General features: G+C 40.1%; 2 protein-coding genes across 3 annotated transcripts; one reads left to right on the top strand and one right to left on the bottom strand.

Annotated features, from left to right (window-relative positions):
• Positions 1-4092: 4092 nt before the first annotated feature.
• On the bottom strand, positions 4093-18466 carry LOC128741709 (hemicentin-1-like). Of its 2 annotated transcripts, XM_053837695.1 has the most exons (11): positions 16054-18466; positions 15328-15992; positions 14317-15275; positions 8907-9078; positions 7890-8850; positions 7697-7827; positions 6425-7636; positions 5616-6364; positions 4883-5558; positions 4697-4823; positions 4093-4637 (listed from the first exon to the last, which is right to left on the bottom strand). In XM_053837695.1, the coding sequence occupies exons 1-11, from the start codon at positions 18123-18125 to the stop codon at positions 4244-4246; spliced, it is 8118 nt and encodes a 2705-aa protein (XP_053693670.1). In that variant the 5' UTR covers positions 18126-18466; the 3' UTR covers positions 4093-4243. The 2 variants fall into 2 exon arrangements, with proteins under 2 accessions (XP_053693670.1, XP_053693669.1); XM_053837694.1 differs by having other exon boundaries at positions 4883-6364.
• A 9552-nt stretch (positions 18467-28018) lies between these two features.
• LOC128742954 (acidic fibroblast growth factor intracellular-binding protein) lies at positions 28019-30241 on the top strand. Its single transcript, XM_053839454.1, has 5 exons — positions 28019-28103; positions 28173-28368; positions 28430-28757; positions 28821-28954; positions 29011-30241. The coding sequence occupies exons 1-5, from the start codon at positions 28019-28021 to the stop codon at positions 29345-29347; spliced, it is 1080 nt and encodes a 359-aa protein (XP_053695429.1). The 3' UTR covers positions 29348-30241.
• The last annotated feature ends 41848 nt before the right edge of the window (positions 30242-72089 follow it).

Here is a 72089-nt window from a genome sequence, read left to right on the forward strand (position 1 = left end):
AGTTTACGGGGTTCAAGCTGCTCGAGCAGCATCTGGTCGGCACCAGTGATGTTTAGCAATCTGCAGTTCCAAGTACCGAGTATCCATTCGTCGTCCTTGTTTCGACGCCTAGGTCGATGCTAAATATTCCGATCCGTATTTACGTGAATGTTCGTAGTAGTTTGATTAAGGTAAGTTGCCTTACTTACGGCCCCGTTACCTGGTCTCGAGATGGGGCGACCATCTTATAGCGCCGAGACAATACTGTCCCTCCTTCCCTATCGATATGCGACCTTAGTTTCCACCGGGGTTGGTTACCTGCAGGGCTGTCATTCGCTCACACTATGCGCCCAATGTTCCAATATTATGCCTTGTCGCACAGAGCGATTCGGCAACACACCTCTACAGCTAATATGCACACAGCGTACGAGCGAAAGCGGAGTGGGAGCGAACGACAGCACTCGGTGAAAATCGCCCAGTGAGTGACAAACAGCACTTGGTGCTGCCCTTTGCCACACTCCGTGCGGAATTGCGCAAAAAAATTATTTTGTATTTACAAATTTTCTGCCCTTTTAAAAGTGAAAATACACGCTGCACTGAACAACTAATATGGTCTATGTTAAGTTAGTACGGATCAGGCACCGCAACAGTAAAAATGTTTTTTTTTTCAATCACACCACTTCAACTGACCCAGCGCAGGGTGTACAATCCAGCCGCGCAGAGTGCGGCTCTTGGTGTGGTAAAGCACGCAGCAAATTTATCACTCTGCGTTTGCGACTGCCTTTTGTTGGTGCGCTTAAAACACGAAAGAGCGTGTTTAGCAAAAGAGACACTGAAGGGAATTTGTGGGCGAGCACACACCGCATGGCGAGTGTTGTGTTGTTTAAGAATGTGTGTCTTTTGGTCTGCGCTGCGGTTTATGCCACCTCTGGTTACCTGATTTGCGCTAAGATTGCTCGTATTCCGATTGGTACCCCGAGAAGGTAGGGATAGGAGCTACCGGATAAGATGCTAAGGAGCACTATGAAGTCTGTATTACGCGTTATTTAGCCGTCCTTCAACCAGAAGTAGAGGAGACGCATGCCTCGATAATAACTGCAGTCAAGGCGATAGTCTTTTTTTGAAAATAGAGCATATTGGAGTCCCTCCAATCAATGCGCAGTTTGATTACTTCTTCACCTCGTCAAGGTAGGTCGATTCACAACTTATCGTACAACTGTTATCGTGCGTGATCCTTCTGTTCCCTTCAGCGGTCCCATCTTCTTTATTGATCAACAGTTCTTCGAAATGTTTTCAATATCTGGTCACGAGAAAAAACGACCGGCGCCAAAAACAGGACATCAAAATTGTCATCGGGGATTTCAACAGACTAGTTCGACTAGGAGAAGGTTGAATGTAAAATGTTAAATAAAAGTACAAATACAAACCGGCGATTGGAGGATTCAGCGTGCACTAGCCTAAGATTCATTCAGCATTCTGTATTCCAACGGATCAGTTCGTTAAACAAAAGTAAATGGTAGTTTTATTACGCCAGCAAAATCACATAGACGAAACATAGTAGTAGTAGTAGTAGTAGGGGAAAGCCACCATCATTTCAAAGACTTGCCAATGTATATGGGTAGAATTACATTAGATCCAAATTTGATTATCAAATAAATTTCACACTAATGCTGTTACAGAAGGGCCAAAAGGGATTGGGCGGACCCACAAGCAGAGGCAGTTGTGCGCATTCCGGGGTTATAAGAGTCGCCTTCCAGCATTAGGATTCTTCCATGTAATAATCAATTTCGCTGTACCAACTTTAACCCACGTGATGATTTGTTTGGTTTGAATTGAGAAGTGCCAGACCTTAAGGATTCAGGTGGGCAATCCACTCCATCATCCAGCCTTCCACATTTATGATGACTGTTAATAATATGATATTAAGATGAAATGTGGTATATATGGTAAAACTAGAACAATCTCACCAGCAGTCCTTCGTATGGAGTATAGTAGCGTCCTTTGAGGTTCCATAAGTGCTTCTAAAAGGTAATTTCATTTTTCGTTCTGGTATCCATGTGCAGCATTAAAACTCGTTTTGGCCAAAGTTTTTACTATATAGCAAGAGATGCTTCATAAGCTAAAACGAAAAAAATAATTAAAATAACTTATTAGGCTTACCTGTTAACTAGGCCGTGTGGCTCCGCCGTCTGCCCAAAACCGCGGTTTTGAGATCAGGCACCCGAAATCCACCCAGCATCGCACCTCCTAGCTTGGCTACTCAATAGAGCATTACCAGGTATGGCCACGTGGAGGCGCTAGGTAGGGGCTTGGGACGGCTAGTGCTATATTGGACGCTCCTCATTTGCCTTCTCCATTTCATACCCAAATCACATGGACGAAACAACTGGTTCGAAATATGATAGTGACAGACTTTGCCGCCTCCAACATTTATATAGTACCCAGCTAGCATTTTCATATGTATAAAAAAGGTGAAAATTAGCATTACGTACAGATATACATGCTAAATAAATCGTATTTCATGTGCAAAATTGGCATATCCGTACTATTTTGGAGGCGATATACGTGACTACGAATAATTTTGAGCGTTACGACTATATAAGTATTTATATACGATAATATCCGATTAAGCGCGAGTCGCTCCGTACTACTCTACGATTTTATGCTGAAAATCGTATGTATGTCAGTCATTATCATTATATACGATAAAAAATCAACTTGATCCCACTTTATCCAGCTTTAGTTACGATTTCGAGTTTGTTAGGAGATATTTACGATAGTTTTCGTACATTGATATCCGAGTTGGTGCTAGCTGGGTAATGAGCGGGGCTGTCAGTATTGGTGGCTCTTGCCGTTTTAAGAATACCTCTCCACTGTACTCGGTCATGGGTTACTCGTCGCCAATTCGTTGAGCGTCTCGACACACGCAAGTCGGCTCCAACCTGGTTGAGCCATCTAGCACGTTGAGCCCCTCCATTTCTGGTGCCGGTTGGTTTATACGCCTACGCCACTCTCCGCTATCTGTTTGTACCCCGCCAAAAATAGTTCGCAGCATCTTTTGTTCACATACGGCAAGTGCGTGGCATCTTTCGTATACAAAGTTACTGTTTCAAATTCGTAGAGGACTACTGTTTAGCGTTTTGTACATCGTCAGCTTTGAGCGTCAGCGTATGCTCCTTGATCGAAACGTCTTGCGGAGGGAAAAATAGGCTCAACTTCCAGCTTAAGTGCGTCGAGATCCCAAATATACGAACTTATCAACTACTTCCAGTGCATCGCCGTCAATAGTCACTGTCCGTTCCTACCATATGTATAATTTGCGACGCGTTTATTTGTAATGCAATTCTTCTATGCTTCATTTTTAGTCTGGCGTAGATGTCCTCCGCCGTCTCAAGATTTTTAGTAATGATATCGAGGTCGTCTGCGAAGGCAAGCAGTTGGCTACTTTTGCTGAAGATCGTTTCTCTCGTTTCGATGCCTGCTCGCCGGATTAACGCTTAACAGGTTGTCGTTGTGACTTCTACCTTTTGTCCAATGCTGGAAGGTACATGGGTCGAAACAAGCTATAATCTGAGAGATTATAACCGAATTCGAACCCACAACACCCGCTACCGTCCCTTTATCAATTGTAGAACCACCACGGTGCACCGTTTCAAAAAAATATTAATTCAATTACCATACAAAAAACAAAGAGTGATGGAAGCCTGGAGATATTGCCCGTTTCTTTGGTAACAAAACGCGCTGTTCACTTTTTTGATAGCTTGAAATCGTCGCAGAAAGAATCTGCTTGACTGTATGTAAGTTATAAGTATATATTATGCTTATCTAGCACGTAAGCTATTGATTTACTTGACAAAATAAACGATATTTGCCACCGCGACGATTCTGGCGACGGTTATAATTCCTCGCGTACGAAAGGGTGGGAAAATGATAATATATAAGTCAGGCGAGTTAGCTGGCTGCTAGCAAGCGAGCTAGCGAATCGGTCAGAGCGAGCTAGCGAATCGCCCCTGTGTCATCATGTCCACTAGCTAGAAATTCTTCGACAGGACTCATTATTTAACTCCCAAGAGTTCAATATCCTTCAGTTGTCACAATTTTAGTATACTCCAGTCTTTATTAAATTATCTATGACGTAAACATAAATTTGTTAGTGTTTTTGGCATACAGACTACCTTATGTTAATTCTGTAAATAATCTATTTTATCAACTACATATTTTTAGTGTATAGCTGTCAATATTCACTATCGCAAGCTCACTGTACTTAGTGAACCTTTTTGAGCTGCTCGATAAGATGCACATAAACGGTAAATTTGTGAACGTAGTCCATAACTCTCGATTCAATACCAAACGCATGTGCAACAATTTTCAGCTTATAGATCTTACCACGTTGCATCCGTTTCGAACCGTACAGGTAGACTGCACCTGAGCTCTGTGGAGTTTTCTCCAAACTAAATACCTGACCGTAGGTCTGCTCTAGAAAGGAAAACGTTGTCTCTGTCGTGGTGCGTTGATAGGCCGGAATGGCCAGAGTGGCTAGCGGTTGCCTGGGACTGTACTTGTTCAGAACTATCACTCGGTACGTTAGGGTTTGCTCTACGTGTGCTCCATCGGGGCACCGTTGGTTAACGCCAAAGCGACAGTCCTGGTAGCATTGCCTGTAATTGGAAAACGAAATCGTAACTGCCCGGATTCAGGAACTGTATTATTTACTTACTCTAGAAGTTCGTCCTCTTCATATTCTTCCGGGCAAGCTGTTGGAACGCATACGTAGCTACCTCGGGTGTTCAAACAAGTTTGACCCTCACCGCATTCGTCTTCTTTAAAGGCACATTCGTCGACATCTGGAATTTTTTGTTTGTATTGAAAAACATCTGCTGATGTTCATTGAATATTCACTTACCGACACACTTATTGCCTTCCAGAAGATATCCTTCGGGACAAGTCATTTCATAGTTTATGATACTATAGGCAGGCTGCTCCCGAGTTCGTCGTTTGCTACATGTTTTCCCATCGGACGCCATCGTATAACCTGCCGGGCAAAAGCAGCTATAACTACCAAGTTCATTCGTGCAGAAATGTGTACATTCGTGGATTTCCTCTCGGCATTCGTTAACATCCACACAATCGTCGTGTACCATTCGATAGCCAGACGAGCAAAGGCACTCGTATCCACCTCTAGTATTGACGCACACCTGACCTTGACTATTACAACTGTGATCGCCAGTCTCGCACTCATTCAGGTCCACACATCTGTGAAGTGTTTCATTGTAGACCATTCCGGCGACACAGTTGAACTGTATTGCGTTACTGATTCCGCCAAAGTTCAGATTGTACGCTGTCGTATCTGGCGATAGTTGTACCGTGTTCTTAAGACTTACGGTGATCTTGTGGTAACCATCGTCGTCATAATCCTTCTCGGTTGGAATGTCAGAATATTCAACAGGTGGGGCTTCCACGAATTCAAAATTTCGAATCACTTTGAAATTCTGTGATTCATTATCCATGGAAACATCTTCATATTCATTTTCCAAGGATGGATGTTTCGTCTCGTACGTTAGAAGAGGGGAAAATTTGCGCTGAAAAAACAATATCAATATAAAGTATCTTATTTTTAAAAATTTCGGTATATCTACCTTTGAATCACGGTTGATGTTTTTCAAAAGTGCGTCGTTTCGACAGGATTTGCTAGAACATTTATCGACTTCTATGTTTTCCCCTTCGCATTCGTTGCCACCATTTTTGGGCTCCGGATTTGTGCAAGAGCGTTTCCGATGACGCACACCGACACCGCATGGTTTACTACACTTAGACCAAGAACCCCAATCCGACCAGCCGCCGTCCACTATGCATTCGCGTATTTTACATATCTGAATTTCGCTTTCCGAACCTACACATGGAAGGCCACCATTTCGAGGTGCCGGGTTAGCGCAACTTCTCCAACGAATCGACCGACCAAACCCGCAAGTCTCACTGCAAGGTGTCCAGTTAGTCCAGGAAGTCCAATCGCCGTTGATAGGACAAAACTTCACATTACATACAGTCTCGTCACGTTCATCCCCAACACAAGGTTTTCCTCCCAGTGACGGCGCCGGAGAATCACATTTACGAGTGCGAAAACTAACGGATTTCATTCCGGTGAACTCGACGATGCAATCCAGTGAACAATTACTCCACCTACTCCATATTCCCCAGCCACCGTTCACTGAACACGGCAGCATTTCACAGTTCTTAAGCTGAACATTCTCACCTACACAATTGTACTGAGTACCATGGGCCGGAGAACCGCTCGGTAGAAGACAGATGCGAGACCGAAACTGTGTTCCTTTGCCGCAAGTTGCACTGCACGCACTCCATTCACCCCAAGGAGACCAGCTCACAGGAACTGGAACAAGAAATAATCAGAATTGCTTTTCTACCGGCACTCAAACACTAAGTAACTCACCTTCCACGCTGACATGAAAGTCACGACTAACTTGACCATGCAGGTTGCGACCGACGCACCTGTAGTTTCCTGCATCCGAAGATTGCACTCCTGAGATTCTCAATATTTGACCATTGGACGCCAGGAAGAATCCTGACCGTTCATTGCTCAACGGCGTATCGTCTTTGGTCCAAATTACTTCCGCTTCCGGGACGCCAATCATTTCACAGTTTAAATCAAGACTATGATGCAACAGCACCATCGGTTTTAACGCATAATCGATGTCCTTAAACTGCGGAGGTGATTGAACCACTATGTGGAACAATTTCTGCGTTGATCCGGCACTGTTGTTTACGTAGCAGGAATATGTCGATGTTGACTCGATATTGTACAACTCCAAAACTGAATCTTTATTCGGCAGGCGTTCGTTCAATTTTTCATCCAAATACACTACCTTGGTCCAGTATATCTCCGGTGTTGGATTACCCAAACTAGCACAGTCCAGTGTAACGTTATCACCTTTCAAAATAGACACTTCCTCCTGTTCCGGCTGATCGGCTATGGCTTCGTTGTCGCTGAAAACTACACTATTTATCATCGTCGGAGGCACCAAAATGCTCACTGAAAACGTGAGCTCGAATTTCCCGACGGAATTCTCTGCAAGACAGGTATAATTGCCACCATCTTTTCGGCTCGTTGCTGATAGGAATAGGGTTTGATCGTTGGATTTAATGGGTTTTGAATTGCGGAACCAGCTGATGGAAGGTCTCGGATGACCTGCTATAGGACAAAACAAAAACAGTGGAAGACCCTCCAAGATATGGAAAGCGGGTCCGGCTTTGAGTTTGTTTGCTTGAACAAACGGTAGAACGAGTACCTCGATGGTGGATTTTCGTTCGTCATAACCAACAGCATTTTGCGCTAAGCAAAGGTACTTGCCAGCCGAACTAGGTGTCGCATTCGATTGGTGGAGGCTTAGTTGAATTTCGTATTCGGATGTTTTTGTAACCGAGAATAGTTGCTTCTGTAGAGCGTATGTTTTGCCTGTGATCCGATAGGACTGATCGAGGGCCAAGGAATCGAGATCCGCGTCAGTCGTTGACGCAAGAACCTCACCTTTATATATGAGGCTGACTACTGGCAGTGGACTACCGCTAGCCTGGCAAGAAATTGTCAACGGTTCGTCGATAAGAACGGTTTGTCTTTCGAGGAAGCGCGTTATTTCCGGACTCTCTGCAATTTTAAACAGGTTATTGATAAAAAGATTTACAAAAACCAAATTCAAAAACTTACGATAGACAGTAACTTGGAACTTCTTTTCGTCGACTCCGAAAATGTTTTCCGCCTCACAAGTGTACAGACCGGAATCCTGCGGTTGTATTACGCTTAAGTCCAAAACATCTTCAAACTCTTCCAGAATTATACTAAAATGGTACAATTCATTTGTTAATTTAAAAAACCAATTGAATCATGCTAAAGGTCTTACTCGTCCTTCATCCAGTGGAACAACGCAGGAGGGTTGGCACGCATCGTGCAGTCCAACTGTAGGTCTTCATCTTTGAACACCTCGATGTGATTGATCGCTTCCCCCCAGTGTCTGGGCGATGTCATAACGTCTAGCCGGTACACTTTGCGGGCATTGCCCAGCTCATTCTCGGCTACGCACGTGTACAGGCCACTGTGATGTGTATCGATGTCTTCGATCGCCAATTCACTGCTCCGGGAGATTATAGAATCATCTTTACTCCAGAATACTGTCGGTTGTGGTGAGCCGCTTGCGTGACACACCAGCTGCAACTCCTCGCCTCGTAGAAGCGTGACTTCCGCAACGTTCGTTTCACTCGAAGAATCGATTTCATCGTCGTCTTCCCCGTCGTAATCTGCGGTTCCGTGTAGGATGTGTTCGATTTTCGGTGGCGAAAGGATTCCCACAATAAATGTATGATTATTTCTACCCGCTGGATTCTCAACAAAGCACGTGTACGTTCCAGCGTGTGTTTGACGAAGTCGATCGATTTGTAGGATATTTTTCAATGTATGCACATCCGACATGTCAACGTAGCTGTCTAAATTGCGCTCGTTGAGATGCCAGAGTAAGCTCTCATAGTCTTCGAAGGGACAAACTAGTGCTAGAGAGTTGTTCTCCTTTGCCTGCACAACTGGACCAGTTTCGGAGGCATTCACAGCTTTCGTTGGAGGGTTCAGAATTGTTATCTCCGTTGATCGGCTGTCACTTCCTTCTTCGTTTTCCAGTGTGCAAGTATAGTTGCCAGGGGATTGTTGATTGTAGGCAATCTTTAAACTTGCATTTGTATTCAGCAGCTGGTTATTCCGACGCCAAGAAGCCTGTGGCGGAGGATTTCCTTCGCCTTCACAGTTAAGTATAATTTCTTGGTTTGGAAGCAACTGAGCGCGTTCAGGAATGCTACTGGTAACTTTTGGTGGTTCTGAAAAATGACACACGAAACTGATGGCCTTGCTCAAACTTAGGTTCTGTACTTACCTTTCACGACTAGGTAGTAGACTTTTTGATTATTTCCAATCGCATTTTCAGCATTACAAACGTAGGTACCCTGGGACAACCTTGTAACATTCACGATCAATAAACCTATATCGGTGAACTCAACGTTTTCTATATCAATCGGTTGATCCTCAAATGTCCAGCTGATGTTGGGCTATTGAAAAGAAGATTATTTAGACGAGATTTGTCTTCCCTTTTCCTACGCAAAGATATCCACAAAGCCAGCTGGAGATCACCTGACCAACGTACAAAGAACTAGAATGACCACGTTCTTATAGATGGCTGGTTCTTCTCTAACATCACGAACATACGTTTCCTTCGGGGTGCGAATATTGACTCTGACCATCACCTAGTAGCAGTATATGTGCGTTCAAAATTGTCAATCGTATACCAGAAATGTCGAAGCCGTCCTCCTCGGCTGAACATCAAGCAGCTAGATAAGCCACAATTTGTCCAGAACATGTGCGAATACTGGATGAGGCACTGCATTCTTCCGAGAGGTGCTTCAAACCTCGAAGACGGTTGGGGCAGAATATGCTCGGCCATCGGAGAGACTGCTCCTGCACTAGGTAAAGCGCCCCGGAGAATGGAAACTGATTGGTTTGATGGGGAATGCCAGCAAGCGGTAGAGAGAACGAAAATTGTATGGAAAAATTATAAAAATACTGATAAGCTAGGAACCAGTTGACCACTATCCTGAGGAGTAAAAAGCGCCAAAAGAAAAACAGAGATCGTGAAGAATTAGAACAACGGTTTCGGGCTAATGACACGCGCAAGTTCTACGAGAAGGTGAATCAATCTCGTAAGGACTACACACCGAAATCTGACATGTATAGGGACGAGGGAGGGAATCTAATCACAAACTAACGCAAGGTGGCCGAACCAGTTCTTCGATGCACACCTCAATGACGAAGTTGCACAAGCTGATGAAACGGAAGTAAACCAAGGAGTGCTCCTTATGAGACCTCCGAGAAGTCAAACGAGAAATCGGGTTGCTGAAGACCAACCAAGCCACCACCAAGCTTTATAAACATGGTCGAAAAACGCTGGCAATGGCTCTATAGTGGTTTTTTTTTCTCCAAGATTTGGGTGGAGGAGAAGAAGCTACCGGAGGAATGGATGGAAGGAGTGGTTCGTCCCATCTACAAAAAGGGTGATCAGCTTGCCTGCTGTAACTATCGCTGCATAACGATGGTAAGGGCCGCCTACAGGATACTCTCCAAGATGCTGTTACGCTGGCTGTAACCGAAAGCACAAGGTTAGGTACAGAATTATCAGGCAAGGTTTCGTAGAGAATCAGGCGGGTCCCGCGTCGCTACGGACCAAATTTTTACCCCCGACAGATCTTGCAGAAATGTCTAGAGTACAACGTGCGCACGCATCACATCTTTATTGATTTAAAAGCAGCATACGATACAGTCGATCGTGACCAGCTAGGCTTCGTGAGCATCTCGTGGACACTTTCAAGTCCCTTCGAGATGCAGCGAGGGTTGCAACAAGCTGACGGCTTATCCTGCATGCTGTTCAACAACGCCCTGAGCGGATGATCCGGCGAGCGGGCATCGAAACGAGAGACACGATTTTCACCAAAGGTGATCAACTTCTAGGCTCTGCAGATGACTTTGGTATCATGGCAAGGAACTTTGCGACGGCAGAGGCAATCTACACCGGACTGAAAGCAAAGTTTAGGACGATTGGGCTAAATGCGTCGTAGATCAAACGCATAAAGGGAAGAGGCGTAAAAGAAACAAACGTAACTGTTGACGGTGACGAACTAGAACTGATAGATGGATTCGTGTATTTAGGATCGCTAGTGACCGCGAACAACAACACTAGTAACGAGATCCAGCGGTGCTTTCACGTGGGAAATCGGACGTACTTTGCCCTTCGCAAAACGCTACGATCAAGAAGCTTGCGTCGCCGTACGAAGCTGACATTGTATAAAATCCTTATCAGACCAGTAGTTCTTTATGGACTTAAAGCTGTAACGTTGCTCACGGAGATATGCGCCTTTGCCGTGTTCTAGCAGAAGATGCTGCGAACGATATTTGGCGGACTATAAACTGAAAGCGGAGGTGTATGAATCACGCGCTACAGGCACTGGCAAAAGACTGGCGTAAGGATGCCGGACGACAGTGCGACGAAAACAGTTCTCTTCAACAACCCCACCGTCCCCAGGAACAGAGGAGCTCAACGTGCAATATGGTTCAACCAGGTCGAGAGTGATTTTCATCTTCTAAAACGACTGGGAAATTGGTGACGAGTGTCCCAAGATCGCCTCGCAGTTGGCTTTGAGGTATGACGCTGGCCTAATAAACCAGTCGTCGTATGTTCGAATCTCGACTGGAAGAGGCTGTTAGAGTCAATGAGATCGTAACCACTGGCCCTGCAATTGACCTGCACTCTAATAGCTAACCGCGAACTCTGTCGTTTAAAAAAACAGAAATGAGAGATAAAGATGGAAGTATTTTGACAGACGACCGAGCGGTGCTCGAAAGATGCAATCAGCACTAAGATGAACAACTGAATGGCGTGCCGATGGAAGACCGTGATAGTGAAGGAAATGTCTTTTTGGTGCAGCAAGCAACGGAGTTGTGACACCTTCATCGATAAGCGAAGGCAAAGAAGCCATCCATCAGTTGAAGAACAACAAAGCAGCAGGAAAGGCTGGTATTGGAACTGTTCAAAATGTACCCGGACAAGTTGGCAAGCTGTTTGTATCAATTGATTGTTAAGATTTGGGATACCGAAAGACTACCGGAGGAGGGGAAAAACGCGGTTATTTCTCCTATCTACACAATTTTATCACTTCTAGTTGCATCAACTCATTTATGATCAGAATTAGTCCTATATCAGGTGCTACAATTACTTTGTTACCACTGTGTTAGTAGCAACGAAAGGCATTAAGCTGGATTGTTAGAACTATCAAGCGATGCCAAGTCATATTCCATGTACAGTCGCCAATAGCCAATAGATTTGTGGGAAGTTATCAAGCCGGCTTTGTGAAGGGTCGACTTATAATGGCTGAAGTTTTTGAAGCATCTTAGTAGAATACGAAACCTAAAATTAAAAAAGAAGAAAACTTATCCAATTTAATTCTACTATGTATATTTTATTCACGACAGATACGTATTTTCGGATTTCAAACCCTACATTACCCAGAATAAAAGGACAGCCCAAAATACACAAACCAGGAACGGAAATGCGGGAAATAATCACGGCAAACGGATCACCCACGGAAAAGATTGCCAAGTGGTTGGTAACCGAGTTTCAAAGAATGCCTATAAAGTTCTGCTCGGGCGTTCTGTCAGTAGCACACGAGAATTCGTCTAGTACCTAAAAACATTGAGAGAACTAGCAGAAGACGACATAATGGTCTCTTTTGATGTTACGGCCTTATTCCCAAGCGTCCCCGTGAAAGAATCGATAAGCCTCTTGGAAGACTGGCTATTGAAACAGCATGAGGATAACGCATGGAGAAAAAAGGTGGGAGGATATTTGAAGCTGACACGTTTGTGTATGGAGGAGAATTACTTTACATTCAGGGACAGTTATTACAAACAACTGAAAGGTGCACCGATGGGTAATCCTTTATCTCCGTTTCTGTGCGAACTATTCATGGCTAACCTTGAAAACAAGCTGGAACAAAACCAGGTACTCCCAACAAGATGGTGGCGCTACGTCGACGACATTTTTAGCATCATCAAAAAAGGAGAGCTGGAAACCATTCTAGCAGCCATGAATGGTACACACAGGAACATACACTTCACATATGAAATAGAAAAAGATGGAAAACTTCCTTTTTTGGATATCATAATAATAAGACAAATTGAAAGCACAGAAACACAAATTGAAATTTATAGAAAACCAACAAACACCAAACGAGTTATACCACTCCCACCAACACAAAATGGCAGCTTTCCATCACATGATACATAGGATGGAAACATTACCGTTAAGTGAGCTAGGAAAACAAAAAGAACTAGCACACATTCTTCAAATAGCAAAACTAAACGGATATAAAGAAACGACAATCCAGAACATGATTTCCAAAAAAGAAGAGACGCATACAAAAAATCACTCACAACACTTACACCAATCACACCAGAACTCAAAAGAGTGGCAGTAGAATACGACATTACATTAGAATACAAACATTACACGCCCTCTCCGTTGGAAAATGAGGAAATTTGGAATTGATCTAGTCTACACGAGCCGAAACAACCAGCTCAAAAATAAGTTGGGATCAACTTAAGGCCCGATTGAACAACAAAGAAAATCCGGGATTTATGAAATCAGTTGCCCACATTGCGAGAAGGTTTACATCGGTCAGACTAGAAGGAATCTGGAAACACGAACTAAAGAACACTTGGCAGAGGTAACAAAAGCATCAAGAGATGCCCAGAAAGGTCTGACACATCATTTTAGATCAAAAGTGGCTAAGCACGTCTTCAACGACAACCATCCGCTGACCATTGACAACGCAAAAGTAATTAACAACTGCTCTGCGTGGAAGATGGATGTAGCGGAGAGTTTAGAGATTTACAAGAGGTGCTCCTCCACTTTACTAAACAAAGACCCTGGAAACGGTTTTTCTTGACTTTTTAAGTATGTGCCAAAACACAGACATATAGGGACACACTCAGACGAGACAATTGCTGGCTAAAAATTTCGCTCTCTCTCTCTTCTCAGATCCCGGTTTCACATGGAAGATGGAATACCCGACTAAAACACGAAGCAGAGAAGATTGGGTTAAAGATAATTACGTCGAAAACGAGTAATATGCTGCCGGGTGAGCAACTTGAGCCTCCGTACATAGTGCACATTGAACAAAACGCTAATTAGACCGGTTGTCATATATGGCCATGAAACGTGGACACTGCTGGAAGATGACCTGCGAGCGTTTGGAATTTTAGAATTGCGGATGCTAAAAACCACCTTGCAAGAGATCGTGCAAGAGTGCAACAAAACGGAGTATGGACACGAAGAATAGACCATGAGTTCTCGTGTCTCTGCGGCGAACCCAGTGTTCAGAAGGTGGCTAAAGCCGAACTGATATATTGGGCAAGACTTGTTGCCTGAATGCCGGACAATTATACAACTACCAAAATGATTTTTGCAAATGGTTTTCAAAGAGGGTAACAGTGAGCAAGAGGCGCGGTACTGGAGACCAGCTGCCATGAACCAAGTTAGATGAAAGAATCACGTTATGCGTTATGCCTTGGCATGAGACGTAAGGCCAATTAAGTAAGTAAGTAACTGTGTACAGAAACTAAATGAAAGGTAAGCATTTGCATTAACAAAATTATTTGCATTACTAAATTATGCTAAAAGCTTATCAAACACGTCAACCGATACATATTTACGTTCATTAGGCTTTGGATCGGCTTACCTTCGGAAATCCAATCGCTGTGCACTCGAAACTAACATTTTCGCCACGGGACGCGGCAATGGCGGTATCTTCGGGAGGACCAAGCAAAAACTGTGGCTTTCCATAAACAACCACGGTGGTCGCGGATGATTGCTCTCCAAATGCGTTGCTTGCGGTGCACCTGTAGATTCCGGAGTCTTCCAGGGTGGCTTCGAAGGGTATGCTCCTGTTAAGTGGTTGTTCGTTGAAATACCACGTTATCTCCGGTTTCGGTACTCCAGAGGCGTGGCATTCGAGCGATATTTCTTCACCAACTCGACTGCTAATGGATGTGGGAGATGTTCTGGGGAAGTACGGAGGGCTACCGTGTCGCAGTGAAAGTTCACTCATGTGAGTTGCCATGGGATTCGATGCTAGACATTGGTAGAGACCAGTATGATCTTGTTTGAAATGCTCCATAAATACGAGCGTTTTGTTGTCGTTTACCAAGCTGAATCGTGTATCTGTCTTATTAATGATTTGTCGATTAAAATACCATCGTATTTGCGGCTCTGGAAGCCCTGTACTTTCACAAGTGAGTTGATGTATTGAATCATCCAGTCCAACGTGCTCGGCATCCACAAACTTCTCATCAACAAGAATTCCGTCTATGTAAGGTGCTTCCATCGTGCGAACTTCTACAACGATGCTGTCGGCTCCATGCGCATTGGACAGAATACAGCTGTAGATGCCTGGATCTCCCGGATTAAAGTTGTTAATAATCAACTGATACTGTACTGCATTACGAGTTTGATCGATATTTAAACTAACTTCGACGTTATTTTGCGCATCATGAGGACTACTTTCAAACGTTAGTCGTTCATTTGTCCATATATATTCACTTAGTGGTTGACAAAGGTCACAAGAGCAGTTCAGTATTACTTTATCCCCAGGTTGAACATACACGATCGCATTATCCGGCCTAGGGATTTTGGGAGGCTCTACAAGTAAAGAGTCTTGAATTTTAATACCATTTTGAATGATCTAGCTTACCATTTGCTTCGCCTATCACCGTAATGGTTCTTCTTGCTGAACCGTGACGATTTCTACCGTCACAAACGTACGAACCCTCAACTTCTGGAGAAATTATTGGCAGCGTCAGAGTGAAACCATTTTCTCTAAGTGGCACTTCTTCCAGCTCGTCTAAAGGTCGGTAACTCCATGTAATTGAAGGTTTTGGATTTCCTTCTAAACCACATTCCAAAGCTAGTGGTTTACCATAGGCAGCTGTTGCTATATTTGATAGCTCTGCAGGAGCCTTGGGTGCGTATTCCACCGTGAGATTAGTTGAATCCCAAATCATTCTTCCATCGGATTCGACTCGACACTCGTAGGAACCGGCGTCTTTAGATGTAATATGGTACAATTCAAGATATTCTTTTCCGAAAGCTTCCTCCAGTTCGACTCCGTTGAAACTCCATATTTTTGGAACCTTAGGACTGATATTTTTCGTAATACAACGAAGTGCTATAAGGGCCTCATGTTCGAATGCTACAATATCTTTTGGGTAAACACCTACTACCGGTTCTGGACGGGCTTTGACCTTAACAACAGCTATTATTTCATTTTCGCCTATACTGTTTTTTGCATGGCATGCATAGCGTCCCGAGTTTTTAATCGTTACGTTTGATATTTGCAGCTTAAAGGAATCTGTTAAACTATTTTTAATTGTTTAGACAGTTAAGGTATTAAAACTGGATATCACTAAAGTTTACTTACTTGAAATTTCTTTCCGATAGCTGTCGATTGAACCGCTTCCATTGAACAACAACTGGGGAGAGAGATTCAACGCGACAGTTGATCTGCAGCTCATCACCTTCTAGTAGCTCTGTATCGGTAAAGTCTAACGAAAGCTCTGGAGCACTTAATCCGGCAGCTTGTATAGCGGTCGATATCAAGCGATCTAAGCGATTGCCATCCACATCTTTTCCGGCGACGGTTATTTTGAACTTTTGTCGTGGAGCCCTGAAGGCGTCGGTCGTATAAACGGTGGACGAATCTTCTAGCAGAGTTTTATTGAGTGGGAGTGTAAATTTGAATGAAGTTGCCCCAGCATCACCGGTGTCGTGAGATGTGATCGTCACATTCGATAACGTATCGAATCCATCTGTTTGAGAAGGTTGAATTGTCAGTATGTTAGCCGCGTCAAGAACGGGTTGACGGAAAAGCGTTGAAATCGATGTTGGCTTGGCTTGCGAGAAACCAAATTTGAACTTAACATCACTGTTGCCTGAAAGCCGAACCGAGTGAGGCGAGTTAGAACCAGCTTTGATATTCCACTTGCCCGCTATCGGATCCGGTACATTTACAACTTTCACATTCTCCAGATCCAATATGGCTTTCGATTTATTGTACGGAACCTGCTGAGGATCAGTTATTTCGATGTTTGGTCGATGGCCGGCTACACTAACGCTAAACTCCTTCAGGGTTGCATCCACATCGAGGTCGATATCATGCGTTTCGGCTGTCCGAGAATCCACAGCCTTCAAAGGGACGTGATCTATGTTCAGCATACCCCTAATACTAAGTAGAGCTTGTTCGATCTGATCTTTCTTCAAGTCAAAAATTTCCCCATTACTGGCAGCAGCAATATCGTTCATTGCTTTATGACCAGGAGTATTTTTTCCATCACAAAAACCTGTTAGAAGGAAAGTAATTGGAGTTTGCTTCTGTTGCACAAGCCGTAAAACTCTCTGATCTAATTTAAAATCCTTGGCAGTAGCATCTGTGAAAACGAAAACAAACGAATGCGGAAGGGCTGCCTCAATTGCATCCGAAATGGCAGCCAGAGCAGCCTCTGGGCAGTCTCCACCTCCGTATATTTGAAGATTTTCCAATGCTTGCAGCAGTTCGTCTTTGTTTCGAGTCACCAACCGGGGACCGACTTGAGGATCTCGGAACGGCACAAAAACATAATTGTAGATTGGATTATTTTTTAGGTGAGTGATTTCATCGATGATCAGCTTGGCTCCATCGCGCAACTGTTTCAGATCATCGAGCATTGACCCGGTTGCATCGAATACGATAACCAAACTGCGCTGCCCTTCCACCAAGGCTTCGTAATTGTTACGAATATTCGATAATTTGGTGCCCAGTTTTGGTATTAAAATGTTGGTTATTTGAGGAATTTCCGCTCCATCAGATACAAGCGGTTCAGGTGCAATTGAATCACTTAATAATTTATTTTCTTCCAAAATATTTCCCAAATCCTCACGTTCCGAAACTGGTCGCAGAACTTGTTGCAGTTTCAGTTTCATATTATCCGTCTCGTTCTTCTCTTTCAACAATCCAAGCAAACTCAGCACTTCACGTGATGCTGGTTTCCTGCGTAGCACATCAATGATGTCATCACCCAGATCAGCCTGATCTGCTTGCATTTCTTCACTATCACCGAACAGCTCACCACTAGCATCAAACTCGACGGAACCTTGCTCTTCGACGCTAAACAACGCTGGCATTGTGACGTTGTCATCTTCATTGCTGTTCTTCTTGAACGCTTCCGTTTCTTCTTCCCAGGAATTCCTGAAGTCGAACAGCTGTTCGTCAGCATTTTCCGACAGCGTCGTCTTATCAATCTGCTCGTAATTGTTATTGCCGCTAATAGCCATTTCTGAATGAATCGTTGTATCCCGGGGCGTGACCTCCGGCTCCGTCTTTGTTTTGATCTGGTCGAGCTTTCCGCTCACCAAAAGCATCCACAGTTCATCGTTATCAGTCGCGTTGCTGCCGGTCGCGCTAATTATTGCAAAGGCTACGATTATAAATGCTGGAACAAGACGATTTATTTGCATGGCTGACTTTATAATTTAATGTTCTGAAATCAAATTTATGACTTTCTAGGCTTTCGGGTGGTCCAAATTCGGTGAATATGCATTAATCACAAGCTCTCTGCAGTGTGCTTCACAACGACACCATCGCGCCAGCAAAATCCACCGTTAGATGTACGTGATACTGGAGGTTTCTACCGAAAACCACGTGAACACTATTCAACTTGTCACAGATAACGTATAACTGGTGTAACACAGGATAAATCACATGGAATACATTTCCCTTTAAAGAAATTCCACTTAACATTTATAAAACACTGATCTGCTTTGAACCGACCCGCAGTAAATCGATCGAACGTCCGAACTTATCAGTTGCGAGTAGGAAAATGATGATCACGCATAGCTCGCGCGCGGTGAATGAAGCAATGAATTCGAACGTGACAGATGGCACTGTTGTTGAACAAAAGACTTGAGAGTAAACTTTAGCGTGAGAGATACCGTAAAAAAGAGACAAAATCGCACGTGCTTTTGGATTCTCCCACAGTCAGCTCACAACTTTCTTATCAGCAGCAGATTTCTCTGTTTACATAGGTCTAGTATAGAAACGATTCACAAAAAATGTTCTTTTTCTAGAAAAGTGTTCGATGGTACAATCAAAAAACCTAAATTGACAATACAATTTGGAATTCTGATAGATGCATTTTCCCTACGACTGTTCCGAACTTTGAATGTTTCGAATCGGAATTTCAAATACAGTAATAAATTAAACGGAATAGTTTTTTTCTCTATATTCTACGCTCAACAAAAAGCGGTTTTCAGTTCCTATAGGATTCCTGATTCCTGTTCCTGATTCGCCATATGGCGCAAATGACGGATAAGTTAAATAATTCTAGAGATATCTCGGGTATGTGAAGAGATAGAAGATTGCTGTATTCGACAAAATTATTTATCTGAACCAGATACATCTGGCTGTGAACAATAAAACTTAGGACTGATACGATAGATGGCGCTTATGACGAGTAAATTGATTTTTTGGAAATATCTGAATCGTGACGAGACAGAATGTTACTGTGTTCTACAAAGTTTTTTATTCGGAAAAGATGCATTCGGTAATACATTACAAAGTTCGAAACTGTCTCACTAGGTGGCGCACATGATCAAATCAGAATCTTATGACGATGTATTACGACCGTGATAAGATAGAAGGTTGCTGTTTTCGACAATGTTGTGTGACTCAACAAAACAAATTTGAAAATGATCGGTAAAACTAGGAACTGTCCCGATAGATGTGGCAGTTGGTAAAATAATATTCCTTTTAACAAATTATATCGAAAAAAAAGATTAAATTACAAGCAAATTATGTCTGGTAAAGAACACCAAAACGTTTGCCAATAGTATTTCATTGGTGATAACTGAGTTTTTGAATCTTCGACAATCTTGACAGGCTGAATAAATAATGAAAACTTTAGAGACAATTAAGACTCGCTTATCTGGAGATACTTGTTATTTATTTTACTGTATGTGATTAGGTCAAAATTGTTTTGTTGTCTGAAGATTTTTACGGATATATCAGAAATAGTTTCACTAGTCAAAGGTGGGAAAGTCAAATTAAACAATACAGTAAATAAATTCGAAACACATCTGTTTATTTAAAAACCTTTTGATTTACTTTTTGTTTGAAATATATTTGTAATTAAGCTGAGTCATCATCCGAAGTACAGTCGTCGCATTTTGTTATTATATTCGCGTACTTTTTGCAAATAAAGTGACTACAAGAAACACAACGGATTGTTGTTGAGGAGTTCTTGCAACTTTTTCATCTATCTCACTTTCTGTCATTCAATGGTGGTAGTTCATCTGTTGTTGTATGAAGATGGATTTGTAAAAATGTTTTTATATCATGTGGAAGTGTTGGAATATCGGCTCGTACTTGCAGGTGCCCTTTCATCAATGAAAGTGCCAGATTTTTTAGAAACACTCTCCGAGGCATGGGATCGGTGTCAGGTTTGGCAAAATACAAAACTTGTGCATTGATACCAGCAATATTTAGCAGCACATAAAAGAACGCCTGAGTCCAGAGTCGTGTCTTTCTTGCTACCGTATAAGCAGCACACATTTTATCTACCATATCTACTTCCCCTGTTGTCTCATTATAATCCAAAATAATCATTGGCTTTTGAGACGCTAGGTCAATATCTGGCTGGTCATGCATTGTCGAAATTAGAATAACACCACGATTTGCCTTTGGTACATACGAAACCAATGTGGTTTCTTTTTTGAAACCGAACAAGGAGCTTTTCGCTTCTCTGTGTTTGCTCGGTAAAAATTCTGGCGGTATCTCTTTCCGGTTTTTTCGTACAGTACCGAGGCAAGTTAAATCAATACTTAACAGATACTGAGCCAACTCAAGACTGTTATACCAATTATCCATAGTTATGTTCCGGTTACTATTCTGAATTGGTGAGATAAGTCGTTTTACAATCTCAGTAGGGCTGTTAGACACTTTGTATGGCCCTACCGGCTGTTGTCCACAATAGAGCTCTAGATTGTACGTGTAATACGAGTTTGCATCGCACAAAGCTTGCACTTTTAAACCATATTTAGTTGGTTTTGACGTAGGACTACGTCTTACGGCAAGTTTTGAGATAGGGTGTCATTCCAAAAAATCGAAAAATGCGAGCGTCACGAAAAATGAAAGGTTTTGAACGCTAATAGCTCAGCGGTTTTCCGATCGATTTTCAATATTCTTACACCAATCGATCGGAAAATCTTCTAAGAATTGACCCAAATGAAGAAAAATATGGATTCTTGATGTTGAACTATTGAAAAATTGAAAATAATGAACTTATGTTTTACCCGAATTCTCGCTTTGTGATTGGTTGGAAGATTCTTTACGATGATCTAAACCTATACCAATTTGATATCTGTGCTTGGGAAGTAAGCCAAAACAAGTGACAAAGTATCCTCATTTCAACAAGATTTCTTAACACCGCGGTTAAACCTAGACCATTTTGATGTCCTTGCTTGGGAAGTATACCAGAAAGAGTGGCAAAGCCCCCTCGTGCCAACAGATTTTTTACGAACGCGATTAAACCTAGTCCAATTTGATGTCTGTGTTAGGAAAGTGTGCCAGAAAAAATGACAGAAGTACGTTGTTCCAACAGATCGCAAATTCTTTACTGCGACTGCCAGACGACTAAACCTCGGCGAATTTGATATCTGTGTTGGAAAAATGTGCTACAGCTGTAGTGTACGGTTATAATACGACTCTGTATGAATACGCATGTTTGCCGTTTCATTAGAAGTGTAGTGAAAAGATGTGCTGTTGATAAAACAGGATTGAATTGGTAAAATCCCTTCAACGTGAGGAACCATGGGTAATAAAAACAATCTTTAATTTCAGTAAGTTAGCGGGAAAGCAATAGTTTGTGTTATTGATTTTGTTAAATTGTTTTTAAATGCACAATATTTTGAGAATCGAACGTATGCAATGTTACTACTTTGATAAATGTTACATACAACGCATGTAGCATGTATATATGTTGCATATAGCATGTATACATGATGAATCGAATGATTACAAGCATGAATACATGCCACTATCACTACAAAGACACTTACGTAGTCCTGCGTCACCTATATATGCGGTCGTGTCTTGTACACAACCCCTCTGATTTTTTTGGGCATGTATTGTATAAAACTACAACGTCCTCTAAAAGGGTGTAGCATCTCATCAATAGTTAACATTTCCCCTGGCGTATAACTCATCCTACAATTTTCAATGAACTTTTCGCACTTTTCAATGAACTCTCGTATTGGAGCAATCTTGTCGATTTTTCGTCGTTCCACTCGAGTGCCTCTATCATCGAACCGCAAGTGTCGTAAAAGAAACAAGAATCTTCTATAACTCATCAACGAACGCAAAATTGGCATTCCCGTCCCATGTTTATCCCGCAGTTCGACTACATTTGTATAGGAACTTTTCTTGATGCCGTTCAAGTATAGTATACCTATCAGAAAGGGGAAATAAAAATACCTTATCCATGTTGTGAACAGTAAAAATATAATTACAGATGTGCTCTAAAATTTTGGTAATAATAAAATTTATAGAAAAAAGTGGTGTTTACCCTAAAAAATATAAAATGCAAAATAAAACAATACTTAAAAAGTTACTTCAATAATTAAAAAGTTTAAAAAATATAACTGAGATGGTAAGATTTTTAGTTAATCTGCGATTATTAATATTCTTCAGTAAGTTATTAAATGTAAAAATTATTAGACTTACTAACCAGAGCAGATAATTCACTTTTTGGTGTTAGTTGACTGTCCCGATCTCTGCTATAGAAACCTAAGACAAGATATAAAATATGAAACTGTGCGATGGAGCAAACAGATTTATATTCGATCTTGCGTTGGTCGACCTTATTAAATAGGTACAATTCTAGATAGAATTGACAAAAGAGCGAATGTTGTTTATGCTTGTGACATTCACCCTTTTGTTAATTTTATCTTCAATTATTTTTCTAAAAGCTTATCGCGGTTCAATTTGATTTGTATTTTGAACAAAAAAGTCGAAAATGTCGAACTGCTATCTTTTATTTTCAGACGGCTTACCTTTGATCTGGATATGCTGGTTTGTGAAGCGAACTAAGTTTTCTAGCATATTCTGATCAACAATTTTTAGAAAAGCACTCAATTCGTCTGTTATATCACGTGCTGTATCGGATAAACCACTTTTAAACTTTATAATGTTTTTCTGCTTAACTTTAGATGACTTTTAAGATTGATTGATTGATATAAGAAGATTGATATGATTCTTCTTCACGAAGAAAGTCCAATATGGCCTGTTGCGAAACCTTTTTACTGTCCATGCTGCTATGTTGGAGTAATGATTTAAATATTTGAATGAATCTTTTATACACCTTTATTCTTGTTTACGGCCGTATCCTGCATTCGTACGAATAGTTTGCTTTGCACGAATCGGGAAGCACTATTCTCATATTCGAATGAACAAAAGGAAGGGGAGCTCGAACGTTCGAATTGATTCGAATGAAAACAAGAATACGAATCGGCTTAACTTTCGAACGAATATCAATCGAACGAAAACAAGAATAAGGGTGATACTAAGCATAGTTACCTTAAAGCTCCTAAACCTATTGCAAAAAGTACAGTACCGCCCTGTTAATCCGACAAATTCATAGCCGGATTAACGAGGTTTTGACTCAAACTCAAACAGTCAAACTTATATCAGTGTGGTTTTGACATTTCGTTTTGTTTACATCGGTCTATCGAGAAGAACAATGAAAAAATTGAAGTCCTGGCTAAATTGAACGGAGTTGGAAGGAGCACCATTTATGATATTTACAACCGTAGGCAAAAAATTCGGAATTCTCTGGATAAGTTTAGTGAACCTGGATTGAAGCGAAGACATACTACGAAGTCAGCTCTCTATCCGAAAATGGAAGAGGCATTATTTATCTGGATTCTTCAACAACGTCTGCAGCAGAACATCCTGACACCTGACACGGTAAAAACTAAGACAGAGTTTTTCTTTGCTCAGATCCAGTGCCAATCCCAGACATTTACAGCATCGAATGGCTGATATAATCGTTTTCGTAATCGACATGGACTTAAGATGATTTCCCTTTCCGGAGAAAGAGCATTTGCCGATATACGAGCTTTTGAGAAGTTTAAAGGTTTCTTTTCTGAGCTTACTGATGGACTTACTCTCATTCATTCGCAAATTTACAACGCAGATGAGTCAGCACTATTTTTGAAACTGCTTCCGAATCGCACGATTGCATTGCAGGATGAAGATATCGCTGCCGGTCGTAAAGTGATCCAAACGCGATGCACTTTCATGCCTTGTGCTAACAGTGATGGTACCCACAAGCTACCACTTATGTTTCTGGGAGCAGCAGAGAATCCTAGATGCCTTCTTTGAAACAAAACTCAACTACCTGTGTACTATAAACATAGCAAAAAGGCTTGGATGAACAGTTCGCTATTTAATGAGTGGTTTCATACGCAGTTCGTACCATTAGTTCGAAAGTTTTCGATCCAGCAAGGGATTGAACCAAAAGCCCTGCTGCTGCTAGATAATTGCACGGCGCACCATGAGGGATCCATGGTTTTGGAATCCGACGACCGATTGATCACAGTAGTATTTCTTCCTCCAAATTGCACATCAGAAGGACAACCGATGGATCAAGGAATGATCAATTCAATTAAAAAGAGGTACAAAAAGAAGCTGTTGCTGAACGTTGTTTTGACAAACGAGAATTTGTCAATGGATGATCGACTAAAAAAATCACACTGGCGGAATGCATTGAATGGGTGGCCGAAGCTTGGGATGAAGTACCAGCAAGCACGATTTATAACTCTTGGAAGAAGTTAAAAACATCTGATGGTCAGGTCGCAGAGCCAGCGGATGATTCTCTAAACGAATCGATCACTCTCGGCACTCTTGCTAAATCTATTGTTATATCTATTGAAAGTTGGGTGGTTTGGAATATACGGAGGATGAGATCAGATGCTGGGAAAACGATTGAGTGCGAGATGTATCTGGCAATTGGGTAACTGGAGATGGCGAAATTTATACAGATTACGAAATAGTCGCTTATGTTAAAGGAACTGAAAATAAAGAAAATGAGTGCAACGATGATGAAAATATACAAGAGGAATGGTTGGAGGAACCGGACACGACCCTAGATACGACCACTGATTTTCAGCGTGCAATTAGTTCGATGGATTTTTTTATTAAATACCGTGGACCCCCGTTCGTTTGACCATTTTTAATCTGAACACTTTTTAATTTGAACCCCGTTGGTTTGCACGACGTGCAAATTAAAAATGGTTCAAACGTCATTCTCAACATGACATCATTTGTTTATGCAGACAATGCACATAAACACGATTTGTTTGTACTGACCTAGCGTGTTTATTCGGTTTCACATTTCGTTTTCCTAACAGTTAAGATAGAAATCTGATCAGAAAATGCAATATTCGCACTTGCAACTGCCAACTAAAACAAACCACCAAAACAATAACAAAGAGCAGGGCGGCCAGTTCACACAGGTTTCAGCATATTTCGGGTTACCAGTTGTTCAAATTAAAAAGTAACCCCGTTAGTTTGCATGAGGAATCGTTCAAACGAACGGGGGTCCACTGTATATGGATAGAGAAAATATGCTGCCAGATGTCGGCAAGCTTCGATTGATGAAAAATAACATAATGGAACGCGAATATAACAAGCGTTATTGATTTGATATTGCTTCTTCTTTAATTCGTTATTATTACATATTTTGTTGAGATATTTCGATAAAATTGATTGTTTGAATATACCGTATTTTTCACGCAAAATGATATACCTAGTCCTTTGAAAACTTTTTTAAATACTACTTTCGAATAGTTCGTTCGAAGTACAACGCTTTTTAGTTCGGAATTTTCTGGACTAGCGAGATCCGGATCAACGAGTCGTCGGATTATTGAGTGCCGGATTAGCGGGGGATACTGTACCGCGCAACTGAAATTTCCAACGATTTTTATGTTGATACAATGCGATACGAGCAAATTACGTGTTGCGATACAAACAAACTACGTGCCGTTAAAACGGTTAGAAAACTTATGAAATAAAACGCAATTACGAGCTTCTATGTATATATGAATTTAATAATTAAATTATTGTGTCCCAGACGCTGCTGGTCGTTGGTTGGCTGGTGAAATGTGTGCATGGTAATATTTCGTTCCTTGTCTGACCCCGTTAGCAAAACAAACAGTTTTGTTTTTGTCCTTACGCATACGCTGATAGTTCATTGCAAGTATAAAGTCTCAAACACCCACTAAAATATATTTGAACTATGAACTATGTGATGAAACGCAGCGTGGGCTTCCAGAAATCTTTTTTCTGGCGATCTGACTATACGTTGTAGAGGCAATCGCCAACCAAATTTCAGGATCAGCCTTTACTTTACCAATAATTATCTACCTGTGTGCTGTTCATTTAACAAAACAGACTTTCATTGGAAATGAGCAAGTGTGCGAGTGCTCCTTCAAAGGATCTTGGGCTTTCTCTCTCTATTCTAGACGAAAAGAAGTCTTTCTATAAAAGTTGAAGCAATATGTATCAATTGCCCAGGAAGGTAACCAATTTCTATCTAACTGTCTGAAATTGATTACGCAATTAATGGTGCTTTTGTGCTTTTACCCAACAAAACCTTTTTTAGTAGTAGTAGTTTTTTCAAGGGTAAGTCACTAAAAACGTTCCGTTCAACTCATTCATAGAAATTTTGTTCAGTCTGTGCCTTACTGTGCCGCTGAGGTGCTAATCGCGTGAAACCTGTTAAACTCGCCTGCGCCTAGCCAGACTGTTTTGATCATTTTGACAATAACAAACATTGGCAGGGCTGCCAATTTCTAACATTTTAAAATTTAAATGTCAAAAAGGTGGGCTACAGTGTGCCATAAACTGTGAAATGAATGTACCGCAACTGTAGTCAATGGTGTAAGCTGTTCCCTAAATTGAGTCTGCAACAATATTCTAAGCGATTTACCCTTGAGTTTTTTCAACTATTATATAGCTAATATCCAGAAAACAAGCCCTTCGTAAGCCAGAAACAGCAAAAATGTTTGTTGGTCAGAGACGCGTTATCTTACGTTTGACTACACAAACTACTTTGCAGCAAATAATATCACGTTTTCGCAATATTCTGAAAAGAATTTTCAGAATTCTATCATTTTCGAGTTTCTCAAATTTTCTCGTCATCTACGCCATCTACCAACCTCAAATTTTATTGTTCATCATCGGAAGTATCTTGAGCTGATAAACAACTTTGTCAAAAACATCAACCTGCTATCTCGTCATGGTTCGGAGATATCGCCAAGTGAATTAAATTTCATCGTATACGCCATCTAGCGAACTAGATACAAACTTCAGTGTTCGTTATCAAATGCGTCTTGACTTTGCAAACAACATTGTATTATATAGCAACCTTCTAGTTCATTACGGTTCCGAAATATTCCTAAATGAATTAAATTACTTCATTTTTAGTGCCATCTAGCGAATCAGTTCCGAACTTTATTGTATATCACCGGATGTGTCTTGACTAGATAAGCAACTTTGTCGAAAGTCGCAACCTTCTATCTCTTCACCAACTTGAGATATTGCCCGCCGTGTACTCAGTACACGACGCGACCGCTTGTGTAACTTTTTTCATTTCAAAAAAGTTACGTTAGTGGTCGCGCTGGTGTACTGAGTACACGCGCGCGATCACACTATTTTTACAAGCATTTTTCAACCACTATTTTTATTTCTTTTTGCTATATTTTGGCATTATTAGAAAGAGGAAGGGTAGATCTTTGAATACAACCAAAACCTGGTGTGATTTGATTAAAATTTTGAGAATTTTTTCGCGTTTTTCGAAAACGCGTGTACTCAGTACACTAGCACGAGCGCTCTAGGGTTAATGGAATTAGATATTTTTTTTGGTTCCACCTGATTCCTTGGAATTCTCTCTGCGGTACCCTGGCCTGGCCGGGCCTGGCCATTGACAAGAAAAATGATTGATTCAAGTAATCGTCATTTTCCAGGATCGTTTCAAGAATTGGCTGCATTAGTGTGAGATTAGAGTACATTAGATCTATATTCTACGCTCAACAAAACAACATCAATTGGTTTTTAACGTTTTTAATGACTTAAAATTTAAACTTATAGGTATGTATACTTTTGCGTTTAGAAGTACTACGAACATTTAAGCAGTAGAATTGCTCTCTCGTTTTGCTCTCTTCGTTGGTGATTGGTGCTATTTGCGCAGGCCCGTAGCCAATCACGCGCGTCTGTTTGTAAACAGTACCTATCTGTCAAAATTCGACGAAGTATAGTAGTCAAAAGTGCGTTCAACAAGCCAATTTTGCAGAAAATGTTCGCAGAAGTGGATGTTTTTATCAGCAACTACACGCTGGTTGATCCGGAAATATATCAGCTATGGATCGAAGGATTTTCTTGTGAGTATTATGTTTGTACAATAGCCGTAAGCCAGCTAATAAACCCTGCATCTTTACTAATCCATCCAGCTTCCGAAGCTGTTACCCTGCTTAAACAGAAGGAAAACATGATGACAGACATTCCGCTAGAACTCATTACTTCCGATGTACTTGATCACTATCGTACCTATTCGCTGTTGGAGCGAGATCTCCACACCCCGGCTAAGCTTTCCGAACAGCCATCATTCCAACTTGAGCCACAGAGCCGATCATTACTGATAGAGAAGTCACTATATGCTGCTTATATATTCTTCGAATGCTAGCGCTAACTACTGATTCCACCGCAGGTACTACTCGCTGGACGATGCTGTCGCTCGGGAATTGTTTGGCAAGAAGTTTAACTCCCGCAGCCGCAAGGATCTGGACGAGGTAGCCGAGAAGACTGGCGTTCGCTTGAAATCGTGTCGCCGACAGTTCGATAATGTGAAGCGCATCTTCAAGGCGGTAGAGGAAATGCCCGGAAACACGGCCACCAACATCAAGCAACAGTTTATTCTGCCGGAAGAGCTGGCCCAGAAGTATGCGACCGTTGTGTTTATTGCATGTTTGCGTTTCGAAACGACGAAGCGCAAGCTGCAGTATTTAAATTTTAAAGATTTCTTCGAATGCTCGCAGGTGGTGATGCACTGTTGTTGTAGGTAGGGGTTCTGAGTATACAGCTATTTTCGGTTCTTTTAGGCAATTATGACAAATTGGACGTATACTTATCAGCATGCTGGTCCAGATTACTATGACACAGAAATGGATAAGGAGTTTCTACTGGATTTAAGGGAAATACGTTATTTACTAGATAAGGAAAAGGAGATTAAATGGTAAGAAATGCACGTCGATTGTGATTTTTGATTTTTAGCATTCTGCCTTTCAACAGTTTGGTGACAATGCGTCTAAAATCTACCATGTTGGAACGTGTGTATCAGGAAATTGACAGCAACTTTCGCGCTTACTGGCGTTCTATTATCACTATTGCGTGCAGTTTGCACCGGACCCGTGAAATGCGGCAGCTCTTTCTGGAAATGACCGAGCGACTAATCGAGCCATGGAAGCAAAACGGTTGGTCTAAGGATCATGTGCGCCAGTTTATGCAATGTCTAACGCAAAGTGTGCTAGATCTGGAGGTCCCTCGGGACAATCAGGACATTCGCTGCCTCTGGGATCGCTACATGCAAGTGATTACAGTTTGTTTGCTGAAAATGTACCACAACTGAGACAAGCGGTTGACGGTTTCGTTCAGCGCATAGTGTTCGAAGGAAATGAAGAGGGCTATTTCGGGTGTTACCGTTGCATAGACTGATAAAATCGTGGGTTAAAATCAAATAAGACCTGGGGTAAGTCCAAGCAGGCAGTTTTATTCCAACGACATGGAAAACAAAATAATTCCGCGATTTTTCGAAAATGTTGCAATATATAATTTTATGAACAAATTGTTAGTAAGAATCATGTGGAAAAATATACGCAGAGAGAAAGATAGTTTTGTTTCCGCAAAATGGTGCGATATAGGCTATATTTTCCGCATGCGGTTTTATGTATTTTACATAACTGACATAACTATGATGCATAACTTTGAGAGCTTTTTGGCGGCGTGCTATTGTGTGGGCGAAAAAAAGCAACCTGTCATAAAAAAAAATTTGCAAATTATTTGTATTAGTTTGTAAAAAATTGAAAAAAATATAAATGTTTTGTCGAATATGCGCAACGTCTGAAATGAAATGGCGTTCTAATAGATGAACGTTTACAATCTCGCGGAAAGACGACCACGCAATAAAATTCGCTGTTTGTTACTAACATTTTATTCTGCATTCGGTATTGTGCTGCAGTGAAAGGACACACATCGAATATCAACGATTAAAAATAAAATAGAAATTTTGTTCAGCATAGTGCTGCCCAGACGACAGGTGGTTAACTCTCGGTGAATAACGATGTTCCGCTCGGCAACATCAATTGAAAACTAAAAAATGGCGTGCGACAGTTAAATACGAAGGGCTCGTATAGCACTACTGCCCATGGACTCATAGTTGACGTAAAAGCCAATAAATGACCAAAATGTACTTTTTCGGTTCTACGCATTCTTAACTATTTATTATACATGCCCAATGCTCAAACAATGTTTCGAGAAATTTAGGAAATCAGAGCTACTCTGCATAGTTGACGTAACTCCCCGCATAATCATCTAGCATAGCAACCTGCTTTTCACGGGCTTTTAAACAGTCTGTTTATTCGCATAAACTGGCGTATGCATTTTGTGAATACGAAAACAAGAAATGAATCACGAAACCCCATCGGCCCTGTTTTGATCTCTACTAAGTTGACAGATTATTTGATTGAAAAAGTATGCAGTTAAGATTATATGGCCTTAAACATTTTTGCCGATAAAAATGCGTTTTCTCAACAATGATGGTGTTGGTCGTTACGTCAACTATGCATCCATAGGTAGACTAGGTCAACTGCACAGAACAGAAGTGGAAGTAAAAATCCAAACACGTACATGCTACTTTCTACAGATACTAGCGAACCTGGCGGTAGCGAGTCACTTTTTTCCACGGAAACGCACGAATGCATACGAATGCACACGAAAGCATGTGAAAGCTGTTATACGATTGGCAGCGAGCGTTCTGCTTATATTGCTGTTATTCGCTTCTATGCGAAAACCTTCCCAAAGAAAAATAAAAACAAAAAAGACTCTGTTACCAGTTTTGATCGCCGAATCGTTCGGACTTCCACTTCTGTTCTGTGTCAACTGTCTTTTTTAGCGATAAGGAAAACCTACATATATAGAGCATTTGCACATCATTTCAACGGTGGACGGAGACATGACAATTCATCACATTTTTGTTTACATTTTAGTTGAATATTTATATTTTTCATCGAAAAGACGCTGTTCTGTATTGCGGATATGGTAAAATCCAATTAGTGTACTTCATATAATAACTTATATCAATTAATGGTCTTTCCACGCATCATTATAATATAAACTCGATCGTAACCTAATAGGCTATAAATTTTGCATTTTTTTTACAATCATCAAAAACAGTAAATAATAGTAATAAACTTCATATTATGAATACGCTTTATATATCGTAATAATATGCATATCTTATAGCGACTATAGCAAAAATATAGTGCGGAATACAGCAAGCACCCGTGCAATATCACAGTAGATCAAGGTAAAGGTCGCGGTGATGAATCCATACAAGAAAAAATACTGTTTTAGTCAGGAAAACAATCTTCTCTTTTCTTTTTTTCAGAATCAAACCTTATGTTTTAAAATTTATGTCCGAAAAAGTCTAAATTTATCCAAATAAGAGAACTCGTGTTATCAATCTATTCTTATCTTATCTGTATTCAGCTGAAGTGAGTCTGTTACGTAATATTTTTCGCAGTCGGAAATGCGATAAAATTCGTTATTTATAATCTAGAATAATCTTACAACTGCCGTTTAAAGTAGAAGTAATAAAAATAAAGTTTCCAGCGCTCACAAATGTGTTTTATTTTATCGCAGTAAAACGTAATTTGGCCACACAAACGGAGCACACAGTTGTGAATAAGGATTTAATAGGAGAATGGCGTTGTTGTAGCGATGAATTGACTTTTACAACAGACATTCCACTGGTAGAAGAGGAAAGTTATGGCCTAAAAATTTTCTTGACTAGAACTTTGGTACGATGTATCGTTGTGAACTCACACACCATGCAAAATGTACCGAATAAACGATTTCGAAATTATCTCAATTAAACTGAAGTCGCTTTTTACACGGTTTGTTTTTTACACGACTATTTTTATGTGATGTTTGGAATTTACGCGTTTTTACACAAGCTTTGGAATTTACGCGGGTTTTTTACGCGAATTTTGGAATTTACGCGGTTTTCAACAAAAAAAAAATGGTTGGGGCTAAGTAGAACTCCAACCACCGAGATCCAAGATGTGGCAAAAAAAAAACTGGAAGTGTCGTCTATTACCGTGCAAAAATAAAAAACGATCTGAACTATCGACATATGAGATTGCAGTGAGTCCAAATCACGACCATAAAGAAAACAAGACGATCGAAACACGATTCCGGAAGCAGTACACAACGATGTTCGATTGCGTGATAATGGACGACAAAATCTACGTTATGTTCGACTTTAGACAGCTTGCTGAGCTGTCAACCGAAAAGGAAAAGCTGACAGACATTTTCAAACATATGAAACTACCAAAGTTGGTTAAGAAATATCAGGTTTGGCAGACTATCTGTACTTGTTACTTGAAAAGCGACATTTTTATTACAACCGTGACCGTCAACCAAGAAATTTATGTGAACATGTGTCTGGAAAACCTCCACCTGGATATCTATCAACTCTGTACACTAACTACATTTCCGAGATGCGCAAAGCTGACGCATCTTTGCCAGCCCAAATGATGTATGGATGTGAATTAGTTAGGGGCCATCCAGATACCACGTGGACAGAAAAATACCAATTTTCAACCCTCCCGTCCCCCTCCGTGGACAAGCGTGGACATTCCCTCAACCCCCACCCCCCTCCCCTGTTTGTCCACGTGGATATATTTTTTCTTATGTCAAATTTAACAAAACAGAAATGCATTGTTCTAAATTTTTTTTTCAACTTGATTTATGCAGTATTTATCAAAAAGCTGACGTGAAAGGAAGCGCCAGTCTAAAGGCCGCGACACAATTCATACGGCTTTTTAGGCGTTGCGGAAATTTGAGTTTTTCCATGGATTTTCCGTAAAATTTCCGCAGCGTAATCCGTATGCAAGGTGTTAGGACCTTAATTCTCATGATCTTGCCTACTGCAAATTATTATCGACTGCAAGAAAGCTGATAGCTTGACTTTCGCTTGACGATTCTTCTCTGTCCAGAGTATCTTTCTCTAGAGTATCTTTATCCAGAACCTCTCAGCTTGGCCGTCTACTTCAACGCAACACAAGACCTTTTCGACGCAATGTGACTCGTAAAATTTTTTGAAGGCGAAGCCTTTTGGAAATAGGTTATCCATGGAAGCCCTTTTTTTTGCGACCTGCATTTGATTTTGAGGCAAAATGCAATCATTTGACGCAAATGCGATCTTTGTGATAAATGAGTCACGTGACTGGGTAATATTCGTGGATTCTTCCGTTACATTTATCATTTCCCAAAGAAGGAAAGAGTTGTAAAAAAATTTCTATTGCAGTTCTATTGAGTTGTTTCTAATTTCTATTGCATGAAAAAAAACTTGTCCACGTGGACATTTTCCGTACCCCCTCCCCCCCTTCCGTGGACAAGCGTGGACATTTTCATACCCCCCACCCCCCTCTAAGCTGTCCACGTGGTATGTGGATGGCCCCTTATTCACCGTAACTTTTCTAGCGTACTGGATACAGGGCATATCGACTAAAGCCTCAGCAAGTTGGATTTCGGATCCTGCTGGATCAAGCAACAATGCTGCTTTATGTTGGAGTAGATCAATGAATTCCAGGACTCTCTTCTACTGGTGTTCATTATGTTTGGAAAAGTGTTTGACCGATTCAACATGAATGCAATTGAGGCGCGCTAAGGCATAGAGGAGGAACTCCGCCTGCAAATGATGGCTCTTTGTAGATGCATGTTCGAACGAACCTGAAGCTTCTGAGAACCAGAGCAGAGGGTTCTAAACCCCTAAAAAAAGATGGTTTTAACAGCTGTTATCCATGGCTATCACGTAACGACCTGAATGGATATACCTCTAATCCAAGGTGTGAAGCGACCCGTGCCGAGGGATAAATGCTGGAGGGGGTTCTATAAATATTCAGCCGCAACGGAGCCTGTGGAATACCAAGGCGCCCTCCACAGTAATTTGGCCTTGCTGCATTGAGCCGGTCACTGATGCAGTTGACCATTTCTTACCGAGCAGCCTCTCTCTGCCGGAAAACAAAGAAACGAAGTTGGCGGAGATGAGAATAGGGCAGGAACAGGACCTGAATGATGCGTTAGCAGAAGTTCAGTCCTGTTCATCATCTATCCTGAATACGCCAACTCGTAGTGAGTCGACAGACGAGGATGTGGCTCCAACTCTGTATTCACGGGTCTAGATTCATTCTGCCTAATCTCATTTAAATTTGAAATTGGCAGTCATTAACTTTTCGTCGCAGAGCCCAATTTTGGAAGCTGTTGTTGAGTCCAAAAGCGGGGTTCTGTTTATAAAAATCTAAATACTGCATTCTTCTTGCCAATCTTAACGCAGCGAATATATTTTCATGAACAGAATATTTGTTTCAAACAAAAAAGGGGCCATTTAGATACCACGTGGACCGAAAAATACCAATTTTTAACCCCCCCCCGTCCCCCAACGTGGACAAGCTTGGACTTTGACTCGTCCCCTACCCCCTCCTTGTTTGGCACGTGGACATTTTTGTTTCTTAAGTGTAATTTAACAAAATAGAAATGTATGGTGCTAAATTTTGTTGTCAACTAGATTTATGCAGTATTTATAAAAACTACAAGGTATACAGCCCTAAGGGTAGTACGAAAGGGTGACGTAGGACTATATCAGATCATTAGATCAATGTAAATTGCTTTTCTGGCATATATATGTTTATGTGAGTCCCATTGTTTAAGTGAATGTTTAAAAGAGAAGAGTGAAATATTCAGATTCAATTCTTCATTGATTTGGGCTTTGAAAATACGTAAACGGGGGTTCATAAGGCCAACGCCTGCAACTATTGAGACATAGAGATTCTTTTAAAAATCACTTTTGTGCATAATAAAGGTTGAAATAGTAATGAATGATCATTTTACAGATTATTGTATTAAATATGATTATGCGTAGCTTGACATGCTTCAATAATCTTACTTTAACCCGCTTGTAACTTTTAAAAGGGCTTTTGGTTACAAATATCATTAAAACCAAAGCACGTTTATCGCAAATATGACGTGCCATTCGTATGTCCTTCTCTTTTGACATGAGTGGCAAGTGGCAACAGGCACGTAAGTTAGCGGCGTCGATTCACTGTCTTTTGCTCCGAAAAAGTTTTACTAGTTTACTTTCACCACCTACCGCTTGATAAATAGCAGAAAATATGGCACATACGCAAAAAAATTTGTTTTATTTGTATGAAAGTCCTCTTACCAAAGGGATGAGGGGTCTCAAACCATCATAAAGTAAATTCATGCCTCCAAAAATCTTCATATGCCAAATTTGGTTCTATTTACTTGATTAGTTCTACAGTTATGAGGAAATTTTTATATCATTTGTATGGGATCCCCCTTCTTAAAGAAGGCAAAGGTCCTAATTCACCATAGAAAAAATTCATGTCTCCAAAAACCCTTACATGCTAAATTTTGGTTCTATTTGCTCAATTAGTGCTTGAGTTATGAGGAAATATGTGTTTCATTTGTATAGGAGCCCCACTCTTATGCCGTCCATAAAACTGCTCTCTTACCCCATCCATAAAACTGCTGGTCATTTTATCAATCCAACGACATATAAATTGTTCAGTTTCGTTCAGTAATTTAGTAGTTATTAGTAGTTTTTTCGTGCATTTTCTGTCAAATTTCCGCAGCGTTAAAATCGGTATGCAAGGTGTTAGGACCTGAATTCTTCTGTTCATAGTCATCTTGTGTACAACGAATTATTATCGACTGCAAGAAAGTCAGTTTCAGTTTGACTTTCGATTGACGATTCTTCTCTGTCAAGAGTATCCCTGTTTAACTAGAGCGATTTTCCGTCTACTTTAACACAACACAGGACCTTTCCAATGCGACGCGGTTCGAAAAATCTTCTGAAGACAAATCCTTTCGTAATGCTTGGTTCATGTGTTTACGTCAACATATGCCTCATCAGAAGATAAAACTTTATTTGAGCCTAAAAATAATCACTGATCAATGGTTATGTATATAATTAATTCAATATTTCTGTTTCTAATTTCTGTTTTTGGTATAAAAAAGTCAGAGGGGTTGTGTACAAGACACGACCGCATATATAGGTGACGCAGGACTACGTAAGTCTCTTTGTAGTGATAGTAGCATGTCTTCATATTTGTAATCATTCGATTCTTCATGCATACATTCTATATGCATCATATATACATGCTACATGCGTTGTATGTAACATTTATCATAGTAGTAACATTGCATACGTTCAATTCTCAAAAGACTGTGCATTTGAAAACAGTTTAACAAAATCAAGAACACAAACTATTGCTTTCCTGCTACCTTACTGATATTAAAGACTGTTTTTATTGCCCATAGTTCCCCACGTTGAAGGGATTTGACCAATTCAATCCTGTTTTATCAACAGCACATCTTTTCACTACACTTCTAATGAAACGGCAAGCATGCGTATTCATACAGAGTCGTATTACAACCGAACACTACAGCTGTAGAACCTTTTTCCAACACATATCAAATTCGCCTAGGTTTAATCGTCTCGCAGTGAAGAATTGGCGATCTGTTGGGACAACGAACTTGTGTCATTTTTTCTGGCACACTTTACACAGACATCAAATTGGACTAGGTTTAATCGCGTTCGTAAGAAATCTGTTGGCACGAGGGAGCTTTGTCACTCTTTCTGGCGTACTTCCCAAGCAAGGACATCAAAATGGTATAGGTTTAGATACATAGGTTCATTATTTTAAATTTTTCAATAGTTCAACATCAAGAATCCATACTTTTCTTCAATTGGGTCAATTCTTAGAAGATTTTCCGATCGATTGGTGTAAGAATATTGAAAATCGATCGGAAAACCGCTGAGCTATTAGCGCTCAAAACCTATCATTTTTATTGACGCTCGCATTTTTCGATTTTTTGGAATGACACCCTATCTCAAAACTTGCTGTAAGACGTAGTCCTACGTAAAAAAAACTTTTCCACGTGGACATTTACGATACCCCCTCCCCCTTCCGTGGACAAGCGTGGATGTTTCCAAACCCCCCACCCCCCTTTAAACTGTCCACGTATGATATGGATGGCCCCTAATGCCTGCTTGATAATAGCCTAGTATTTTTCGATGGGCCTTAGTTCCGGTGCATTGGGGGGGTTCATGTTCTTAGGTACGAAAGTGACCCCGTTGACTTCGTACCACTCCCGGACATCTTTTGAACAGTGGGACGAAGCCAGATCCGGCCAGAAGATCATAGGGCCTTCATGTTCCATCAACAGAGAAAGCAGACGCATCTGTAGACACTCCATAAGGCAGATATGCCCGTTTACAGTCCTGATAGTCACGAACGGTGCACTCCGTTTGCCACATGGGCAGATCGCTTGCCAAATCATGTATTTCTTGGCAAACTTTGAAAGTTTCTGCATCCTAACTTCCTCCGGAACATCAAACTTGTGCTAGGCGATGAAGTACAGTAGCCCCGGAAGCTGCCGGAAGTCCGCCTTGACGCAAGTCCCATCATTTGTGATGAGAGAGTTGAGGATTTTTCGTGTGCTTGCGCAAAATAAATTCGCAACGTTGCTTTTCGGATGACGGTTTTTCCAATTTTCGAAAAACCGACCACGATAAAAATAGGTTGTAAACAATACACTCTAAACTACTTCTATTCAAATTTTCAAGAGAAAATAACCAAAGGGTAATTTTCTACAGCGTTTCTTCCGTGGTGCAATTTGATGTGGGACACCCTTTAAATGGGTTCAAATTTTAGTCGTAACACTTTCTGGGCCCACGCAGACATTGTGTTAAAAACACATGGCAAATTGAATGAAAAACTATTAATTTAGGGTTTTGTTTGATTTTCAGGAAACTCGTATCCAATTTGTTCCCAATTGTTAAAATATGGGGGTACGTTAGCATCAGTTTGGTACAGAAATGCATACATAATACCAACATGTATATGTTGTAAACGTCAGCTCAGATGGAAAGAAAACGAAATGGAACTTTTGCGACCAAGGGAAATGACTATCGCCCACTTCAACTTCCATTAGATGAGCAAACGGGTGCTGAATTAAAGGTTGAGCTGAGCTTTCGGAAACACTTACAATGGAGTATGGATTTTTTTTGTTTTTTTATTCTTCTTCTGGCTCTAGTGGTGCAATAGAATGGATGGCTACGAATGAGCCAGCAGTGCGATGGTTTTGCTTTCTTTTCATCCCGTTCCAGGATTGGAATTGATCAATGACAGTTACATATTGCTACGGAATGGGAGGAATGAGAAATGGTACCAATATTGAATTCAGACAATCTCAGCTGTTAGCTGTTTAACGGCGGAAACCGTTGCACACGCTATTAGAGTATTCCCTTATTCTTTACTTACTTTATTGCATTTCCTTTGTAATTTTTTTGTCCTGTACCAGGATGTGAATTTCTCGAGAAATAAGTTGCCTATACACTAATATGTAGACATAATATGAACGGCGTATCGCTATATTTCATTGTTAAAAGGATTCAACCTAGGACACGTCTCAGATGGCAACGAGAGTAAGGCAAATAGTTAAAAAGTAAATAAATGAAAAGAAGCAAGAAACAAAAAGCTGTAGCAGGAGCAAAAGGCCAGCAACGAATATAAAGGGTTTTATTTTACACTTAGCTGGGTCAGATGATTACAGTGCTGAGAAAATGTGCTTTTAATTATGAGTCGTATTTCAATTAAAACTTCTTCGTTTTGTATCTTAAGATAAATGGACGTAACGAGCGGGTTTACCCTTATTTACACATTCATGTTAAATGGATTGCTACAATCAAGTGTTCTTTTGCATTATTACGTTAAACTTTAGATTTGTTCTAACTACGTAATTCGGCAAAATTTCTTGGAATGTTGGCAGTTGCAAAGCAACTTCAAGTTGGAAATTAAGGCAGTTTCAAATTGAAAGATTTTGACAATAATTATAGTAGAATATTGACTACTTGTTCATTTACTGCTACCATTTACTTTTTACTACCGCTTTTCTGAGGTTGTTAACTTTTTTTGTTGAAATTGCTAGATTGGCGATGGATAAAGGCTTTAAATTCGGAGCATTTTTTACGGCAATCATTTCTAGAATAACCTTTATTGAGACAATAATAACTTCTAACAAACATTCTTAATAAGTGATTTTTTTTTGTTGGTTCGCAGCATTTGCTTTTCTTGTGGCTATTGCAATTAGCGCCATTCTATCAAGACTACGATTATAATTTCGTCCCCAGTTTCTCGAGTGTCCCACACTTTACAGGTCTTGCTCCACTTCGTCTGATCCGGTACGTACCAGATTCAAGGCGAACACCAGTTTTGCCAGGCTGTTGTGCGGTATTCTCACAACAAAATCTGCCCACTGTACCCTTCCAGCTTTAGTGATATTCTAGATACTGGGTTCGCCGAAGAGCTGGTTCATCCTTCTTCTCCATACACTGTTCTCACATATATACTCCGCCAAAGATGGTCCTAAGCACTCAGCGTTCGAAAACGGCCAATGCTTTCAAGTCCTCGTTATGCATTGTGCATGTTTCGTGCCCGTAGAGGACTACCGGTCTTAAGCGTTTTGTACATGATACATTTAGTACGAGGGTGAAGCTTACCACAGCTTAGGGTCGTCCGTAGTAAGCACGACTTCCGGTAAGAATACGTCTGCGTATTTGAAACAGTTATTATCCGACGTCATTCACGATCCGAGGTATACAAATACCAGCTCGAATTCGTCCCCGTCGACTACCATTTTATTGCTTATGCGAGCACGATCGTGCTCGGTTCCTCCTATTAACAGGTACTTGGCTTTAGGACAATTAACCACTGATCCAATCTTCTCTGCTTCGCGTTTTAGCTTGATGCTCAATCGTCTGGAACGTCTTTCCAACAATGTCCACGTCGTCAGCGAAACAGATATATTGGCTAGATTTATTGAAGATCGTGCCCCACATGTTAAAGCTCGCACTTTTGATAACACTTTCTAGCGCGATGTTGAACAGAACACAGGTAATACTTGTCGAAGTCCCCTGCGTGTTTCAAACGGGCTTGATAACGCACCCGATATCCTCACAATCCATCATCCATCGTGGCCTTAACCAGTCTTGTCAGCTTTCCGAGAAAGCCGTTTTAGTCCACAAGTTTATGGCTCTTCACGGTCGGTAGTATCGTAGGCGGCCTTGAAATCTAGGAATAAGTGGTGCGTATGGAATTGCTATTCACGACACTTTTGGTGGATCTGCCGCAGTACAAAGTCCGTTATCGATCGCCCGTCGACAAAATCGGCTTGATAATTTTTCACGAATCTACTTGCTAGCGGCGATCGACGGCAAAAGATGATCTTAGAAAGCACTTTACAGGCGACGCTGATAATGGTTATTGTTCGATCATCCGTCGTACTAACGTAGTCATTACTTCGGCTGTCTTGGTATTCCGGTTCCGCGCCATTCAGGTGCTCATAGTCAAAGTTCAACCTGGTTAAGCTATCTAGCACGTTCGGCACCTCGATTTCTGGTACCGGTGGAGTTCTTGAAGTGAAAGGGATTTCACTGCACAGTCGTCCGGTATCCTTGCGACATGACCGGCCCACCGTGGTTTCTTCAGGTGTACGACGGTAAACTCTCCAAATAGTGCTTGCAACTTGTGATTCATACCCCGTGGTTTGTACTCCACCAAAAATAGTCCGCAATACCTTTCATTCAAATACGGCATGTGCTCGTAAGCAAAGTTATTGTCTCAAGTCCGCAGAGGACTACCGGTCTGATTAGTGTTTTGAACAGCGTCAGCTTTGTACGTCGGTTTCTTCTTCATCGAAGCGTCTTGTGAAGAGAAAAGTGGGCTCGACTTCCAGCTTGAATGTGTCGTTGAATATCTTTACCTGTATTATTGTCGGCGGTGACCAGAGATGCCAAATATACGAATTCATCAACCACTTCCAGTTCATCGTCGTCAATAGTCATTGTCCGTGGGAGGCTGCTCTTGCAGAAGATTGTTCCTCTCGTTTCGATGCCCGCTCGCTGGATCATACCTGCAATAGCGATGTTGAATAACATACAGGACAGTTCCTTGCCGCAATCTTCTGCGCAATTCGAAAGGACTTTTCCCCAAAGCACGCACGAAACATATCACTCGCTCCAGGGAAGCTTTGATCACTCGCGTCAGTTTGTTCGGAAACCCGTTTTTGTGTATTATCTGCTATAGCAGTCCGCGCTCGACTGTATCGTATGCTGCCCTGAAATCCACGAAAATATGATGCGTGGACACGTTGAACTCCCGATATTTCAGGGGGAATTGTCGGAGAGTAAAAATTTGATCCATAGTAGCACGAGGTCCCATAGAACCCACCTGCTACTGCTCTATGAATTTTCTTACCAAATCTGGGAAAGCATCTTGTAGGTGGCGTTGACTAGCGTAATGCCGCGCTAATTACAGCAATCTGGCTAATCGCCCTTTTTGTAGTTGGGACAAGCCACACCTTCCATCCACTCTTCCGGTAGTTTCTCCTCCCAAATCCATTCCCAAGTAACAATTTCAATTTTAAGGTGCACTTGAAGAGGTTTCCAGCATGTGCTGCTTAAAACCGATCACAAAACTTGTATTTCTACAAAACTGCGATAAAACAGCCATAAAACCATTATAAAGCGAGGGAGGCCCACACTAATGAAGGTTCTTAAGAAAATTTCCAAAGATCCTTTTAAAACTTGTAATTTTTATTGATATCTATTTATAACATCTTCCAAAAGTCGCTTGAAACTAAAAGAAACCGCCACAAGCGTTGATGATTTTATGGTTGTCTTTTCAAAGAACACTTGCAAGACATCTTACACTTTTCACAGCCTTAAATGTTTTAAATTGTTTAAGAGCTATAAGCTATAAGCATTCACAGATATTGCTATTTCGAAATGGGAATAAGTGAAAATTGAAAATAAAAATGGTGATAAAAGCAGCCGCTTTGTTGCCTTTAAATGAGAAATAAATGAGACAGTTCTATGCGTTTAATTTAGAATCGTTACAACTATTTTTAAAAAATATGCTTCAACTGCTTCAACGCCTTCAAACATTTTTCATACAGAGACACTTGACTTATGACCTCTATATTCAGTTTAAAAAATACGAAAAACTCTAGAGGAAACCGCACAGTCTCTGGCAAATGCATCATTACCGGCACTGTCCTTCCCCAGCTCAGTTAGTCCTGAGATCTTTATTGTTTTGTGACTTCGCTGATTGTTCATATGAAAGAGTTTTCAAAATACTAGACAGATTTTCGCTTAATTTTCGTTTAAAAGATCTATATTCTTCAATTTTCTCCAGGTTCAGACGCCCATTTTGACAGATTAGTTGTTTACGCTAGAATGTTCTCATTCAAGAGTATGATTTTTCTTTCAAGAATATACGATTTTAAGAGAGTTTTATGGCAGTATTGTTTAGATAAACGAATCTTGCAGAAGAATGTCATAAGTTTTTGTCAAAACTATTGTTAAGTTTTAAGGAGCGTCGTTTTTAAACAAAAATGAAACATCCTTTAAAACCGCTTATAAGGTGAATTACACGTATTGATAATGTAGTTTTATGGGTGATTTTTCAAGTCTCTTTCAGTCATACTTCAGAAATCTTAGTCAAATAAGATAAAATTCACTTGAGAAGAAACATTATATAACCTAATAGACTTTGCAATTCTCTGATAAAACTATTTTTGTAGAGTCTCGGAAGAACTCTTCACGAGCGCTATATTTTATTATCAAACTTCACCGAAGACATCACCCTTGAAAAATTACGTAATTTTTACCCAATTGCTAATGTCCGCACTTTTTTAAAACCGGACCACTGTGGTGGTCTAGGATCATTTCGTATGATCCGCAAAATTTGTTTATTTATTTATTTATACCTTATTGTATCCATCCAACATAATGTCTTAATGAATAAAAATACATAAAATATACCACAGTACAATTAACACATTGCGAAGGAGTCAGACACGGTGATTCTGCGTGAGAAGGTGCTGGTGCAACATCGAAGACATGGGTTCATTGTACCCGAACGCAGTAAGATGAAACCTTTGTTGAAGCAACGATCCATTCCTCAGGGACCGCGATGAAACTCGGAAATCCAGTAACGACAGCAATCGTGGACAGTCGACATCGTTGAATTTTCCGTCGTCTATGACGTGAAATGTTATGACGGAACACTTTAGTACACTGACAGTTAGTTTATTGCGTTTGCACCAATCAACGAAAATATTTAGTAATCTTTGTAGATGATTGCAATTTTCGAAACATCTCACCACAATATACAGTTTTAGATCATCAGCGTAAACAAGTTTCCAGCCACCATCGAGCAATAATGCAACATCGTTGAAATAAATAGTGAACAGCAGTGGTCCCAAGTTGCTCCCCTGGGGTACCCCACTTAGGTTACCAAATGGCGATGAAATACATGCACCCATTTTTACACGTAACGTTCTATCGCTAAGATATCGGTTGAGCCATTCAATCAAGCAATCCAAGATTTCAAGACGACGTAGCTTGTGCAAAAGAATGCGATGATCTATTCTGTCAAAAGCTGCTTCGAGGTCAGTATAAATCACGTCAACCTAAGCTCTCGATTCAATATGTGCAAAACAAGTAAACGTGAAATCTAATAAATTCGTAGTAACTGAACGGCCAGGCATGAATCCATGTTGGTCTGGAGAGGATGTTGTGCGAAACAATTATTTCGAATAATTTCGATGCTGCCGAGAGATTGGTAATTCCACGATAATTGCGAACATTTCTTCTATAACCTTTTTTGAACACGGGGAACATTAGTGATTGTTTCCAGATTTTTGAGAATTTACGTTGTTCGAAAGAGCTATTGAATATCACGTTAAGTGGGTAGGCAAGCGATGTGGCGCATCGATGATAAACAGCCGCAGGAATTCCATCAGAACCAGGTAAAAAAGAATTCTTCATTTTCTTTATTCCAGCCAGAATCACGGGTTGAGTAATCTCAAACGTATTTAAGTCAAATATGTTAGCAGGTCAGTAACTACTTGTTCAACTTCTAGGTCAGAAGCAGCGCACGATGCAAAGACAGAGGCAAAGAATCTAGCAAATTGCTCGCAGGTTTCTGATTCCGAAGACGATTGTTTATCATCGATAAACGTGAGTGATGGAATGGCTGAGTTTTTCCTCTTCGAATTAACGAAATTCCAGAAGCATTTTGGATTACGCCTCAAGTTAGATTGCACTCTCAATACTTATGATTTAAATAGGTTTGAGTTTAGTTTCCAGTAGGCATTGCTAGCAGACCGAAACGCACGCTTTAATTCTGCGGAACGGTAACGCCGAAGTCGACGCTGAAGGGCATAACGTATTCGTTTTAATCTTCCCAATTCAACGGTGCTCCAAGCGGGTGAACGGGGACTTTTCCTAACTGGGACGTTCGATGATAATCATTCGCAAAGGTGTAAACAAAAACTTTTTACCATATCGTGTACATCACTAACATCTAGTATTGCGCACCAATTCAAACTTGAGAAGTAATCGATCAGTACATTAAAATCAATTTTCCGGAAGTTGAGCCTCCGTTCAGTGCTGGTGTCAATATTTCTGGTAGTTGCATCAGCAGGAAAAGATATCGAAACTACTAGCGGGGAGTGATGGGTGTCAACTCGAAGCAGTAATGCGGCATAATCGTTGACAATCATAGAATCTGAGTTTGTAAAGACCAGGTCCAGAATTCTGTCAAGCTGATTGTGTATTAGATTGTATTGGCGAAGGTTTCAAAAATTCATTCCATCAATAAGAGTGCTGCTAGCCGGTGTAAACAAACTAGTATTGCTGCAAGTGATCCAGCCGTCGGTGATTGACCAATGCAAGTGTGGTTGATTATAGTCGCCACATACTAATACGATCTTAGTTGGTGCTGTTTTATCGCACGGATCGATCAAATGTGTTGTTCGAAAGCTGCAACATCACGACTTTTGTCCGGTGGCAAATATATAGCGCATTTCATGGTGAATGGGTGACACCACTTCCTGATGTTGCTCGTCTCGAAGCCTCATCGAAAACTATGCTCGCTCTCAGAAGCGACGGTGTTTTGTCGAAAATGTCCCTCAATTAAAATCGTTGTGTAACAAAACGAACACTTCTGTATGTGTGTTTAGTTGCTTGCATTAGGTTAGGTAACCGACGGTCGGAAAATTTACAGCCATACTCCTTCTAGACTGTCGTTACTATACAATTAGCGAAGCAATATCCGTAAGTTATTCCGGAAAATACATTTTCATGCTGCAATCGTTTTCTGAAACGTCCTATAGAGAGCCGAGTAGTCTGTTTTGTTGTTGTTTTCCATACGCGTCAGTGTCCGTTGCACGCTGTGATGTAGTGTGCTATGCGTGATGTATGAATTCGTGCAGTTTGCAGATACTAATTTAATACTCAACAGTTTGCGTTTGAAATAGGCGTTTCACGTTAAAAAACGAATTGTACCACAGTTCCCCAACTGCAAATTGGTAGGTAAAAGCAATCAACTTTTAGGAGAGATTTGATGAAAACGCCTTGAGAAACACTTATTTCAAAGCTTTTTGCTGCTGGAAAGTTTCTAAATTTCATTAAGTAGGAGGTTTAAGGGCAGAAAATTTTACATTGAAATCTTAGCTTTCGGAAGAAAGCAACAGAATTGAGCTAGCTAGCATACTGTTTGTACTAAAGCTGATTTAAAAGAAACAGAACTGGAAATTGAAAATGTTTAATCATTCTGTAACGATTGAGATTTGACCATATGCGTAAAAGGATTTTCAGCGTCAAATGTGGTCCTTCTTCACCCCCTGAAATATTTACACTAAGCTACCTAACACCTTGTATGTACAAATTAAATGCTGATTGTGTGTCCGCTATAGACTCGCAAACCGCTCGACAGGTTTGGTTGAAACTTGGCATACACATTGCCTATGATGTGTGAATGGTTCAAAAACGCCAAAATGTTGCAAGCTGAACAACAAATGCAGGTTGTTACCGCATGCAAGCGTTACTGGTGCAAAAGCAAAAACATCCAAATAAGCCCGCGCTTCCATTGAAGTTGATGTCGGGAAAGCGGATTGAACCGACAACGTATTTCAAAAGCACATTCTGTTCATAGTGAAGAGGAGCAGAAAACATGTAATTTAAACAAACCATTAAAAGTCGGTTGCGGTCGTGTAAGATATATCAGGTACATCCTAATTTACATTTGCGGGACAAATGAGTGACATCTAGTTACGCTGCAGTACAACTATACTTTCGATTATATTGCGGATTCGTTTAACGGGTTATATACAGTGCCAGTCCGTTAAATAGTTGCGAAACCAGAAGTGCATTTTTTCAAAACTGTTTTTTCAAAGTCGGTGAACAAGATTACTCGAAAACGGCTGAACTGACTTCAAATTTTAACATAAACTCTTGAAATATTTTCTAGAAATTTATCGAAGGCTTTTTCTCACCGATAAATATTTTCCTTTTTATGGAGATTGTAATTTATGTCAAAAATCAATTTTTTGCATTTAAGAAGATGCTATTTTGTAAAAGTTTATTATTTCCCTTCCCTCTAGTAATATTATATAACTACAAATCCAAACCACTAGAAGCGAATATCGGAAACTTTTTCGATTGTTTGGCAGCTGAAAGAAACATTAATTACGTTTTAATTAATGTGATAAATTTTAAAACAATACTTGACTTCATAAAATGACAGGAAAGAAACAAATTTGATGCTTCTATTTTAGATAAATCCGAGTAATTTATATTGTATCAAGAGTTCAGTAAAAAGAGCTTAAATTTATCGTAATTTGAAATAAGATTATTACGAAAATGACACTAAGAATAATAGAGATTCTTCCAAGCAAAGCCTACCACTAAGCAACAAAATGTTGTAAAAACATACAAAAGATTGAGACGATGAAGATGAAGTTTCATTCATTAGTTCCGACAGAAAGGGACCACTAAAAACAGTGACTGAGACACGGGATGACACAAATGATGCCCTACCATTCTCCTCCATAATGCTGTTCCAGAAGTACAAGTGTTACACATACACAAGTACGCGAACATCCTGAGGTGGGAACCAGCGAAACCACCATAAGTAGGTGTAGGCAAACCACAAACAGCTCGAAGACGTTCCTTGCTGTCGTTGCTGCCTGCAAGCAGCCGTCGTCGCGTTGGTTAAGAGAAAACAAACAGGATTGCTGTATAACCTCCAAATGCCCTTCGCATGTACGTGTGTTACTGTGCTACAAACTATTACTGTGCCTGTCAGGATTCTGTGAGTGGTCCAGCTTCTTTGAAGCTGGCTTGTTTACGCAATCTAGCGTTATTTGGCAAAGCTAAAGTGAAGTTCTCTTAGATCCTGCTACATGCGAAATTGTATAAACAGGATTATTTTATATTAAAGCTCATGCTATTTACATATAGGCTTTGCGAAGATTTTGTGGTACTATTCACTACAAAACACAGCTGCAAGATTCTTTGATAGTGGTCAACGTATTGCGCCGTGTGTTCATGGCACATTTCATTAACATTGATCAGCGTGACAAATTGGATTTGCAATTGCGAAAAGAAGTACGTACATATTTACCAGCCAGCAGACTATGCATTATTCATAAAGACACACATCCTTAGTCCCACCAGCTCTTCTTCCGACAACGTGACAAAATTCGTTTTTTCGTTTTTTCGCGACGAAACGCCGGTAAGAGTAAACTAAGCGAATTACTGTTGCCCGCTTGGCTAAGAGCATTTTGGCACTCGCTGCCAGCTAGCTGGTGGGTTTTGTGATTAACGGAATAAGCTTCGCTAGTAGAACCCATATTTCACGACTTGCGAAGGCTTTATTATTATCATCAGCCAAACGAAGTGCGTTTCAGGTTCCGGTTGTGAGAGCCATCCTAGCCGAAGTAATAAAATAGAGAGAATGAGAGGACAGAGGAGTTGAAAGAGAGCATAATATAAAGGATAATGTCCCGACCGGAACCGGGGTTTACGTTTCGGGGAATGTTGCACAGCGCACTTCGGTGATATGTTGCGTGACATGTTGGGATCGGACAGGGCGGTGGGCGAGAGGAGTTATCTAGGAACTGCGAGTCTCCGCTGGGACGATTTGCGAGGGAGCAACGTACTGCATTTGCCATGCTGGCGTCGATCTGGGAATTTTGTCGGTTGTCTTTGCTCATTTCTCGTAGGGCGTTTAATCAATTTATATCGTCTGCATTTCGGACACTTAATGGGGCATCACTGAAAGTTCTGAGCGTCGTCGTTTGTAGGATATTTATGTAGAGAGCACAAACAGCTTTGACGATGCCGAAGGAGGACCGTAATTGTTTTTATTACACTGACTGGGACTGCTCATCTAGACATTTGAATGGTTTACTGTGTTGAAAGTAACTACCTATTATAATTTATGTTATGGTTTATGCAATGAAGAGTGTCGCAAAAAATTAGTTGAATAACGTCTACAAAACTTTGCATATGGGATGCCGAAATTATTTTATTACCAAATGAAATAAAATTCAGTCCGAAAAGATGTTATTACATTCAGAGATTTAAGTTCAATTCAAAACTACAATCTACTATAAACACAAACTGATTGTTGATAATGGTAAAGCTAAAGACAAACAAAAAAATAGCACTAAGGCTTCGTACACAAATTACGTAACGCTTGGAGGGGTGGGAGGGGGGTCGAGTTTGCGTTACTTTTTGTTACATAGGGAGGAGGGAGAGTCAGAAGAATAGTTACGTAACAAAATTATGAATACCAAAAAATAGCTGCAAAACGAAGAAAGGATGTGTTGATGGTGTGAAATATAGTCAAATTTCGTTAATTGCACTAAGCTTATCGCCGATTTCGACAAAAACCTTAATTAATTTAGCTGAGCTGTTTTCACTAACAGTTCAAGTGTTCATGTCAACTTTTGGCTTAATCAGATCAGCCCGACTAACGAAAGTTTTTCTCAAAATCGTTTGCCGTTTCTTCGGAAGTTCAGGGGGGAGGGGGTTTGGTTAACGTTACGTAATTTAATGGGGGGGTTATTCCAAGCGTTACTTATCGTTACATGGGGGAGGGAGGGGGTAAAAAATCCGGAATTTTTGCGTTACGTAATTTGTGTACCACGCCTAATTAGCAAAACTGAAATGTAAATAAAAATAATTAGTTATACCTGTTATTCATAATTTTTCACTTTTTAACAAATTTTATTGGCCCAGAAAAAGTAGTTAACAGATGTAATTTTTTACTTTTCAGTTAAATTAAACAAAAACATGAAAGATTATGATTTCAAACATTTGCTATTTGAAGCCCAACCATGCGTCCCCTTTACATTTGAATTGATGGAGGTGCTTAGTCCAGCAAGATTGCCGAAGCTTGTTCTTCATCTTATAAGGATTGCTGATGTGCGACTGTATTAGTAATTTGTGTGCATCGGGAGAAAATTTTCGCTTCGAAAAAAAATTTGCAGATGCAAACAAACCGCATATACGTATACGCGGTGAAGGGTGCGTGCGGTAAATGTCACCAATCTCCATACTTATGCTTATGGTTATTGCTGAAGAATGTGGACTCAGGAAAATTAATAAAACTGCAATTGCATACACCTTCCGAGACGTCCATTCTCGATTGATTTCGTACATCAATGCTTCGGTATTGGTAAAATTTTTTGTTAAGTTTCATTTTTCCTTCTTGAGTTATATGTACCCGAAAAATTAACGGCCGGTTATGCACCGTTGTTCGTTATTAGTTTTTTTTTTGACTACCACTAAAGAATGAAAAATAATGCTATCGTAAATTTTTAACCATTAAAAGATTAGTAATTGGCGAACAAAATACAGGAATCTCCGGGATAACGCGATGGGTGATCCTGTACGTTCGTCGCGATATCTTAGTTGTCCATTAACCAATAAAGTTGATTTTTGGTGGTTGACTAGGTTATACTACATACTAACAATGTACCAAAAATCAACTTTAACCGCGTTATTCGGGGGACTGCTGTAATAAATAATATTATTATTTAGTTTTTTTGGTGTACGTTTCTTTAGAGTGCAAAATTTATACCGCCGCGCTGTACAAAATTTTATGGAAAATTTTTTGCAGATTTTCAGATCGCTGAAAAAGTTTGCTTGTGCTTACTTATCTGTTTAAAAATGGCCTTAAACGAGCGAAGCTGATGTTACAATTAAACGTCATTTTAGTGTAGTTTATTATTAATCTTCGACATATAAATATCGCACAGACATATTGCTTATTACCTAACTAACTCTTAGTTTAAATACACACTTTGTCATCCCAAAATCAAACATATGAGCAACTTCGGTAAAACGGTTACAGCACATTGCTAGGGGGTTGTTCATTCCGTAGGTAGTTCGGTGAGTCGATCTTCGGAAGAACTTATATTGACGCATCACTCGGGTCGGGATGTTGAATCTCGGTTTTCCCAGTATTTCGGGGCAGTCGATGTTGTCAGTCAGGGTATCAAAAACTAACATGCGTTGAAGGAATATCCGCATGCTTGAGAGCGTCGGCAGGCCGATCAGAACGCACCGGTTTTCATACGGTGGCAGGTTTGTTCCATCCCTCCAGTTAACATTTCGGAGAGCGTATCGGACGAAATACTTTTGCACACGTTCAATCCGTTTATGTGAACAGCGTGGTACGGTGTCCAAACTTGTACTCCGTATTCAAGAACAGTACGAACAAGCGAGCAGTAAAGTGACTTCAGGCTATACACGTCATTAAAGAATTTCGTATTTCTTCTCAAAAACCAAGCATTGCATATGATTTGGCCGTAACTGTAGCGATGTGTTTCGAAAATCTCAATTTGCTATCAATGAGAATTCCCAAATCCTTCACTGTGCTATTCCGCTTCAAGCTTTTTGTTGCCATAGTATAGTCAAAGGTTATCGACGCACGCTATCGGGTAAATGAAATCGCACAACATTTGTTGACATTCGTTTCCATTCCGTTCATACCGCACCATTCTACAAGCGTGTCGATGTCTGTTTGAAGTGCACAGCAGTCAGTCAAAGTCGTAACCACACGGTAAAATTTGAGGTCATCAGCGTATAGAGATTTTGATGATTTCAGTTTCACACATATATCGTTGATGAACAGAATGAAAAGCAAAGGCCCCAAGACACTGCCTTGGGGTACACCAGATAGAATAGGGAACGGAATAGAATAAGCTCCGCCAACTTTCACTGATGTGCTGCGTCCCATGAGATACGACTGAATCCAATGAGTCAGCCAGTCAAGCCCTATTCGTTTGAACTTTTCAATCGCTAGAATGTGTGGTACTTTGTCGAAAGCTTTAGGGAAGTCAACATATACAGAGTCGATTTGTTGTCGTTTTTCTATCTTATCGACAAGAATTGACACATAGCTCAACAAATTTGTGGTGGTCAAGCGTTTTTTCATGAAGCCGTGTGAGTCTGTAGAAATTATGGATTTGAGAGATTGGTACAATATATCGTGCATCAAACTTTCAAAAACTTTAGGTAAACAACTGAGAATGGAGATCCCACGATAATTTTCCATGTCGTTGATTGAGCCAGCTTTGTGAATCGGTGAGATTGAGACAGATTTCCAAAGCGTAGGAAAGTACCTCTCATTAATAGAACGGTTGAACAGAATACTAGCAGGATATGCAAGAGCACTAGCACATTGTTTCACAAAGAGAGAAGGTAATTCATCTGGGCCGGGTCCTTTTGATCCATCGATGGATTGCAGCTTGAGCAGAACATCGCGTGTCCAAAAATTCATCCTAAACACATTTACATTATAATGCGGAATGCTGCTCAGGTACGTTTCAGACAAAGGTGGTGAGTTATTACTTGACACACTTTGAAAGAAAGACGAGAACATATTCGCTGACTTCTGTGGCGTGGTGGCATTTAATCCCTGGTAGCGCATGTTTTGGGGTGTCCTTTTCGTTGCTTGACGGCCTTCCACGTAACTCCAGAATGTTTTTGGGTCGGCACTTACGTTAACTTTTTGCGTCCAAAGAGTTAAATTGTGCCTCTATTTCACGCATTACAGTTTTCCGTGATTCAGTTCGACATTTGAAATAGCGTTTCCTGACTTTCCGAAGGCTATTTCGAAGATTCCGAAGGCTATTTCGAAGATTCCGAAGGCTCACATTCCACCATGGTTGCTGTTTGTGATATTCACGTTTACATTTTTTAGCGGTACATTATTTCGAAAAATTCCAAAAAGCGTATCGTAAAAACTAGCGACTGCGTCATCAACCGATCCCGACTGGTTCAGTAATTGATCTCAGTTAACTTGCTGAATTAATCCATTCAACAAAGACATATCGCATCGATGGAAATCAAACCTTTCAGTTTCTTCCTCTTCATAATTGCGCTCCACGTTCAGCTTTATAACAATTGGCATGTGATGTCGGTCTACAACAAATAGTTTATAAAAAATTTGACTTGTTAACTAGTTTACTTTGAATAGGAAAAAACCTTTCGTGTAGTCGTTTGGTGATATCCATTTTTAACTATAGAGTAAGGAGGGGTAAACGTGCGAAGGGGGGAAAAGTGCGATTCAATGATTTGTCGATGCAGATTCCGAGTAAATTGACTACATTGGCATGGATAGGTGACTACTTTGACAGCTTGAATCTAATGTAAACTTTGGTTGCTTACGGAGCATAGTTGCTGAGTTATGTGCAAATGTTATTTTAGTGCAGTTTTGATGTAATTTTTCGTTATACGGCAAATACGAAATCAACAGGAGGATATTACTTGTTGAAAATTTGTAGCAGCGTTTTACATTACTCACATATGTGTTTTGTAAATACGGTGAAAAGAATTTACAAAATATAGTTCGCTTTTCAGTAATTTAATCAAACCCCGTCAAGCGCCTAGCGGGGTAAAAGTGCGAATCACGGACGGGGCAAAAGTACGACTCATGAATGAAGCAAAAATGTATAGCTAATTATATACAGCTTTATGCACTATATTACAGATACTAGAAATGGAAGATCTGCAGAAAACTGTGTGCTCTACAGATGTTGACCGAAGGAAAACAATGTTATTCCGCTGATGAAATAAAAAACAAACGTTTGGGTAAGTTTCGATCTGACGGACAGGGATGCCACATATAATTCTGTGTTTTTGTTGGAAAAATCAGACAATCTGTACGGCGAGGAAAAATATCTGTGCAAAAATCCGTCCAATGCAAAACAATGAGAGTGAAAGAGATAGAGAGTCATTTTGCTGACTATTTTCGTCTCTTTCACTCTCATGTAAAACCTCAAAAATCTGTTTAATCTGTGTTATTTGGCGAAAATCTGTATTCAATGCATACAGATTCTGTACAGGCGATTTCTTTCAAATATCTATTAAACACAGAATAATCTGTGCATGTGGCACCCCTGCTGACGGAGGCTGCAATACACCAACGTAAAATAGGAAAGGTACAAATTGACAAAATTCCTTACCGGAACATACCGCAGATTGAAGATAATATGGTTTTGTTAGCTACTACTGTGCTAATTTCATGGTTTCGAACTTCGCACTTTTGCCCCGCTGGTGGGGTAAAAGTGCGAATCGGCACTGGATCAGAAGAATGAAGAATTTATGTTGCATAACACTACTATTCCAGATGATTGATAGTTGAATGTGAAGACATTGAGTTACTGCATCACTATAAAATATAATTTGTTGTTGTCCTTATCTCACGAAAATAGAAGACAACTTCAAACATCGCACTTATGCCCCGCCCTACTCTATAGGGTAAGACGGGCAAAGAGTGTCACTTAAGCTCAAACTGTGGTAGATTAAAAAATATCAGTATTTTAACCCCCCATGCGCTATGTACATAACATTTTAGGGTGTTTAATAAACAATCCTGGGTATATCGAGCATTAGAAAATGTTTTTGCCTTTCTACTATATAAATATATAGTATAAAGGTATAGATCCACTTGGAAAACCGGAAATGGAAAGAAGGTCCTGCGGGCCGAATGTTATATACCATTCGACTCAGTTTCGAAAACTGAGCATTTTCTGTGTGTGTGTATGTATGTGTGTGTGTGTGTATGTGACGCTTTCAATCTCACTCACTTTTCTCGGAGATGGCAGGACCGATTTTAATGTTCTTAGTGTCAAATGAAAGGTCTAGGTGTCCCATTGATCGCTATTGAATTTCATACTGATCGGACTTTTAGTTCAAAAGTTATGTATAAAAATACGAAAAATATGGGACTTCATTATCTCATAGGTCTCTTAACCGATTTGAACAAAATTGATTGCATATGAAAGAGGAGCCTTGCAAACCCTTAACTTCCAAATTTCATGACGATTGGACTTGTAGTTTGAAAGTTACATAAAGAAATGTGAAAAATAGTATTTAAAACATATTTATGTAACATATAAGCATTAATTTAATGAAAAACATCACACATTTTATGATTATTTGAAAATTACTGCTGAGATCTATCAAACGAAACCGAGTTATTTAAAATCGGACGCTTCATTCAAAAGTTATTCAAACTTTAACACTTAAGCACCGTATATTAAACCGTTAAAACGTGTGAAATCAAAACATATCAACCAAATGTTGATTGTATTCAATGTATGAGATGTGTGTGATGTATGTGTGTGTGTGTATGTATGTATGTATGTATGTATGTATGTATGTATGTATGTATGTATGTATGTATGTATGTATGTATGTATGTATGTATGTATGTATGTATGTATGTATGTATGTATGTATGTATGTGTGTAAGTGATTACTATTTGCAATTTTAAAATTTGCATTGAAATTCAAGAAAAGTGAGAATCATGTCAATTGTCTGAAGTTTTTGAAGCCTCTTAGTGGAATACGAACTCTGAAATTAAAGAAAAGATAAAACTCCACTATTTAATATTTATTCGCGACAGATACGTATACGCTTTGAAATAAGACACTGATGAAGCCTGCACGTCGTAGGCGAACTACGTATCTGTTGCAAATAAATATTAAATAGTGGGATTCAATCGGAAAGTTTTTTCTTTTCTTTGATTTCAGATTTCAATTGTCATTTTGTTCACTTGCTGTTATTCACAATTGTACAAGAAAAGCAAAAAGCGAAGAAAAGCAGTTTATTTAAGCATGTAGGCATAGTGGTGTATAGAATCAAAAATACTAGTGAGTTGATTTTTCCAAATAAATTTGTACAAACTCCAAACAAATTCTGCGCATCAATAGATGCTCTTTTCAATCAATAGATACTAGAGCTTAGAAATGTTATATGAAAAATAGGAAGTAAACGTTGCACGGTAGTAATTTTGTAAGATTTGTTTTCGTTAGTGATATTTTAAAGGACAGATGTCTTATGCCATGTATCATGTTTTAATAAATAAATCAAAAAAAGACAAGCACTGGGAATCATATCGATCGTATTTCCCATTCTCAAGCCTGTTTATGGCGCAGCTTTGGCACTATTTTTCGACCTCATCTTGTTTTCCAAACCCTCTAACATTGTAAAAACGATGCGATCGAGCTAATGACTATCTTTTCATGAAAGTACATTCAAAAGAAGCTTAAGTTTTGATTTTCATGCAAAAATAATTATCTGAAGGAGCGCTAGCTAAGAAATAGTTCCATTTCTCGTTTTCATATCTAATGCTCTATTCAGTAATTTTTTTCTAATTCAGATATATTGCAAAATTGAAGCCAAGCAAACCAATAGTAAAATTTTGAGATCAATCATTTTGTTGTAGATATCCTTTTTCTTCAAAAGCGAAATATAATAATAATTTTTCTGAACTCTTGTTTTTCAAAGATGCTAACTTTTGAATGCATGGTATTAATATCAAAATATCAAAAAATCTGCTATGAACAAATACTTCATATTGTCAATTCAAAACAAGTTTCGTATGTGGCTCTGAAGCCCGAAAGTTAAGGCCGTCTGTAGACCCGTTAGAGGGTTAATTTCTAATTTTCTATACATATTCATTCAAGTCTGTAAAAATTATCTTTTGTGTTTACATTATTTTTCTATAAATATTATAAAACTAAATAAGGTGTTCATCAAGTAACATAAATGACGCTTACATGTATTTACGCACCCAAGGAAAGAAAATATAATTATTCTACACAATACGTTGTGAATTTTACTGGCAAATAAGGATTCTGAGGAATACGGAACGGATATTTAAAAATATAGTCTAATATAACATCTATACATCTACAATTAAGTTCCTGAGAAATTAAATAATGATTATTGTGGCAGTAGAAAGGCTAGGCCACGCCGCTAGGTGGATTAATTCGGTTTTTTTTCTAGTTTTCGAAGCGCTTTGAAAAAGACCCTTTTTTCTGGTGGTGAAAAAATACCGGGGCAAAGTGTGTCAATCAAACGGGCAAAGAGTGCCATGTTCTTAAATAGGATGGTTTGAATTTGTAGGATCCAGCGAAGTTATTTAAAATAGTGAAAAACAATTGTAGTTGCATGTCAAGTCAATCAGTTCAAGTTTTGCAGTTTCCCCCATCGTCTATTCAATATTTTTGACACGTTGTTTTGAGCATTTTAACGCTTGGTCTATTTAGCAGCTCGTGCGTTTTTTTCTCAATCGTTGTTATTTTATGCACACTTGTGCCATATAGGCAATCTAGATTAAACAGTAGATGTTTAATACGTATTAAAAGCAATATTTTTCTAACTTTACATTTGCACCTCTCGCCCCAGACTACTGTGACACACTTTGTCCTGAAGCCAGGGGCGTAGCCAGAAATTTTTCTTAGGAGAGGGGGAAGGGGTTTACAAAAAAAATTGATATAGCCTAACCTTAAGGAGTTTATTCAGGAAATGGGGAATTATGTTCAATCATCATAAGCTATTTTGGATTATACCTAGGTTTCTACTCCGGGTTCTTCTTTTGACAAAAAAAAAATCAAATTCATATAAAATAAGGTAAATGTTGAAATTGCGCCTCCTAGTGGACATCGTGGCACGTTGTATATTCAAATCTTGACTGGGAGAGACTACACTGAAGTCGCTTTTTACGCGGTTTGTTTTTTACGCGACTATTTTTACGCGATATTCGGAATTTACGCGGTTTTTATTTACGCGGGACGTATCCTTCGCGTAAAAAGCGACTTGAGTGTATTAGCGTCAATAGGATCGAGTCTTTTCCAGGCGCGGCAAAAGTCGAGACAAGTTGACAGCTTAACCTGCATGCTTTTCAACATCGCCCTTGAGAAGATGATTCGGCGAGAAAAATCGAAACGAGAGACTCAATTTCCAGTGAAGTTAACAAACTTCTTGGCTACGCAGATAACTTTGATATTGTAGGCCGAAACTTCGCAACGACGGAAGCCATCTGCGCTAGACTGAAAGCGGAGGCTACGTGCACTTTTCGTGGGCGGTAATCGTTGGGATCGCTGGTGGCCGCGGTTAACACATATAGGGAGATCTTGTGGCGTATTTAAGCAGAAAATCGAGTCTACTTTGCCCTTCGCAAAGCGCATTCATCCGCTGGCAAACGATAGCCACCGCACGATGCTGACAAAGTACACAGCCCTTATTAGACCAATAGTTTTTATGGATTTGACGATACTCACGGGGGACATGCCCGCACTTGCGGACGATATTTGACGGAGCAAAAGCTGGAAGGTGAGCGGCGGAGGTACAATAGAATCTCTTTTTACGTTAATGGACGTTTTACGTGATTTCCTTTTGTGTCAATATTTTTAAGTACGGAATTTGAATTAATGTCGTCTCGCTTTACGTCTAAAGACGTGATGGGCAAAGAGTGAAAAATTAGATAAAGGTGCGTTATTGAAGCAACGAATACTTACTAGGTTCGTAAAGTCAGTAGGATTGTTGCACTAGCCCCGTAATTTTCCTGTATTCTAATAGCCGGATGTGAAGTCTGTCGATAAAGAAGGGCCAAGTTTTAAAAACACGTTTAACCCTTTGCTTGGCTTTGCTTTGCTTTTCACTAGGTTCGTAGATAGTTCCTTTTTAGCCTAGCTGCCCAGATTGTAAGCCAAGTCCCATTGGCCAATCAAAATTACTCCTGAACTCTGAGATTCGCGGATCTTGGTGAACTTTTGAACCACAGTGGGTGCTGTTTATAGCATGTTCGTAATTCGCCTTTTATGGCGGATGTGGAGGTGTGCAATTACGGTTCAGGGTCAATAAATTGCTGAGCCGATCCTAGGGCTTGCTAGCGATTCCGTAGTGGCAAGACACCCAAAGAAATAGGACTTTGTTTTGGCGGAAAAGCGTCCTCAATGTTGTGCTGCACTCCCAAACTAATGGACGCATTTAGCGGACTTGACTACCAATAGTGCAGCTTGACTATCCGTAAAGATACCGATTTTCGCATGTCTATATTTTTGTTTGAAGCACAGTTTTTGCAGAAACGTGTATTGCGTATACTTCCGTTTGAAAAATTGTGGACCATTTTCCCAATAAAACAGTTTCCCTGATATCGGGTCCGTAGACTTCAGAGCCCCAATTTTGAACCATCTGTAAAAAAGCAAATGGAAGATCGGGTCCTCACCTATTCTATATTGAGCGATCTGTTTCAATCATTTCATATTGAACTGCCGCAGTGTGCGAAGATGACAAATTTGGCATTAGAGTATAGTTTTATTCCTTGGCAACCTTAGTGCACCGAGCTCTACTTCCTTCTTCAGACGAAAATCTAAAGGCAGCCAGCAGAGCATTGCCTCCATGGCTGCAATAGATGCTATACGCATGGCATTGGTAACTGAAAGGTAGGCCAGACGTTGAACTTTGATTAGCATTGCCTAGGCTGCCACCACGTTCTTGTTTGACCACCATGGGACCGCAGCATAGGTTATAGTAGGTCGTATAATAGTAGTTATGACCAAAAAGTTAATTAAGGTTTCAATCCCGAAAAGCAAACATATGACAAAAAAGCATTTACCTTATCTTTTTCGTTCAAAGCGAGTGTTATATGAGGACTATCCTGATGGAGAAAAACTAATTTTGTTTCTTCACATAAACCCACTCTTAAGAATTTTACGAAACAAGCAAGTCATAGCTACTAACAGTACACTAACAATAAACAACTGTTTTCATTTTCCTTCCAGAATGAAATGAAATCCGATCAGAATGAGTTATGGATGCCATATGGAACTTTATATGTTCGCTTTCTCAAAGGTTCCCTAGTTACTACACATAAAATTCTATAAAGCTTTAGTTTTAAACTGGATAGAGATTATATTGCTAGCATGAATTGCTAGCCAAACGAACAGAATTCATTCTTCATTAAGTAAATAGCACAAAACACACTAGATTATAGTTTCTGGTCCACCCGGCGCCACTAAAATTAACCCGTCCAGCGGAGAAATAAATAAATCTTGATTATCCGAAACCATCAAATGAAATTACAGTGAATATCTGGCAAAAGAAGCGAAGACAGCCCAAACTCCGCGCAACATTTTCCCGTTATCGCAGCACACATGATCTGCTGCGATTCGGTTTAACCAAACAGCCGCCCAACGCCACCCACTGACTGGTCACAGACGAACGTGAAGCTTCCTGCCTGAGCAGCATAGCAGCTCGGTGGGTGGTGTCCTTGCGCTCTTTGCTCCGGTGGTCGCTCTCGCTCGCAGACACAACAGCAACAACTCCATCGCGTTCTGTCAGTCTGCTGCTGGCTGCAGGTCGTCGCTTTCCAGCAAGGAATCCCGAAGTTTGTACGCTCACCCACATATACATAGGCACATGAAGGCGTACGCAACTGAAACGGACGGACTTGGAAATCCCTCGGAAAAGCGCCAGCTCAGTTTTCATTCCTTCGTCAATCGTCCGCCAAGTTAGACGCGTTGTCCCGCGTGTCGTGTGTCCTTCGTAGGAGGTGTGATCCCTTTTAACTTAGTCCTGCTGCAAGCTGTGTGTTGACTCTGCCTCAGTCCTGGGTATCATTTTTCGCACCGTCCTCGGTTCGGTTCCACTCGATCCGGGCGTTGGACCGTTTCGGTGGCAGTCTGTAACAGTATTTCATTTTGCATAATTGCTGCTTTTTGGCTTTACGCCCGTGGGTGGATGATTTTTAGTTTTTTTCTTCTTCATGCAATTTGCAAGCCAAGTGGTTTTGGATGATAAGATTCATAGTGCTCCGAGATTGTGGTGCTGAGTGAGAAATTAGAAGAAAAAAAGCTAGGCGAAACATCTCTTCAAGGATGGTGGTTTAAAGTGATTTATGAGTGTTGACAGGAAAAACTCAGCACCGGACGACACCGGAAAAACCAGTTGCGGTCAGCTTTTACCCGGGGAGAAAAGAAAAATTAATTAAGTTATTTCACCACTTTTCAGTTCGGTTTTTATTTGCCCTCATTTGGTTCTGCGTCTGCACTCGACGTAAAAGATCGCCATTACCTGCGCCCTCCGGGGGGAGTCCGACGATAAAAAACACCTATTTTATCTATCGTAAATGGCTGAAGTGGTCTAGTATTTGCACCGTTGGGTACGTGCTCGATTGGGGAAAAAAAAAGAAATGTTCATAAAAATTTCAATTGATGAATACTCTGCGATGTAAATAAATTACATGTTCCGCGCGAAGAGAAACAGTGATTGGGCAACACGTGATCTGGGTTTGAAAAATCTCATCCGGTTGTTCGTTTAATTTTAGAAGAGATTATCGCTGAGTTCGTTGAAATTTGACGAACTAGCGCCGGGATTCAATTTTCAGCTTCACTGGAGATGAAATCAATTAGTAGTAGATAGAAAAAAACCCCATCGAACAGTAACAGTGTACAGTGTCTTTTTTTTGTGCTGATATATTCATGTTAAAGTAGTGCGACAACAGTGAAGGCAATATAGAAGTGAGAAGGTCGAAAGACGGATGTTGGTTGCTTTGCAATAGCAGTGTTAAAGTGTTATACTTGCTTATACAAGTGTTGTTATCCTTTGGAGTTATGAAATAAAGGCTGCTTTGTTACTAGATTATATATGTAGTAAATGTGCATTAGTTGGAGTGAGATAGAATTCCTTGCAGATAGCCGTAAAGACCTGTGAATTATTTTAATGTGAACAATATTGCTCGGTAAGTATGGTATAACGTTTTCAGGTGTACAAGTGATTGCTTAAATTTTAGGTGCAATAAAACTAGAACGAATTTTATGGTACTTTTTCAACGATTGTTTATCCCGAATGCGAAGTAACAGAGTTAGTTTACGATCGATTCTTTACTATTGCTATAAAACTTTACACAGCTGTTACTTTTTGTAGAGATGTTTTGATATCTAGAATTTTCATCTTTTGCTGTAACTCAAAGTGCCAACAGTATCCTGATTGGGATATAATTTATAATGCATAATGGGCAAAAATGAGTTCGTAATCCTAATAATTTAGAAGCCACTAGTTTGGAATCTTACAAGGTATCTTGTAAGTCGTAAAAAAACGCAAGCAATCGTTTAATGTTAGTCTTATCTTGTGCAGGCTTTGAGAAGATGCCCATTTTGTCATATTATCCCTAAAAATCGTAGTAAAAGTTAATTAAACAGCATAAAAACTTATTGGCCACCCGTGAAGTGAGCTCAAATTGATTCCAAATGTTGTCAAAACATCAGAAGAATCAAATCTCATTCATTTCATACTGTGCGAAACGCAAGAATAGTCCATTTTGCTCAATTCATTCCTAAATACATAGTAAAAGCTAACTAAAGCAATTAAAACTAAATCAAAGACAAAGGGGAATACACTCGAATACTACAAGTCTTTTGAAAAACACTAGGAGAGTTGAATGTCATCGAATTAGTACCGTGATCAATTCACAATCGGTCCATTTTGCCTGATTCGCTCTTAGATCCACAAAAACACATTCATTTGCTATTGGGTAAAAACTGCGTAATTTTTCAATAATGGTGTCTTTAGAGAAGTTTATCAATAAAATACAGCGCATCTTTTTACACTATTAGTGATAGTGATTAGTAGTACAAACTTTTGTTTTTGCAAACACGCCCAAAAAATTTGGGCTTTCCTTAGAAAAATTGTAGAACATATGAAAATGGCCAACTTTGCCGAATATAATAACTATATATCTCTTACTAGTTGCGGGATATAATAATTTGTTTAAAAAAGACACTTAAAAATCAATTCTGCGCAATAATGTTGCATCCAATTGCGTTTAGAATGACTTTCAAAAACAACCGCTGTCGGAAAAATACAACAAGCGAGGCACGAAAGCAAATGATGCTAAATTGCCATACGATATGATCATCAGTATGTAAGCACTGGTTATATGAGACTAATCTGGATATTCGAAAATTTTCTTGTAAAGCCAGTAATTATGAAAATTAAGATCAAGATCAAGATGAAAATTAAGAGGCACAATTTGTGTCTGAAAATAACCCAACCCATATCGCTAGCTTAATAAGGGGGATTTGCAGTCTCCTTTTGTTCAGCACCTCTGTGGTGAACACACGGTGTTCAATACTGAAAATAACACAATGTTACTGTTAAGTAACACAGAAGTAACATTGTAATGCTACAAAGTTATCAAAATTTGACGTAACATTTAAATAAAAAAATGGTATCATTGTTACGGTCAAATGTTACCTGTAGGTTATGTAACAATAACATTAAGTTTGTTACATTAAAAATTTAAAGTTCTTGTTACATAACTTACAGGTAACATTTTAACGTAACAATGCTACCACTTTTTAAATTTAAATGTTACGTCAAATTTTGATAAAAGTTGTAATGTTACACATTTAATGTTATTGCTATATAACCTACAGGTAACATTTTAATGTAACAATGCTACCATTTTTTTATTTAAATGTTACGTCAAATTTTGATAACTTTGTAACATTACACAAGGAAATTATATATAGTAATTACCCGGTCAACACTGAAAGTAACCCAATGTTGCTGTTAAGTAACATTGCAATGTTACAAAGTCATCAAAATTTGACGTAACATTTAAATAAAAAAATGGTAGCATTGTTACATTAAAATGTTACCTGTAGGTTATATAGCAATAACATTAAATGTGTAATATTACAACTTTTATCAAAATTTGACGTAACATTTAAATGAAAAAATGGTAGCATTGTTACGTTAAAATGTTACCTGTAGGTTATGTAACAAGAACATTAAGTTTGTAATGTAACAAACTTAATGTTATCGTTACATAACCTACAGATAACATTTTAACGTAACAATGCTACCATTTTTTTATTTAAATGTTACGTCAAATTTTGATAACTTTGTTACATTACAATGTTGCTTCTGTGTTACATAACAGCAACATTGTGTTACACTCAGTGTTGACCGGGTAGTAAATAAAAATAAAAATAAATAAAATAATTTATATCGGAAAATACTGTGTACATGCGAGATTTACGGTGGCCCGAAAACCACGTATAATTATACTTGAAAATACAAATCAGGCACAATGAAACGAGCCCATATAGTCCCTAAGTTGAAAAGCATTTCCTCTTACCAACGCTACCCGAGCACGAGAAAATTACTGAAGAATACCTGATCCAGATATTTTTGGGTGAATAACTGCATATCTGAATTTGGTATTGACGAGCTTGACATAAGAGGTAAAATAGCTAAAATAATAGCTAAAAATGTTCTACAAACACTTAAATAATAACTGGTTTTGTTATTGCAATATCTAAATAATATCAAATGTCTTTGCTAGACAGGACATCAGTTGATGTATTATAACTCAATGAGGCATTTACAAGTCATTCTTTGTAGCTTCATAGCTCCTATCCTCTTTCATTTGAAAGTTGAGTGTAACGTGTTGAAAAAATGATGAAATTAGGCTTTGGAATGTGTCGTTACATAATGTGCCAAATGACTCGACTCTGCCTACATACCGATTATTTACGGAGGATTAGATCAAGTGGGTACTTAGTTCTTTTGAACTTTTTGAGAAATCACTCAAATATCAAGAGACGGCACTGTGGGGTTTCCTGATATTAAAAGCGCTTTCGATAACATGTCATTCGCTTCAGATTTCACGGCTCTCTTGCAAAACGGAATCAACTACAATAAGCTGGATTCTAGCAATGCTTTCAAGCAGTAAAATCACAGCCTCATTGGGAGATATATCGCTTAACATTTTCGGCGATGAAAGAAAGTCTCATCCTTGCTTTGGTCACTGGTACCGAAGCATTCCTTCACAAGCAGCGCATCTTGATTACGAGATTATTGCTTACGTCGAACGTGGTATTATCGTCAGAGGAAAGTTTGGGATAAAAACTGAATTTAGCAGCCCACCTGGATTATGCTGTTAAGATAGCATCCCGTAGAAACCAATTACAGGATTGTAGACTAAACAGTTGAACAGTGAGCTACGCGCAATCAGGGGACTCCTAACGTTCTTTTCATTTAAGTATCGCATGATATCTGCTTTTGTTACTCTGCACTTTAACCCATTATGACCCGGGTATACCTAAATTTGGACCAAATGAAGAGAAACTCTGTAATCTATTATATTATGGCTCGAATGTGTCGGGAAACGCAAAATCGTCATTTGCAATGCTTTCAAGGCCAAAATATCGCAGGTTAAATATTTTATAGGCTCAGTTTCAAACCAACAAATTACAAAGTTTTTTACAGATTTCTTATCAAATTTTGGGATAGACTTTACATATAAATACTAATTTACATGTCAGGTAATGTTTCGTCACTAAATGTAGACTTTTTCATGCGTTTTGGAGACAAAAATTTTTTCGCCATTTTTTCAACTTTTTTTCCGCCATTTGTCACAACTTTGCACTGTGGAAAATACAGATGAAATGACAAAAACTGACAAATTATATCACACACACATTAGATTGATGTCTTATCTCTCTTGTAGTGATATATTAACAATGCTAACTGTTGAAATTCAGCAGTAAACAGGTTTTGAAGACGAGGTATGATATATCATACGCTGGGTCATAATGGGTTAAAGTTCAGCGCATCTGCCCTGCAATGGCAGGGCTCTTGCTTTATCTAGGCATAGCTTCTTTGTACGTTTCCTTACTTACTTACTTATGTGTCCACCCGAGCAGGAGCGAAGAGCAAAGTAATATCAAAATGTGTTATTGGAAATCGAATAACTCATATCAAAATTTGGTCTTGTCTTGGCTGACATAGTTGGTAAAATAACAAAAAATAATATCAAAATTTTACTCCTTTAAGACCAAGAGAATAATTACTTGTGTTATTTGAATAACAAAGCAATAACATGACCAGGGCTTGAAAAGGGATCGCAAGTTGAATGTGACTGCCGTGAATGCGAACTTTCCGCATTCAAACTCCGCTTTTTGAACGATCATTTGACTGTTTTTCTTATCCAGTCAAGCTGCCGCTTGCGCTGCTGCCGTCTTACAATTCATGCGGCATCTCAGCAAAAGCAAACAGTCAATCTCCCGTTTTGCTTTGCGCTTTGAGAATCTAAACTGCAAACTGACTGGAAGCATACGGTGACGTATTTTTTCGTTTCTCTTTTTGTCTCCAAATCGGCTGCTCACAGTAATAGTTTGTCACCCGGACGTCGGTCCGACGCAAGCAAAATATTCGTTTGTATTGGACGGAGTCCGACCGACTTCTTCCATGCACATGTAGTGGTTGTTTTTTTGTAGTATTGAATCATACGATTGTGCGGTTGCTTTTCGTTAGCGTGGTGATTGCCAGTCATTTGACTGTTTTGCAGTCATTCGCTGCTCCAAACGGTAAAGGTAACTTGATCGAAACGAAAATGTCAAAAAGCGTTCATTCTGTTGCGTGCATTCGGCGTTTGACTGAGCAAACTGCCAGTTGTTTTATGCATAGCGTTCGTATTCCACCTCTAAACGGACGGTGTGAACTTGAATGCGCGTTGGTGTGACTGCGGTAGAAAAAAAGGATCGGTCGAAGCCCTGAACATGACTGTATTCAGAGTTTAGAATAACATATTTTAGTATTATTAAGGTATTGAATAACAAATGCAGTAGTATATGAGATATTAAAAAATTATTTTATAAAATAGTTATGATCTAAAATCAATAAAAAATAGTATGAAATATATCGAATGTCATTTTAAGGCCAAAATAAGATATGATAACAAAATCGGTTATTAAACTCATCTTAAAACCACTGTTTTAAATATTTATTCAATAACAAAATGTGTTATCAGCGTATCTCAATATCTATTCAATAACAAAACATACCATTATAACACAGTTTGATATTGTTTTTATATTATTTTGCTCTTCGCTCCTGCTCGGGCATGTCCGTCGGTTCGGCAGAACAAAGGGATAAAATCAGAGATCTCCACTGCTGATGGTTCTCATCTACAGCCCGGAGGTCGTTGGCTAGGCTGCGTCGCCATGAGCCTCTGGGTTTGCCTCTTCTACGATGTCCTTGTGGATTCCAGTCGAGTGCTTCTCTGCAAACCAAGTTCGCTCCTTTCCTCAAGGTGTGTCCGATCCACTGCCACCTGCGTTCATGAATTTCTGTGGCTATCGGCCGTTGATGATACCAACGATAGAGTTCCTCATTGGATATCCAGTTATCAGGCCACCAGGCACGAATGATGTATCGCAGGCACCGGTTTCATAAGTTTCCTGCTTACTCCATACCTAGTATAGAACCCAAATCCCAAAAGATCATTGATTTTATTAACCATGTAGTATCAAATCGCGGCACAGGATTACAGACTATGAGCGGTCCGAAAACTGTGTACACTAATCGAAGCCTACTCCAAAAGACGATCATTAAGACTGTCACAGTGGCCTTTTAACCCAATACCCTTCTGGCATACAAAAAAGGGCTCGCGCACTGTAACGCCGGCTCTGTTGAAATGTTTCTCATGAAACCTTTGCGTCTTTTGCACAGTTCTTCTATCGTTTCGCTATCTTAGTTCTCCTGTCGGTGCACCTTCGTGGGGATTCTTTTCTTCCACTCTTGTATTCATAGTCAAACTAGTCGTTTCTTCGGTTCGGTGACTTCCTAGTACTACAGCAGTGCTACATATAACTCTTATTCCTCCAACGACATACAAACGTAGCTGCTTGCCTATAGTTACTGTTCTATTGGTAATGCTGCCTTCAGCTACTGGGAGTATTCCATGGCAACTGTAGTTGTTCAATGTTGGGTCTTATCCACAAGAGAGATTTTGACCAAATATCGACGAGCGAGGAATGAGTTAATCACGATCCTGCGGAGGAAAAAGCGCTAGAAGGAGGACAGAGGAGCTCGTGAGGAGCTGCAACAACTATTCCTAGCTAATGACACACGCAAGTTTTACGAGAAGATGAACCAAACTCGTACGGGCTGCACACTTAAACCTGACATGTGTAGGGAGTGGATCTAATCACAAAAAAGCGCGAGGTGGTCGACAGGTAGAAGTAGTCTTTCGACGAGCACTTCAAAGGCGATATAACTGAAGGAGACGCAACGGAAGTTTATCTAGGAGTGCCTACAAACGACACCAGCGTACCGGCTCCCGATCTAGAAGAGATCCGGCGAGAATTCGGGCAGCTGAAGAATAATAGAGCCGCCGGAAAGGACCGACTCCCGGCAGAAATGGCCAAGAATTGCTAGCAACGGGATTTCACTGGATAATTTCAAGGATTTGGGAGAAGGAGAAACTACCGGAGAAGTGGATCGAAGGTGTAGTCTGTCCCATCTACAAACATGGCGACCGGCTAGATTGCTGTAACTACCGCGGCATTACGCTGGTCAACGCTGCCTACAAAGAGGCTCCAGAGAAAGCAACGTTTGCCTCCCACGGACAATGACTATTAACGGCGATGAACTGGAAGTAGTTGATGAGTTCATATATTTGGGATATCTGGTCATCGCCGGCAATAATACGAGTAAGGAAATTCAACGACACATTCCGGCTGAAAATCGAGGCTACCTTTCCCTCCACAAGACGCTTCGATCAAAGAGTATTCGTCGCCGCACAAAGTTGATGATGCACAAATCGCTATATAGACCGGTGTCCTCTACGGACATGAGACAGTAACTTTGCTTACAGACGTGCACGTACGTCGTGCACTTGCCGTATTTGAACAAAAGGTGTTGCGAACTATTTTTGGCGGAGTACAAACGGATAGTGGAGAGTGGCGTAGGCGTATGAACCACGAGTTGCGGGCATTACTTAGAGAGATTTCCATCGTATACCTGGCGAAAGTTGGGAGACTAAGCTGGACCGGCCACATCGCAAGAATGCCGGACGACTGTGCAGTGAAATCCGTTCTCTTCAAAAACCCCACCGGCGCCAGGAATAGAGTGGCCTAACGTGCTAATTAGCTCGACCAGTTTGAAGCCGACTTGTGTTTGTCGAGACGCGTAATGAATTATCGACGAGAAGCCCAGGACCGAGTACAATGAAGAGGAATTCTTGATACGGCAAGAGCCAAGAGCCACTCCAAAGCCAGTATAAGCCGCACGATGTCCGCCTTTGCATGTCCTTTATCCTTTTTAGCAAAGCTCCTGCAGCGTCACGATTTCGGGATTATTATGGGTTTAAAGTTCATCATACATTATTCATAAAAAACTCGTAATATTACATCACAGTTATGGTATCTGCCAGCAAGTTCCAGCGTATGGTTAAGAATAACATCAATCCGGAACAGTCCCCAAAGTAGGTCGACTAGCAATTGGAAACCACGGCCATCAGCTGTGCTGATGCGATCCGCAAGTTTTCAACAACACCAGGTAAGTAACTTCTAACAACTTGATACTCTCACTAAACATCTCATGCGAAAAGGCATTATCTAACGGCGTCAATGCCATTCAACTGTTTATCGGCAGAAAGGATCATGTAAAACCATCTCTCCAGTGTAATTCAGGAGCATATTCAAGATCTTAGAAACAAGGATTTATATGAATATCAATATGAATATAGGGTACTACCACCTGCCTTAGCAAAACATCCTTTCATAGCAATGAGCCCATCATGTCAAAAAGAGTTGAAGATATTCAACTATTGGTCATGCTTTCCACCTCTTGTATGAAGGGCCAAAAGGGAATTGGTCGATAAGAAACATCACTTACACGTACCAGGGATTTAGAGAATCTCCTTCCAAGTCGCCTGAGTCAATCGTTGAATAAACCGTCTTAATGCAGAATGACTCCAGCAGGTGGGGAGAAGAGCCCGCTCATTATCCACGATGTGTTGTTAATCGGGCCAAGATTAACCCTAGAAAGTTGACTGTTTCACTCTTCTTAGGCCCACCGCTTCAAACAAGTGCTCTGATGATCCCTCCCTCTTCCCCATTCTAGTTTATTTATGAAATGTGGTATATATGGATAAATATAGAACAATCTCAGCAGCAGTCCTTCGAATGAAATAGAGTTGCGTCCTTTTAGTTTCCATAAGTGCTTCTAATAATTAGTTGAATTTTTTCTTCTGCTATCCAATATCCATGTGCAGTATTAACACTCGTATTGGCCAAAAATTACTACCTTTATAGCAGGAGGTGCTTCATAACTTAAAACGAAAAAAATAATTAAAATAACTTATTTTATGCTTACCCATTAACAAGGTCGTGTGGCTCTGCCGTCTGCCCAAAACCTCGATTTTGAGATCAGGCAACCGGGAACCACCCAGTATCGCACCTCCTAGCTTGGCTACTCAATAGAGCATTACCGGGTATGGCCACGTGGAGGCGCTAGGTAGGGGCTTGGGATAGCTAGAGCTATATTGGACGCTCGTCATTTGCCTTCCCCATTTCATACCCAGATCTTAGAAACAAGGATTTCCAACAAAAACTACTTCTAATTCCGCTTCATTCTAAACCATTCAGTTTTATGTCCAAGGTCTGCAAAAAGGAGTTAAGACCTATCCCTCCTCTTGTCTCATCTAAGAGTTTAGGTGAAAGAAATCGGATCACTATAAGAGGAAAAGCAAAAGCACTAGTGCAACAGTTTGTATTGGCTCACAACTTGGAAAAGAGTCGCCGAGATTGCTCGACCGGACAACCTGGTACCACAGGAAGAAAAAATCTTCGCGGATGAGCTGATGTCCCCGGTTCTCGGCTGCGATAACACATTCAATTGCCACGACTCGTTTGCTTTCAAAACTATTCAACAGATATTGAATGCCGATCCATTAGCGTAACTACTACTAGCCATCTCCAGCGTTATGAAAGATCAATCGTAAGCCGAAATGTTTCCTTTGCCGATTAGATATTGAACGAGAGGCTCAGGTTCTGCAAGCTATGGTACACAACCGATTAATCGAGTTGTCAATTTCTCACACTCGCGTACTCGTTCTAACGAACACGCCGGCATAATCATCTCTTTCGGACTCTCGCACTTATTTATTCATGCACTGCGACAAGTTTTTGCGAGAATCTATTCAGCCAACAGCCACGGCTGCCTCTCTCGCTCATCATTGCAGTCCGAGCAGGTGATCCCGATCACTCGTGAGGGCTCGCACTCCCACCCGCTTGTAAAATCGAGGGCCTAAGATAAAGAAGAAAAGAAAAAGTAATACAAAATCTGTATTTCAGTGTTGTGTATTTCAGTGTATTTCAGCTGGCTGCTCACAAGTTGTTTGCCTCGTGAGTGGGCTATACAGAAAGACATTACGAGACTGTACGTTCGCGAGTGTGTAGGTAGCAGAATGTCTGCAAACAGCAACGGCGGCTATGGTAATTCAAACTGAGAAAGAAGAAAAACATTTTTATTCGGATCTAGATGTTGATGGAAAATGGAACTAACAAGCTGATTCCCATTTTTGTGATTTGTCGTTGATCTGACGGTAGTGATCAGCACACGAAATATGTCGAATATGTATACGACACATTCCAGCGTTACGGGACACCATGCCTACCATGCAAATAAGTTCTTATATAACCAAATTACTGGTTTACAACTGCAAAGAAAAGTCCTCTTTAGCCACCTATTTTACAAGTTATTTACCAAAAATTTGGTGGAACAGATACCGGTTTACACAGTAAAAATGGTTGCGAATTGTATCCCGTAACGCTCGAATGTGTCCTAATACGCCCGCCTATAGTTAGCTCCGAGATACGATGTTGGCCTAACAAGCCAGTCGTCGAATCTCGACTGGGCGTTGCCGCTATAGACTCAATAGGATCTTTGCACTAGCCCCGTAATTGTCCTGTACTCTAAAAAACCGGCTGCGAAATCTATCAAGTTCTTAAGGACGTTTATACCCATGGCTTTGCTTTTTTCTTAGTTTTTCCAATGGTCACCGTCTATTATTATTATTACGTTCTTCAACAGAAGCTATATATTGAGTATCATATCTGCCTGCAAATACATGTGATTTGTTTGTATTTCTATTCAATTCTATTGTACCAAAAACCAATAAGAAGAATTAATTCCATTTCGAATCGATCTTTTTCCAAGACTGCGAATCTGCTGTATTCCCAAAATTAAATCTTTTATACCAGGTGACATCGCTTATTAAAGTTCACAGAACATAGGGAAAGGTGGAATCAAATTATACATTTTAAAAACATTACACCCATTTGGGTCCTACCTTTTAATACTTCATTTGCATATCACGAGAATCGATCACAGGTAGTGCGCATTTTTCATTAACCAAGTACTAAACCCTTTTTGTTGCTTCACTTTTATCACACCCCGCTGACAACCCAAATTGGCTTCCGGTGCAAAATACCTAAGTCCCATTTTTTTAATTGAACCTTTAACTTCATGACAGCATGGAAACTTTTTTCGCATCTTCCCTTGCGTAGGTACGTTTCATGGCCGGAGGAACAAAAAAAAAAGCCCTTTCCCAGCGTGTTCCTGCAAGTTCAGCATCGGCCCCCGCCGACCGGCTCAGCGTGCCATTAAATTCATTACTTGGGCAGTGACCCAGATGGATCCGCTCCGATTGCTACCGGAAGGCGACCGATGCGGTGCGATGCGATGCGATGTAAACGCAGGAAACTGTGCAAACTGGAAAATTATTGTTTGTAGCAGCAGCCCGGACAGTTTGCCAAGGGATCCGTTTTAGATTGAAAATATGTCCGAATAAATCGGAAACTAATTCAGATAATGAAAATGAGAGGGTTTTACTGGTATTAAGGGACCGTTTTTGGAGACCGCTGCCGTAATCATATATTTTTACGAGCGAATTTGCTTTTTAAGCACATTGGATCTATATTAGAATATTCAAGTACCCGTCACAGTATAAAACGGTGACAGTGTATATGAAATGAAACCCATTCGAGT

This window comes from Sabethes cyaneus, chromosome 3 (assembly GCF_943734655.1).
Source record: "Sabethes cyaneus chromosome 3, idSabCyanKW18_F2, whole genome shotgun sequence".
NCBI classification, from domain to species: Eukaryota; Metazoa; Arthropoda; class Insecta; order Diptera; family Culicidae; genus Sabethes; species Sabethes cyaneus.

What these genes read in the sequence shown, in the direction of transcription:
- LOC128741709 (XM_053837694.1), bottom strand. Translation starts at nt 18,125, where the DNA reads ATGCAAATAAATCGTCTTGTTCCAGCATTTATAATCGTAGCCTTTGCA. An exon ending in CAGCGATTGGATTTCCGAAG is followed by an intron (nt 9,079 to 14,316) that starts GTAAGCCGATCC and finishes TCTTTTCAATAG; the next exon opens with CCCAACATCAGCTGGACATT. An exon ending in CTACTACCTAGTCGTGAAAG is followed by an intron (nt 8,851 to 8,906) that starts GTAAGTACAGAA and finishes GTCATTTTTCAG; the next exon opens with AACCACCAAAAGTTACCAGT.
- LOC128742954 (XM_053839454.1), top strand. Translation starts at nt 28,019, where the DNA reads ATGTTCGCAGAAGTGGATGTTTTTATCAGCAACTACACGCTGGTTGAT. An exon ending in ATTTCTTCGAATGCTCGCAG is followed by an intron (nt 28,758 to 28,820) that starts GTGGTGATGCAC and finishes CGGTTCTTTTAG; the next exon opens with GCAATTATGACAAATTGGAC. An exon ending in AAGGAAAAGGAGATTAAATG is followed by an intron (nt 28,955 to 29,010) that starts GTAAGAAATGCA and finishes GCCTTTCAACAG; the next exon opens with TTTGGTGACAATGCGTCTAA.